General features: G+C 39.2%; 2 protein-coding genes across 2 annotated transcripts in view; both read right to left on the reverse strand.

Annotated features, from left to right (window-relative positions):
* LOC137090831 (serine-rich adhesin for platelets-like) overlaps positions 1 to 10,965 on the reverse strand; it is a 24,445-nt gene extending 13,480 nt beyond the window's left edge. The window contains exons 1-2 of the mRNA XM_067454780.1: positions 5,448 to 10,965; positions 1 to 5,339 (exon numbers count right to left, since the gene is read on the reverse strand). The exon at positions 1 to 5,339 is cut by the window's left edge and continues 5,302 nt beyond it. Coding sequence (XP_067310881.1) covers positions 1 to 5,339; positions 5,448 to 10,965 — 10,857 coding nt within the window. The remainder of the gene's footprint in view (positions 5,340 to 5,447) is intronic.
* Positions 10,966 to 18,466: 7,501 nt separating this feature from the next.
* Positions 18,467 to 36,081, reverse strand: LOC137090832 (uncharacterized). Its single transcript, XM_067454781.1, has 7 exons — positions 35,847 to 36,081; positions 33,552 to 33,721; positions 33,369 to 33,491; positions 23,682 to 23,823; positions 20,804 to 21,196; positions 20,292 to 20,687; positions 18,467 to 18,693 (listed from the first exon to the last, which is right to left on the reverse strand). The coding sequence occupies exons 1-7, from the start codon at positions 36,079 to 36,081 to the stop codon at positions 18,467 to 18,469; spliced, it is 1,686 nt and encodes a 561-aa protein (XP_067310882.1).
* Between the last annotated feature and the right edge of the window lie 36,008 nt (positions 36,082 to 72,089).

The raw sequence follows: 72,089 nt of genomic DNA on the forward strand, positions 1-72,089 counted from the left end.
TGTAGTTTCTGATGTGGTAGATTCAGCTGTAGTTTCTGTTGTTATGGACTCGGTTGTAGTTTCTGTTGTTATGTAATCAACTGTAAGTTCTATTATTGTAGTTTCAGGTGTAGTTTCTAAGGTTGTGGATTCAGCTGTAGTTTCTATGGTTGTAGTTTCAGCTGTAGTTTCTATGGTTGTGGACTTGGCTGTTGTTTCTGTGGTTGTGGCTTCCGCAGTAGTTTCTGAGGTTATGAACATGGTTGTGGGTTCTATGGTTGTGGATTCAACTGTAGTTTCTATGGTTGTAGTTTCAGGTGTAGTGTCCATGGTTGTGGATTCCACTGTAGTTTCTAAGGTTGTAAATCCAGCTGTAGTTCCTGTGGTTATAGACTCACTTGCAGTTTCTATGGTTGTAGATTCAGCTGTAGTTTCTACGGTTGTGGACTCTGTTGTATATTCTGTGGTTGGTGATTCAGCTGTAGTTTCTGTGGTTGTAGCTTCAACTGTAGTTTCTATGGTTGTGGATTCATCTGTAGTTTCTATGGTTGTGAACTCGGCTGTAGTTTCTATGGTTGTGGTTTCAGCTGTAGTTTCTATGGTTGTGGATTCAACTGTAGATTCTATTGTTGTGCATTCAGCTGTAGTTTCTGTGGTTGTAGATTCAGATGTATTTTCTATGGTTGTGGATTCAACAGTGGATTCTATGGTTGTGGATTCAACAGTAGATTCCATGGTTGTGGATTCAGCTGTAGTTTCCATGGTTGTGATTTCAGCTGTAGTTTCTATGGTTGTGGATTCAGCTGTAGTTTCTATTGTTGTGGATTCAACTGTCGATTCTGTGGTTGAAGTTTCAGCTGTAGTTTCTGTTGTTGTGGATTCAGCTGTAGTTTCTGTGGTTGAGATTTCAGCTGTTGTTTCTGTTGTTGTGGATTCAACAGTAGATTCTATTGTTGTGGATTCAGCTGTAGTTTCCATGGTTGTAATTTCAGCTGTAGTTTCTATGGTTGTGGATTCAGCTGTAGTTTCTATGGTTGTGGATTCAACTGTAGATTCTATGGTTGTGGATTCAGCAGTTGTTTCTAAGCTTGTGGACTCGGCTGTAGATTCTATGGTTGTAGATTCGGCTGTAGTTTCTGTTGTTGTGGACTCGGTTGTAGGTTCTGAGGTTGTAGATTCAGCTGTAGTTTCTATGGTTGTAGATTCAGCTGTTGTTTCTTTGGTTGTGGATTCAACTGTAGTTTCTATGGTTGTGATTTCAGCTGTAGCTACTGTGGTTGTAGATTTAGCTGTTATTTCTATGGTTGTAGTTTCAGCTGTAGTTTCAATGGTTGTGGACTCAGCTGTAGTTTCTGGGCTTGTGGATTCAGCAGTAGTTTCTATGGTTGTAGAATCAAATGTTGTTTCTATGGTTGTAAGTTCTGAGGTTGTGAATTCAGGATTAGACTGAGTAGTTGTGATTTCAGTTGTAGTTTCTATGGTTGTGGAATCAGCTGTAATTTCTATACTTGTGGTTTCACCTGTTAATTCTATGGTTGTTTCAGCTGTAGTTTCAATGGTTGTGGACTGGGCTGTAGTTTCTGGGCTTGTGGATTCAGCAGTAGTTTCTATGGTTGTAGTTTCAAATGTTGTTTCTATGGTTGTGGACTCAGCTGTAGTTTCTATGGTTGTTGATTCAAATGTTGTTTCTATGGTTGTGAGTTCTGAGGTTGTGAATTCAGCAGTAGATTGAGTAGTTGTGATTTCAGCTGTAGTTTCTATTGTTGTTGATTCAGCTGTAGTTTCTATGGTTGTAATTTCACATGTAGTTTCTATGGTTGTGGATTCAGCTGTAGTTTCTATAGTTGTAGTTTCACCTGTAGTTTCTATGGTTGTGGATTCAACTGTAGATTCTATGGTTGTGGATTCAGCAGTTGTTTCTATTGTTGTGGACTCGGTTGTAAGTTCTGAGGTTGTAGATTCAGCTCTAGTTTCTATGGTTGTAGATTCAGCTGTTGTTTCTATGGTTGTGGATTCAACTGTAGATTCTATTGTTGTGGATTCAGCAGTAGTTTCTATTGTTGTGGACTCTGCTGTAGATTCTATGGTTGTAGATTCGGCTGTAGTTTCTGTTGTTGTTGCCTCTTTTGTAGTTTCTATGGTTGTAGGTTCAGATGTAGTTTCTATGGTTGTAGATTCAGCTGTTGTTTCTATGGTTGTAGTTTCAGCTGTAGTTTCAATGGTTGTGGACTCAGCTGTAGTTTCTGGGCTTGTGGATTCAGCAGTAGTTTCTATGGTTGTAGATTCAAATGTTGTTTCTATGGTTGTGAGTTCTGAGGTTGTGAATTCAGCAGTAGATTGAGTAGTTGTGATTTCAGCTGTAGTTTCTATGGTTGTAGATTCAAATGTTGTTTCTATGGTTGTGGACTCGGCTGTAGTTTCTGAGGTTGAAGATTCAGCTGTTGTGTCTAAGGTTGTAGTTTCAGCTGTAGTTTCAATTGTTGTGGACTCGGCTGTAGTTTCTGGGCTTGTGGATTCAGCAGTAGTTTCTATGGTTGTAGATTCAAATGTTGTTTCTATAGTTGTGGACTCGGCTGTAGTTTCTGAGGTTGTGGACTTGGTTGTGAGTTCTGGGGTTGTGAATTCAGCAGTAGATTGAGTAGTTGTGATTTCAGCTGTAGATTCTATGGTTGTTGATTCAGCTGTAGTTTCTATAGTTGTAATTTCACCTGTAGTTTCTATGGTTGTGGATTCAGCTGTAGTTTCTATAGTTGTAGTTTCACCTGTAGTTTCTATGGTTTTGGATTCAGCAGTTGTTTCTATTGTTGTGGACTCGGCTGTAGATTCTATGGTTGTAGATTCAGCTGTAGTTTCTGTTGTTGTGGACTCGGTTGTAGGTTCTGAGGTTGTAGATTCAGCTGTAGTTTCTATGGTTGTAGATTCAGCTGTTGATTCTATGGTTGTGCATTCAACTGTAGATTCTATGGTTGTGGATACAGCAGTAGTTTCTATTGTTGTGGACTCGGCTGTAGATTCTATGGTTGTAGATTCAGCTGTAGTTTCTGTTGTTGTTGATTCGTTTGTAGTTTCTATGGTTGTAGGTTCAGCTGTAGTTTCTATGGTTGTAGATTCAGCTGTTGTTTCTATGGTTGTGGATTCAACTGTAGATTCTATGGTTGTGTATTCAGCAGTAGTTTCTATTGTTGTGGACTCTGCTGTAGATTCTGTGGTTGTAGATTCAGCTGTAGTTTCTGTTGTTGTTGACTCGTTTGTAGTTTCTATGGTTGTAGGTTCGGCTGTAGTTTCTATGGTTGTAGATTCAGCTGTTGTTTCTATGGTTGTAGTTTCAGCTGTAGTTTCAATGGTTGTGGACTCAGCTGTAGTTTCCGGGCTTTTGGATTCGGCTGTAGTTTCTATGGTTGTAGATTCAAATGTTGTTTCTGTGGTTGTGAGTTCTGAGGTTGTGAATTCAGCAGTAGATTGAGTCGTTGTGATTTCAGCTGTAGTTTCTATGGTTGTTGATTCAGCTGTAGTTTCTATGGTTGTAATTTCACCTGTAGTTTCTATGGTTGTTGATTCATCTGTAGTTTCTATGGTTGTGGATTCAACTGTAGATTCTATGGTTGTGGATTCAGCAGTTGTTTCTATTGTTGTGGACTCGGCTGTAGATTCTATGGTTGTAGATTCGGCTGTAGTTTCTGTTGTTGTGGACTCGGTTGTAGGTTCTGAGGTTGTAGATTCAGCTGTAGTTTCTATGGTTGTAGATTCAGCTGTTGTTTCTATGGTTGTGGATTCAACTGTAGATTCTATGGTTGTGGATTCAGCAGTAGTTCCTATTGTTGTGGACTCGGCTGTAGATTCTATGGTTGTAGATTTGGCTGTAGTTTCTGTTGTTGTTGACTCGTTTGTAGTTTCTATGGTTGTATGTTCAGCTGTAGTTTCTATGGTTGTAGATTCAGCTGTTGTTTCTATGGTTGTGGTTTCAGCTGTAGTTTCAATGGTTGTGGACTCAGCTGTAGTTTCTGGGCTTGTGGATTTAGCAGTAGTTGCTATGGTTGTAAATTCAAATGTTGTTTCTATGGTTGTGAGTTCTGAGGTTGTGAATTCAGCAGTAGATTGAGTAGTTGTGATTTCAGCTGTAGTTTCCATGGTTGTTGATTCAGCTGTAGTTTCTGTTGTTGTTGACTCGTTTGTAGTTTCTATGGTTGTGGATTCAGCTGTAGTTTCTATGGTTGTAGATTCAGCTGTTGTTTCTATAGTTGTAGTTTCAGCTGTAGTGTCAATGGTTGTGGATTCAACTGTAGATTCTATGGTTGTGTATTCAGCAGTAGTTTCTATTGTTGTGGACTCGGCTGTAGATTCTGTGGTTGTAGATTCAGCTGTAGTTTCTGTTGTTGTTGACTCGTTTGTAGTTTCTATGGTTGTAGGTTCAGCTGTAGTTTCTATGGTTGTAGATTCAGCTGTTGTTTCTATGGTTGTAGTTTCAGCTGTAGTTTCAATGGTTGTGGACTCAGCTGTAGTTTCCGGGCTTGTGGATTCGGCTGTAGTTTCTATGGTTGTAGATTCAAATGTTGTTTCTATGGTTGTGAGTTCTGAGGTTGTGAATTCAGCAGTAGATTGAGTCGTTGTGATTTCAGCTGTAGTTTCTATGGTTGTTGATTCAGCTGTAGTTTCTATAGTTGTAATTTCACCTGTAGTTTCTATGGTTGTGGATTCAGCTGTAGTTTCTATAGTTGTAGTTTCACCTGTAGTTTCTATGGTTGTGGATTCAACTGTAGATTCTATGGTTGTGGACCCAGCAGTTGTTTCTATTGTTGTGGACTCGGCTGTAGATTCTATGGTTGTAGATTCGGCTGTAGTTTCTGTTGTTGTGGACTCGGTTGTAGGTTCTGAGGTTGTGGATTCAGCTGTAGTTTCTATAGTTGTAGTTTCACCTGTAGTTTCTATGGTTGTGGATTCAACTGTAGATTCTATGGTTGTGGATTCAGCAGTTGTTTCTATTGTTGTGGACTCGGCTGTAGATTCTATGGTTGTAGATTCGGCTGTAGTTTCTGTTGTTGTGGACTCGGTTGTAGGTTCTGAGGTTGTGGATTCAGCTGTAGTTTCTATAGTTGTAGTTTCACCTGTAGTTTCTATGGTTGTGGATTCAACTGTAGATTCTATGGTTGTGGATTCAGCAGTTGTTTCTATTGTTGTGGACTCGGCTGTAGATTCTATGGTTGTAGATTCGGCTGTAGTTTCTGTTGTTGTGGACTCGGTTGTAGGTTCTGAGGTTGTAGATTCAGCAGTAGTTTCTATGGTTGTAGATTCAAATGTTGTTTCTATGGTTGTGAGTTCTGAGGTTGTGAATTCAGCAGTAGATTGAGTAGTTGTGATTTCAGCTGTAGTTTCTATGGTTGTTGATTCAGCTGTAGTTTCTATAGTTGTAATTTCACCTGTAGTTTCTATGGTTGTGGATTCAGCTGTAGTTTCTATAGTTGTAGTTTCACCTGTAGTTTCTATGGTTGTGGATTCAACTGTAGATTCTATTGTTGTGGATCCAGCAGTTGTTTCTATTGTTGTGGACTCGGCTGTAGATTCTATGGTTGTAGATTCGGCTGTAGTTTCTGTTGTTGTGGACTCGGTTGTAGGCTCTGAGGTTGTGGATTCAGCTGTAGTTTCTATAGTTGTAGTTTCACCTGTAGTTTCTATGGTTGTGGATTCAACTGTAGATTCTATGGTTGTGGATTCAGCAGTTGTTTCTATTGTTGTGGACTCGGCTGTAGATTCTATGGTTGTAGATTCGGCTGTAGTTTCTGTTGTTGTGGACTCGGTTGTAGGTTCTGAGGTTGTGGATTCAGCTGTAGTTTCTATAGTTGTAGTTTCACCTGTAGTTTCTATGGTTGTGGATTCAACTGTAGATTCTATGGTTGTGGATTCAGTAGTTGTTTCTATTGTTGTGGACTCGGCTGTAGATTCTATGGTTGTAGATTCGGCTGTAGTTTCTGTTGTTGTGGACTCGGTTGTAGGTTCTGAGGTTGTAGATTCAGCAGTAGTTTCTATGGTTGTAGATTCAAATGTTGTTTCTATGGTTGTGAGTTCTGAGGTTGTGAATTCAGCAGTAGATTGAGTAGTTGTGATTTCAGCTGTAGTTTCTATGGTTGTTGATTCAGCTGTAGTTTCTATAGTTGTAATTTCACCTGTAGTTTCTATGGTTGTGGATTCAGCTGTAGTTTCTATAGTTGTAGTTTCACCTGTAGTTTCTATGGTTGTGGATTCAACTGTAGATTCTATGGTTGTGGATCCAGCAGTTGTTTCTATTGTTGTGGACTCGGCTGTAGATTCTATGGTTGTAGATTCGGCTGTAGTTTCTGTTGTTGTGGACTCGGTTGTAGGTTCTGAGGTTGTGGATTCAGCTGTAGTTTCTATAGTTGTAGTTTCACCTGTAGTTTCTATGGTTGTGGATTCAACTGTAGATTCTATGGTTGTGGATTCAGCAGTTGTTTCTATTGTTGTGGACTCGGCTGTAGATTCTATGGTTGTAGATTCGGCTGTAGTTTCTGTTGTTGTGGACTCGGTTGTAGGTTCTGAGGTTGTGGATTCAGCTGTAGTTTCTATAGTTGTAGTTTCACCTGTAGTTTCTATGGTTGTGGATTCAACTGTAGATTCTATGGTTGTGGATTCAGCAGTTGTTTCTATTGTTGTAGACTCGGCTGTAGATTCTATGGTTGTAGATTCGGCTGTAGTTTCTGTTGTTGTGGACTCGGTTGTAGGTTCTGAGGTTGTAGATTCAGCAGTAGTTTCTATGGTTGTAGATTCAAATGTTGTTTCTATGGTTGTGAGTTCTGAGGTTGTGAATTCAGCAGTAGATTGAGTAGTTGTGATTTCAGCTGTAGTTTCTATGGTTGTTGATTCAGCTGTAGTTTCTATAGTTGTAATTTCACCTGTAGTTTCTATGGTTGTGGATTCAGCTGTAGTTTCTATGGTTGTAGTTTCACCTGTAGTTTCTATGGTTGTGGATTCAACTGTAGATTCTATGGTTGTGGATTCAGCAGTTGTTTCTATTGTTGTGGACTCGGCTGTAGATTCTATGGTTGTAGATTCGGCTGTAGTTTCTGTTGTTGTGGACTCGGTTGTAGGTTCTGAGGTTGTGGATTCAGCTGTAGTTTCTATAGTTGTAGTTTCACCTGTAGTTTCTATGGTTGTGGATTCAACTGTAGATTCTATGGTTGTGGATTCAGCAGTTGTTTCTATTGTTGTGGACTCGGCTGTAGATTCTATGGTTGTAGATTCGGCTGTAGTTTCTGTTGTTGTGGACTCGGTTGTAGGTTCTGAGGTTGTAGATTCAGCAGTAGTTTCTATGGTTGTAGATTCAAATGTTGTTTCTATGGTTGTGAGTTCTGAGGTTGTGAATTCAGCAGTAGATTGAGTAGTTGTGATTTCAGCTGTAGTTTCTATGGTTGTTGATTCAGCTGTAGTTTCTATAGTTGTAATTTCACCTGTAGTTTCTATGGTTGTGGATTCAGCTGTAGTTTCTATAGTTGTAGTTTCACCTGTAGTTTCTATGGTTGTGGATTCAACTGTAGATTCTATTGTTGTGGATCCAGCAGTTGTTTCTATTGTTGTGGACTCGGCTGTAGATTCTATGGTTGTAGATTCGGCTGTAGTTTCTGTTGTTGTGGACTCGGTTGTAGGCTCTGAGGTTGTGGATTCAGCTGTAGTTTCTATAGTTGTAGTTTCACCTGTAGTTTCTATGGTTGTGGATTCAACTGTAGATTCTATGGTTGTGGATTCAGCAGTTGTTTCTATTGTTGTGGACTCGGCTGTAGATTCTATGGTTGTAGATTCGGCTGTAGTTTCTGTTGTTGTGGACTCGGTTGTAGGTTCTGAGGTTGTGGATTCAGCTGTAGTTTCTATAGTTGTAGTTTCACCTGTAGTTTCTATGGTTGTGGATTCAACTGTAGATTCTATGGTTGTGGATTCAGTAGTTGTTTCTATTGTTGTGGACTCGGCTGTAGATTCTATGGTTGTAGATTCGGCTGTAGTTTCTGTTGTTGTGGACTCGGTTGTAGGTTCTGAGGTTGTAGATTCAGCAGTAGTTTCTATGGTTGTAGATTCAAATGTTGTTTCTATGGTTGTGAGTTCTGAGGTTGTGAATTCAGCAGTAGATTGAGTAGTAGTGATTTCAGCTGTAGTTTCTATGGTTGTTGATTCAGCTGTAGTTTCTATAGTTGTAATTTCACCTGTAGTTTCTATGGTTGTGGATTCAGCTGTAGTTTCTATAGTTGTAGTTTCACCTGTAGTTTCTATGGTTGTGGATTCAACTGTAGATTCTATGGTTGTGGATCCAGCAGTTGTTTCTATTGTTGTGGACTCGGCTGTAGATTCTATGGTTGTAGATTCGGCTGTAGTTTCTGTTGTTGTGGACTCGGTTGTAGGTTCTGAGGTTGTGGATTCAGCTGTAGTTTCTATAGTTGTAGTTTCACCTGTAGTTTCTATGGTTGTGGATTCAAGTGTAGATTCTATGGTTGTGGATTCAGCAGTTGTTTCTATTGTTGTGGACTCGGCTGTAGATTCTATGGTTGTAGATTCGGCTGTAGTTTCTGTTGTTGTGGACTCGGTTGTAGGTTCTGAGGTTGTGGATTCAGCTGTAGTTTCTATGGTTGTAGTTTCACCTGTAGTTTCTATGGTTGTGGATTCAACTGTAGATTCTATGGTTGTGGATTCAGCAGTTGTTTCTATTGTTGTGGACTCGGCTGTAGATTCTATGGTTGTAGATTCGGCTGTAGTTTCTGTTGTTGTGGACTCGGTTGTAGGTTCTGAGGTTGTAGATTCAGCTGTAGTTTCTATGGTTGTAGATTCAGCTGTTGTTTCTATAGTTGTGGATTCAACTGTAGATTCTATGGTTGTGGATTCAGCAGTTGTTTCTATTGTTGTGGACTCGGCTGTAGATTCTATGGTTGTAGTTTCGGCTGTAGTTTCTGTTGTTGTTGACTCGGTTGTAGGTTCTGAGGTTGTAGATTCAGCTGTAGTGTCCATGGTTGTAGATTCAGCTGTTGTTTCTATGGTTGTGGATTCAACTGTAGATTCTATGGTTGTGGGTTCAGCAGTAGTTTCTATTGTTGTGGACTCGGCTGTAGATTCTATGGTTGTAGATTCAGCTGTAGTTTCTGTTGTTGTTGATTCGTTTGTAGTTTCTATGGTTGTATGTTCAGCTGTAGTTTCTATGGTTGTAGATTCAGCTGTTGTTTCTATGGTTGTGGATTCAACTGTAGATTCTATGGTTGTGTATTCAGCAGTAGTTTCTATTGTTGTGGACTCGGCTGTAGATTCTGTGGTTGTAGATTCAGCTGTAGTTTCTGTTGTTGTTGACTCGTTTGTAGTTTCTATGGTTGTAGGTTCAGCTGTAGTTTCTATGGTTGTAGATTCAGCTGTAGTTTCAATGGTTGTAGACTCAGCTGTAGTTTCTGGGCTTGTGGATTCAGCAGTAGTTTCTATGGTTGAGGATTCAAATGTTGTTTCTATGGTTGTGAGTTCTGAGGTTGTGAATTCAGCAGTAGATTGAGTAGTTGTGATTTCAGCTGTAGTTTCTATTGTTGTTGATTCAGCTGTAGTTTCTGTTGTTGTTGACTCATTTGTAGTTTCTATTGTTGTTGATTCAGCTGTAGTTTCTGTTGTTGTTGACTCATTTGTAGTTTCTATGGTTGTAGGTTCAGCTGTAGTTTCTATGGTTGTAGATTCAGCTGTTGTTTCTATGGTTGTAGTTTCAGCTGTAGTTTCTATGGTTGTGGATTCAACTGTAGATTCTATGGTTGTGGATTCAGCAGTTGTTTCTATTGTTGTGGACTCGGCTGTAGATTCTATGGTTGTAGATTCGGCTGTAGTTTCTGTTGTTGTGGACTCGGTTGTAGGTTCTGAGGTTGTAGATTCAGCTGTTGTTTCTATGGTTGTGGATTCAACTGTAGATTCTATGGTTGTGGATTCAGCAGTTGTTTCTATTGTTGTGGACTCGGCTGTAGATTCTATGGTTGTAGATTCGGCTGTAGTTTCTGTTGTTGTGGACTCGGTTGTAGGTTCTGAGGTTGTAGATTCAGCTGTTGTTTCTATGGTTGTGGATTCAACTGTAGATTCTATGGTTGTGGGTTCAGCAGTAGTTTCTATTGTTGTGGACTCAGCTGTAGATTCTATGGTTGTAGGTTCAGCTGTAGTTTCTAAGGTTGTAGATTCAGCTGTAGTTTCAATGGTTGTGGACTCAGATGTAGTTTCTGGGCTTGTGGATTCAGCAGTATTTTCTATGGTTGTAAATTCAAATGTTGTTTCTATGGTTGTGAGTTCTGAGGTTGTGAATTCAGCAGTAGATTGAGTAGTTGTGATTTCAGCTGTAGTTTCTATGGTTGTTGATTCAGCTGTAGTTTCTGTTGTTGTTGACTCGTTTGTAGTTTCTATGGTTGTAGGTTCAGCTGTAGTTTCTATGGTTGTACATTCAGCTGTTGTTTCTATGGTTGTAGTTTCAGCTGTAGTTTCTATGGTTGAAGATTCTGCTGTTGTTTCAATGGTTGTAGTTTCAGCTGTTGTTTCAATGGTTGTGGACTCAGATGTAGTTTCTGGGCTTGTGGATTCAGCAGTAGTTTCTATGGTTGTAGATTCAATTGTTGTTTCTGTGGTTGTGAGTTCTGAGGTTGTGAATTCAGCAGTAGATTGAGTAGTTGTGATTTCAGCTGTAGTTTCTATGGTTGTAGATTCAGCTGTTTTTTCTTTGGTTGTGGATTCAACTGTAGATTCTATGGTTGTGGATTCAGCAGTAGTTTCTATTGTTGTGGACTCGGCTGTAGATTCTATGGTTGTAGATTCCGCTGTAGTTTCTGTTGTTGTTGACTCGTTTGTAGTTTCTATGGTTGTAGTTTCAGCTGTAGTTTCTATGGTTGTAGATTCGGTTGTAGTTTCAGCTGTAGTTTCAATTGTTGTGGACTCAACTGTAGCTTTTGTAGTTTTTGAGGTTGTTGTTTCAGATGTAGTTGTCTCTGGCATTACAGAAGTATAGGTGGTGTTTATGTTCCCTGCATCTGAAGAAAAAAAAAACTACATAAAATACATTGATCGTTTACATAAACAAAGGGCACGTGTATTCATTTATTTATTTATATTCACCTGCACAATATGCCAAACTGCAGGTAATTGGGCACACAAACTTGTAAATATAATAACCTCCTGGACACGCTTTGACTTGAATAGGATTGGATCGGAAATGGCAGCAGTCATTGCTCCAGTGACCACAGACATCTCGAGTGACCACTCCATCCTCAACTGTTGGATGTCCTCCATTCAACCACAGTGGGGCATAAGTGCCACAGCTATACTGATCAACACATGTGTCTGGCATCTGAGTGCTCTGTCCCCGAATGAAGAGACGGTACCAGCCGTACCAGCTGACCGCAGTATCACACATTATTTTAGATGAATATTGATTGTTGGTGGCTCTCCATGGATCATCTAGCACATTGTAGTTGTAACAGGGGTCAACAGGGGGGGCTGTTTTTATGGACTCTTTAGAAAAATACATTGATGAATAATGTTATTTACTTATTTATAAAGTTATAGTAGTTGTGATATGAAATATTAATCTCTAGAGCAACCCTTATTTAAGCTCTGTGACATGTTTTAAGTATTTTTTTCCCCTTTGAGCCAAATCAACAATGAAAGTCAAGAAAGTACTTTACCAGTGGATGTGGTTTCGGCTCTAGGTTCTGAGGTTGTGGATTCAATGGTAGTTTCAGCTATAGATTCTATAGTTGTGGTTTCGCCTGTAGTTGTGTCTGGCATTAGAGAAGTTTTGGGGGTGTATATATTCCTTGCATCTAAAAAAAAAAACTACATAAAATACAATGATTTCGTATACATATACAAAGGGCACATATATATTATATATATTCACCTGCACAGTATGCCAAACTGCAGCTAGTTGGGTGCACAAACTTATAAATATAATAATCTCCTGGACAGGCTTTGACTTGAATAGGATTGGATTGGAAATAGCAGCAGTTATTGCTCCAGTGACCACAGACATCTCGAGTAACCACTCCATCCTCAACTGTTGGATGTCCTCCATTCAACCACAGTGGGACATAAGTGCCACAGCTATACTGATCAACACACGTGTCTGGCATCTGAGTGCTCTGTCCCCGAATGAAGAGACGGTACCATCCGTCCCAGCTGACCGCAGTGTCACACATTATTTCAGATGAATATTGATTGTTGGTGGCTCTCCATGGATCATCTAGCACATTGTAGTTGTAACAGGGGTCAACAGGGGGAGCTGTTTTTATGGACTCTTTAGAAAAATACATTGATGAATAATGTTATTTACTTATTTATAAAGTTATAGTAGTTGTGATATGAAATTGTAATCTCTAGAGCAACCCTTATTTAAGCTCTGTGACATGTTTTAAGTATTTTTTCCCCTTTAAGCCAAATCAACAATGAAAGTCAAGAAAGTACTTTACCAGTGGATGTGGTTTCGGCTCTAGATTCTGAGGTTGTGGATTCAATGGTAGTTTCTCTGGTTCTGGTTTCAGCTATAGATTCTATAGTTGTGGTTTCGCCTTTAGTGGTGTCTGGCATTACAGAAGTATTGGGGGTGTATATATTCCTTGCATCTAAAAAAAAATACTACATAAAATACAATGATTTCGTATACATATACAAAGGGCACATATATATTATATATATTCACCTGCACAGTATGCCAAACTGCAGCTAGTTGGGTGCACAAACTTATAAATATAATAATCTCCTGGACAGGCTTTGACTTGAATAGGATTGGATTGGAAATAGCAGCAGTTATTGCTCCAGTGACCACAGACATCTCGAGTAACCACTCCATCCTCAACTGTTGGATGTCCTCCATTCAACCACAGTGGGACATAAGTGCCACAGCTATACTGATCAACACACGTGTCTGGCATCTGAGAGCTCTGTCCCCGAATGAAGAGACGGTACCATCCGTCCCAGCTGACCGCAGTGTCACACATTATTTCAGATGAATATTGATTGTTGGTGGCTCTCCATGGATCATCTAGCACATTGTAGTTGTAGCAGGGGTCGACAGGGAGAGCTGTTTTTATGGACTCTTTAGAAAAATACATTGTTGAATGATGTCATTTTTTTATTCATACAGTTGTGGTACACTGTAAAAAATATATATTATGTGCTATTTACCTAAAATAATTATGGTAAAAATATTACATGAGTAGTTCTTTTTGAGTAGTTTATGGCTTGTTTTAATTGAATTTACCTGAATAAATCATGTCAAATCTCCTTAATTATTACGTTTTTGAAACAATTAAATATTTTTAGTGAAATGTGCTTATTTATTTTAAGTTGACTTAAAAAAGTAAAGAACTTGTTACTGTAACATTAGCAAAGATAATGCTCATTGAACAAATCAAAATACTTTTTTATATTATTATATTATTATTATTATATTATTATATTAGTATACATGCAGTTATCCACAACCTAACTCAAATATCTACTCTTCTGCACAATGGTATCCGTCAAAACATCATCATAAATAAACTCTTTCAAATGTCAAACATAACTGAACATTAAACATTAACAGATTTTACCTTCACTCAATTACACCCAAAATAACCCTTAATTTCAATATTAACTCTCCATATGTAAAGCATGCTGGAAACTAACAATGGTGTCTCTAAATAAAACGAGAGAGAGAGAGAGAGGGAGAGGGAGAGGGAGAGGGGGAGGGAGAGGGAGAGGGAGAGGGGGAGGGAGAGGGAGAGGGAGAGGGAGAGGGAGAGGGAGGGAGGGAGAGAGAGAGAGAGAGAGAGAGAGAGAGAGAGAGAGAGAGAGAGAGAGAGAGAGAGAGAGAGAGAGAGAGAGAGAGAGAGAGAGAGAGAGATTTTGGTCTGAACTCAGTCCAATGGCATGACAGAACATCACGAGGTAATGTCAAGACCAGAAAGCTATAAAGCGTACCCAGACCAAACATTGTCATTTCATGTGCATCAACAAGCACTTTTTGTGAATTGTCTGTCTTGTTTAATTCAATTAAATTCACATTTATTTGCACAGTGCTTTTCACAATGTATCATTTCAAAGCAGCTTTACAGAAAATGCATGTCTACATAAAAATATCATCCCTGCGTACGATTAACATGCACAGCCAGCTCTAAAAAATACATAAATAAATAAACACAGGGCTGGCTGTTTTATGACTTCATAAAATTTCCTGATGTGTACAGGAATGCACTATTGAGAGTTTTAGCTCTGTTCTTGTTGACTTTTGTTCTCGAAGGCAAAAAGTTGGGACCCACTTTATATTAGGTGGCCTTAACTACTATGTACTAACATTTTAATTAAGCATTTGATACAATGCACTTAATGTGTACTTACATGTTTTTACATTGTACTTACATAAAAAAAAAAAAACATTTACATTTGTAATTACACAGTTTGCACTTCCCTTACACCTAACCCTACCCTTAAACTTACCGATATCACCACACCTGTCCCTAACTCTACCCGTATCCCACCTCAATATCAGCAAAGGTGTTGCAATACAATTTGAACACAGTAAGTGCATTGTACCTATTTTTTGATGTAAGTACAAAGTACTTAAGGCCACCTAATGTAAAGTGGGGCCAAAAGTTGTATGCAATAAAGAGTCTAGTGGCACGGATCTCACGTTTGCCGACACAATGCATTAAATATATATGTAGTATTTTGTCCAGACCATGTTTATTTATCTGGTTAATCTTTGGCTGAATTAAATGATAAATACTTTTCTGACTAATTAATGAGTTTGATTAATTGATTAGTTCAGCCTTTCTTCTAGACTGTGTCTTGTCTTGTCAACTTGTCTGGTTGCTAATTGGCTGTATTTAATTATGAAGAATGAAATATTATAATGCGGTGCTACAGCTGTCCAGCTCGAAGGATGTGGATTTGCTGAACATCGAAAATTTAAGATTCGCCCTTAAGCCCCTGTGTTAACGCAGGCTGTTATTGTTAACTATGGCAGTGTCTTAAATATTTATTATTTTCAAAATCCATACATAAACGTTATTCTCTCAAAAATACAAGCATGTACATACTTGTTGCTCACAGTTTGTGCTGAATACAGTGTAATGACACTTGTGCCATTAATATGTTAAAGGCCCACTGAAATCAAAATTGAAGTTTTTAAGCTTTTAGTATGACTGTGTTAGCCTTAAAGTTATGAATAAGCTGGTATGTTCCAAACAATAACAAAATTTGCATTTAGGAGATATAAGCATTCAAAGTTTACAGTCTCTCACTTCCGTTAAAACAAATCTCAGATTTTGATGACATCATCGCAGACTTCACCTTCTCGTCAAATCTTCTTTCCAATCAAAATGCTCTCTAGAATCTAAAGCCTGCCCCCTACACTGCTGAAGCTGCGGCTGAAATCGGTCAGTTGTTAACACACATTTACTAATTTCTACATGGTGAAAGGCACACAGCACTATATATGCGATAGGAAACGATTCAGTGTAAATATGCTTTCATTTGAGGTGAATAAAGTCTGTTTTCACGTTAGTTTCACGCACTGCAGCAGCACACACACACACCAACGGCTGTGGTCTAAATTTAGACTACAGACACACGAAAGCGCAGCCCAGATCATATGCACGAGTCAGCGCAGACAACAAACATATCGACCCATATTAATTCTGTACAGAATGCTGCATTTCAAAGCACTATGGAGGAGATTATGATGATAAACAGTGTTGACTTTAAAAAAGGGGGAAACTGGCTTTACTAAACAGAAAGGTCTGCTCTAGTCAAACTGTATATTAACAAAACGCTATTGGCTGTTTCAAAAAAGGGGAGGAGCTGCTAACAGCTGGAGCCGTCACGTCAACACATTGAATAATGCGGCGCGCTCCAAAGCACTTCAGTGGGCCTTTAATAAGCAACTGAAAAAAGTACAATTGACAGAGCATGTCAAAACTTCTAAAGGGCCCCAAAACTTATTTTTTATTTTATTTTATTGATTTTTATTTTTATTTTGGGCAAGTAAAACATAAATAGCATCTTTTTGTTTGTGCGGTAATCCGTTGATGCGGACAGTTTGTGTGGTAATCCACACATGCAATAACAAAAACATTTCTTTTCCCATGTTATTTTCCCATTTGCCCAAAAAGGAGTGGGAAGAAAACGTCTCGGTTACGTATGTAACCCTCATTCCCTGAAGGAGGGAACAAATACATACATCGGACTTAAACCGACGAATTGGGGATCACTTCTGGGAGCCCCTATCAGCTTCGAGATATAGAAAACGGGCCAATGAACATTGGCGTGCGTGCTTTGCATATCGCACCCCGCCGCGCGGGTATAAAGCGGAAGCGATCGCCATGCACTGTTGTTTTTCACTGAAGAGCCGGACCTGTGGCTCAAACTGCAGTGACGGTACAGCAACTGTGGCGACGGGACGTACGTCGGACTTAGACCGACGAATTGGGATCCCTATGGAAAACGCCACAGTTACTACCACTTCCAGCACCCTGCGGGAGTCCCTCGGTCCCCGTTTCAATGGGCGGGGAATTTCCTGTAGGGAGAGTCACACTGCCATCCCACAAGACCCAGTCTGTGGACAATTGGATAATGCTGGGAAAGCGTGCTCCTGGAGGCCGCTGCGGAAGCCACACTCCCCCGAAGCAGATAAAGTGTGGAAATTACACGTATGGACTGGCCGTGGGCAGTACTACATACGGGAGTCCCAGGGGTGGCCCCGGCCCTGTCAGCGAGGCGCCACGAGCCAGCGCCCAGGAAGAGGCTACATCCCTGGTGGAGTGGGCTCTAATCCTGAGTGGGCAGGGCACGTCTTGGGACTCATAAGCCAAGACAATGGCATCCACTATCCAGTGGGCCATGCTCTGCTTGGAGACAGCCTTTCCCTTCTTCTGTCCTCCGTAACAGAGTAAGAGCTGCTCTGAGGTCCTAAAGCTTTGTGTTCTGTCCACATATGCCCGAAGTGCTCGGACAGGAAAGAGAAAAGCCAGGGCTGGGTCTGCCTCCTCCGAAGGCAGCGCTTGAAAGGCTCACCACCTGGTCCCGGAAGGGAGTGGTGGGAACCTTGGGCACGTATCCAGGCTGGGGTCTCAGGATTACGTTATGAGTAGTCCGGCCCGAATTCCAGGCACGATTCGTCGACCGAAAATGCCTGCAGGTCCCCTACCCTCTTGATAGAGGCCAATGCAGTCAGGAGTACTGTCTTTAGAGACAGAATTTTTAACTTCACTGACGGGACGCAGAGGTTCTTGGTGGCCTGCCACAGGCTGTGGCAGACACCATCACTTCCGCTAGAGCTCCCTCTACGAGGCACCTCTATGCGTTGAAGTGGAACCTGTTCGTTGACTGGTGCTCTTCTCACCAAGAAGACCCCCGAAGATGTTCGGTCGGGCCGTGCTTTCCTTTCTACAAGACGGCAAAGGCTCAAAGGGTGGTCTCTGAAGTGCACTAAGCACCAGAGACAGGTCCCAAGAAGGTATAGAGGGGGGGCAAGGCGGATTTATTCTCCCCCCTCAGGAACCTGAAGATCAGGTCGTGCTTCCCCAAATACTTACCTTCTACTAGTTCCTGATGGGCAGCGATTGTGGCCACATACACATTGAGGGTGGAGGGAGACAGCCTTCTCTCCAACCCGTCTTGTAGAAAGGAAAGCACGGCCCCGACCGAACATCTTCGGGGGTCTTCTCGGTGAGAAGAGCACCAGTCAACGAACAGGTTCCACTTCAACGCATAGAGGTGCCTCGTAGAGGGAGCTCTAGCGGAAGTGATGGTGTCTGCCACAGCCTGTGGCAGGCCACCTAGAACCTCTGCGTCCCGTCCAGGTACCAGACCTGGAGTTTCCAGGGAGGTGCCTTGCTCAGATGAATGGTCCAAGGAGGTGCTGTCGCAAGAAGCACTAGGTGCTGCCGCCGGCAGCGGGGTGGAGGCAGCAGCGGGCCGCCAGGGCAGGATAGGCGGCCCAGAACTGCTGGGCAAAGCTCTCGACCGTGTCTCCTAACAACCCAGCCGACGAAATAGGGGAGTCCAGGAACCGGGTCTTATCGGTCTCCCTCATATCGGCCAGGTTGAGACAGAGATGCCGCTCCTGGACCACCAAAGTGGACATTACCTGGCCAATAGTATGGGCGGCGGTTTTCGTTGCCCGTAGGGCGAGGTCAGTTGCCGTCCGGAGCTCCCGGAGGAGCTCCGGGCCAGGACTACCCTCGTGCATGTCCATGAGTGCCTGTGCTTGATGCACCTGAAGCAACGCCATGGCATGCAGGGCGGACGCGGCCTGGCCACAGGACCTGTAGGCCTTCGCGGTCAGACCGGAAGAGACTCTACAGGCCCTGGACGGGAGCTTCGGGTCGCCACGCCAGCTAGAGGTGGACGTCGGACACAGTTGCATTGCGACAGCCCGCTCCACCGGCGGGAGACTCTCAAACCCCCTGGCCTGCCCGCCGTCAAGGGTAGTGAGGAGGGAGGAGCCACCAGGTCACCCGCGGGCGCTAAACGGTGCTTTCCATGACCTATTTAGCTCCTCATGCACCTCCGGGAAGAAAGGCACCGGGGCGGGACGCTGAGAACCAGTACGGCCCGCCCCGAGAAACCAATCATCCAACCTAGAAGGTTCGGGACGTGGTGGAGGGTTCCACTCAAGCCCGACCTTTTTGTCTCGCCAGGGAACGACCGCATCCAGAAATGCACGGGTGAAAAGACATCCTGAAAAGGACGGCACGTCACCCGTGTAGCTCTTTTAGGTGTTGAAGCACCCAGGGATCGACCGCGGCAGAACAACAGGTTTTGTGTGCCGCCTGTTTTCTGCTCTCACCAGAAAAAGGAACACGCCCACCGAACCAACTGTGTGTGGTGTGTGTGTGTGTGTAGTGCAATTTGCTCAGTTTCTCAGATCGCTGTGAAAACGACAGCTCTCTCAGCAGCAGTGAGATTGCGGTGACGCTGTCTTGTGCCGTCTGGCTAACAGGAGCAATTTCCTCCGGCACACGCTTTCTCTCTCTCGCGCTAGATAGAAGGCAGTCAGATGCTTCATCAACGCCATTCGGCTCCGAAGTGAATGACAACAGTGCCTGGCGATCACTTCCGCTTTATATCCGCGCAGTGGGGCGGGGTGCGATATGCAAAGCACGCACGCCAATGTTCATTGGCCCGTTTTTTATATCTCGAAACTGATAGGGGCTCCCAGAAGTGATCCCCAATTTGTCGGTCTAAGTCCGACGTACGTCGAACGTGACCGATTGAAAGGGAACTTTTTTAATCCCACCCCGATCGACATGAGAACCTTGCAGTGCCGGCTCAAGACCAAAAGGTTTTTTTCACCAAGGGGGTACCCATTAAGCATGACACAGAAGTGGAGGGGTTTCACACTTCGCATTGTGGATCTTGTTAATGGGACCGAGTTAACTGCCAGGTTGGTACAATGCTGGAGTTACTGCAGGAGACTGCAGTGGTGTATCCCTGGGAAGAAACCCGTTGGATACATGTTTCATCTGTTTGCTTTGAGGCCAGGCAGGAGTATGGCAGCTTAGAAACCCTTATATATATATATATATATATATATATATATATATATATATATATATATATATATATATATATATATATATATATATATATATATATATATATATATATATATATATAGGATATCCCTACAGGATGAGGTATCTGGCAGGCTGGTCCTCTTTGTTCACATTTGTAAGATTTTACAATCTGGACTCTACACCAGATTGTCAGGTGCTTTCATCTTAATGTGCTTACAGTGATTCACACAGACAGGCACTTAAAAGTCTGGAGTATCCTCATTCTCAAACCATCAAGGACGATGATGCAACACAAGTTCCTTCAAAAGGGAATATCTTGGGTTTTGACTGTAAGATGCTACATCTCACGGACATACTCCCTGTGTCCCTGTGATCTTGTTTCTGTCTATTAGAATCTGACAATGTTTGGTCTAGGTGCGCTTTTTAGCTTTCTGGTCGGACATGCCTAAAGTGAATGTAAAAAGACTGGCCAATAAAAAGATATGGTCAACAGATCAGATCTGTGTATTAAGACTGGCAGCATAAACAAGGTGCTTGTTAAGGTTTATAAATGAGTAAATAAAATACTTTACCAGTGGTTGTGATTGGTGGAGTAATGGATGCTATGTGTCGGATAGTCTCTGTTGTCGTAGACGCTGATTGAATGTGCTGGTTTGAGGCATCTGGTATTAGGATTATTTGTTTTTAATTCAACATCACTCATTTTCAAACATAATCCAGAAAAGTAAATGGTTTGAGTGCATATGAGTAAATACTCACCTACACAGTAAGATGAGCAAAATATTGGCTTGACAAGCTCATAAACATAGTAATTTTCTGGACAGGCTTTGACTCGTATAGGGTGGGATGTGTATGTACAGCAGCCATCCCATGAAGAAGCACAGACCTGACGCGTGACCTCTCCATCTTCCAGCTGTGGGTGAGGGCCGTTGAGCCACAGTGGGTCACTAGTACCACACATGTTCTGATTAACACATGATTCTGGCATCTGAGCACTTTGACCATTGTAGAAAAGCCTGTACCAGCCATTCCATTCCATGTTATAATCACACATGGCATTATAGGTACTGTTGTAAGAGTTGTTAGTTGATCTCCATGAGTCAGACAGACTGGTATAGTTGTAGCAGGGGTTGAAACTTGGGGTGCTAAAAGATACTGTAGTGAAAAAGTAGAAAGAGGAAGGTTAAATTGATCCAAGATGATGATAATAATAAGAAAACTAACAATACAATTCATGATAATCGTGTCAGGTACAAAGAGGAATTATGTACCTGCACAATATACAGGAGCTGGGATTGAAAGAGCTGGTCTGGTAAATTTGTAGACATAATAATTTCCAGGGCAAGCTTTGACATGGATTGGGTTGGATCTGTAGTAACTGCAATCATCATAATAAGAGCCATAAATCTCACGTGTAACAATTCCATCTTTTAGCTGAGGATGAGATCCACCTAGCCACAGAGAACTAAAACCTCCACATGACATGTAAGACGCACACGACTCGGGCATCTGAGCACTCAAGCCATTTATGAAGAGTCGATACCAGCCATCCCATTTTACACGAGTGTCATCATGATCAGATATGTTTCCATATATGGACCAGTCATTAAGTGCATTTCTCCAGTTGTTGTTGAGCATGTTGTAGTTATTGCATGGGTCATAATCTGTTGCATGAGGAGACCAAAACAAACAAATTATATTTACATGAGAAACTTCACAAGTGTAAAGGTAGGGACACACCAAACCGATGCCAAAGAACCATCACCTCAAAAAAAAAAAAAAAAAAAAAAAAAAAAAACAGCATCTGACAAGAGCCAACGTTATGAAACACAACAAAAATTGAAGTAGGTCAATGCTCAAAAATAAAAATGGCCTGACGTTGCCCAATGGCCAACTGTCTTCTTGGTGTGTCCCTGGCTTAAGTCTGAACCAGTCAAACACAGTAACAATCAGAAGATTCTAAATTCACATATACAGCATGACTGTGTAACATGCTAAAAACATGCTAAATGCTACCACTTTATCTGTAAAAATTTAAACTTTAACCCTCTGAACCCAATTTTTCCTCATGACAGTGGAAAACAACTTAAAATACTGTAATTTTTGGCAACACAGACATGAGAGATATGTCTATAGAAAGCTAAGTGTCTATTTTTATTTGTGTACACTCACAATAAAAATGTAATTGTGTGCTTCTCGCTAAATACAGAAAACAAACAGGATGAGCATTCTCTCTTCTCTATATCAGTGAATTCCACTCTGAAATGCATCTGAAAATGAATTGTAACTCAGAGAATACTTGCCACACAGATATGAGAGATGTCTTTAGAAAGCTGGAAGTGTCATTTAATCACATAAAAATTATAATTCAATTTATATCGAAAACAAATATTCTCTATTTATGTAATCCGTATGAAAAAAATTAGAGGTACAGTTTCTCAAGCGGCTGCTCGGATTAAAGATCGGATTAGTATCTGTTTGGCAGAGAAACGTTTATGTGACCAAGTGTAAACGGAATCATTCTGATGAATCAGATAGATATCTGATCTGTAAAAAACATAGACTGTAAAAAATACAGCTAAAAAAGTGGCCCAGGTATAAATAGGCTCAGCAAGTTCACTGTATCTCTGAATGAAACTGTCTTCAGAATAGTTTTGAAGGTATTTTTACAGAGGTACCCAAACAAACACATCTTTTCCATGTGCACCACCTACTGTAAGAGAGTGAAGGTAGATCTTGCCTTTCCTAAGGCTAAGGTCAGGGATCTTTGGCTTGAAAAGATTGTTGACCACTGCTCTATAGTACAAATATAACGCATCGGTTACTAAACTAGACATTACATCAGAATGTAATACGACTGTGGCAAGGTAGACAAGCAAGAGACATGGGAGGAGCGAGCGAGGCCAGGTCGTGACTGAGAATGAGCACGTCTTATGAGGGAGCTAGGAGGAATTTAAGGACGAGTGACAGCAGTGAAGGAGGAGATAGGACCAGGCCTGGAATTTATGTTGTGTTTTATTTAAGTTTTTATTATGTGTGTGCGGGGCAGTCGTCCATGAGGGGCTGCAAGCGTTACATTCGTTTTGTTTATTTGTTTGATTAAAGTTTTTGAACGTTTGCTAGTTCCTGCCTCCTTCCTTCCCATATCTACGTACTACGTTACACAGACGAATTGGGATATTGCATGAAAGCCCTATCACCTTTAAGTGTGTACTAAACGAGTGAACCTTGGCGTGCAAGATTTGCATGTCGTTCTCTGGCCTGCAGTGCAGGTATAAATATGGAAGTGCATGCAAACGCATCTTTGTTTTTCGCTGAGGAGTCGAGCAAGAGGCAGAAACTGTGGCGACAGAATAAAACGCCACAGTTTCTGACCCTTCCAGTGCCTTACTCTAGGATGACCCATTACAGTCAGACTTAGATCTAACACTGGGAAAGTGTGCCAAAGTGAATGCTGCAGAGATCACATCTTGTCGGTAGTGTATGGAGTGCGTGAACACATGTTAAAATTAATTAGCAAATAAATCAAAGTTTAAATATATTTTTTTATAAAAGCAGAAAATAATAAATTAAGGGAAAAATAATACAAAATTTAATTTGATTAAAAATTAATCATATTTATTTTATCAAGTTGTTTATTGTGTTATTTATTTTCCTAATATCACATTTATTCATTTATTTATCTGTTTATTAATTTTACATATGTGTATATTTATTCATTTATTTAGTTACTTATTCTTTCATTCATTCATTTATTTTTAATTTATGCATGGTTGGTTCTCCATAGTAGGTAGGTAAGATGTGGTAAACACATATGGTCTGGCCAGAGGGCAGCACAACACATTAAATGTCTCTGGGCTGGCTCTGGCAATAGGAGGGAGACTACATCTAGCTGGGACGACAGAGTGAACTCTGCCCAGTAAAAGACACCCAAGAAGAAGCTACTCCTCTCGTGAAGTGAACTGTTAACCTGAGTGGGCAAGGCACGCCTTGGGTTTTGTATGCCAAGTAGATGGCATCCACTATCCTGTTGGAGACATCCTCTGCTTGGAGACAGCATTTCCCTTCTGCTGGCCTCCATAACAGACAAAGAGCTGATCTGTTTTCAGTGATGGGAACCTTAAGAACATATCACTCTGGGCACCTCACCCAAGACAGCTCCCTGCTGTCTGCTGGGTGGAGGCTGCTGCTTTGTAGACTTGGCAGGGGTGGGGGACGAGGTAGATGGGTACCCTTGGTGATAACCAGGTAGAGGAGCTGCGACCAGCGGCTGGGTGGAGGCAGCAGCAGACTGCCGAGACAGGAAGAACTTCTCAATTCAGTGTTTACTCATTCTTGAAGTCACACTCTCAAGAGACAATCAGGAACACCGTGCTCGGTTCTGAATCGAAAGACAAAGGTGCGTTTGCATGCAATTCTGTATTTATAACGCTGTGGGGCGGAGTGCGACATGATGATAGGGCTCTAATGCGACAAGGTGATAGGGCTCTAATGCGATATCCCAATTTGTCGGATCACATTCTGACGTTCGTCAAACGTGTCAGACTGAAAGGGAATAGCATGATATAAAAGCAATGAGTGTTTATACTAACAGGATATTATAACGTTTAAACCAGTGTTTACTGTTAATTATGATGTTCATGGATATCTGCTTAAATGTAAGTGTTTATTGTGAGGAGCATCTTGATTGCTTCTGTAAATGGTCTCTGTAAGCGCTGTGAGTTTGGATAGCTTGCACTGTTTATTTGAAAAGCAAAATGCACCAAACATTAGGCTTTTATTCAAACTCACTTAATAATGGCATAAGTATGAAAACGTTTGAAGTAACACATGATAATTCATATAGGCTATTTTTCTCTAGTTTAGTATGATGTATTTAAATATTCCTTTCTAGTGATTTATAGTTATAGTATACCTGCATTTTCCCTCAAAAAAATGTAAAAGGGGGTTAAATGGGGGTTAATTTCATGCATACTGAGCTTTTTACCTTGTTAAAGACTTTAGCCCCGTTTCCACCAAAATTAGCCGGAACTATTTGTACCAGGAACTTTTTTTACAGGAACTTTTCTCCCCCCAGACCTGCAACTGTCTGCGTTTCCACCGGGATCTAAAGTACCGTGAAGATTAGGCAGATTAGTCCGGTGATGTAGGACTGCGCGCCGTCCAAGTCAGTGACGGACAGTAATCATTTTTGCGCAATACTAGCCACGTTTACAAGCACACTTTTTTTTGTCATTCCGTTTGAAAGATTTAGTGGATTGTTTACATGAGACGTTATCTAAACCGATCTGGTGTTTACATGTGATGACTTTCAGTCGCAATCATTTTGTGATATGCAGTTTGTCTGCCGCATCAAAAATGTCAACGCTGTTTTCGCCACCAGCTGGAATGTGTTAATTGTAGCCATAGCAACTCTTAACGGCCACCAGGACTAATACAGTATTATATAAGCTATTTATTTGTTGTAAAGTGTAATAATCATCTCAGAAAAAAAATAATTCTTCTGTCAGGCGCAGTTAAAGTAAAAACTGCCTGTCGGCAATATACGCTGTGCCATTATTCCAACATTATCTTCATAACTTATGAAATAAAAAGAGTTTACCCCTCAGAAAAATGAACTTTCCTCTCTTGTCAACATGAGCGCGGCGTGCGCTGTCACATCATGTAAGGTACGCACACTTAAAAGTAATCGGTCAGGTCGTTTACTTGGAGACATGGAGAAAAATGAATAACGAGTATGGATTCAAGCTGTGCTGCTTTTGCTGGTTATGTATAGGTTTACTAAAGAGGTAATTAACAACGACAGAAAAGAGCACTAGCATATTCAGAAAGCTTGTAAAGCTAGATTTAAAATGACAATGTATATTATTATCAGCTATTACGTACACTGAACGTGAGATGGCTGAGACGAACGCGCGCCATCAGACAGAGAGCAAGAATGATATTTACTGAACGTAGACCGAACCTCGCAAAAGACTTTTAAAAATGCCGGTTGAAATAAAATGCTGCGTGACCTAAACCAATCAGCATGTTCAGCGCCCAAGTCCCGCCCTCGAAAGTTCCTGAACTTTGAAAAAGTACTACCTCGCGACCAGGGCCGTTTGGAGGGGGAAATATTTACCCGAAACTTTATTTAGACCCTGGTTCCTGCGGTCAAAACACACCGAGTACCACCCCAAAGTTCCTGGTTCCTGGGTAAAGTTCCTGCGGTGGAAACGCGGCTTTTGATTCCCATGCTAAACATGGACAATGTTTAAAAAAAATAGTTGGACATTTGATGGAGTATTTTCTGTGCCAAAATACTTTTTGTTTCTTACAAGTTTCTTAAAGTTTTTTTTCCGAGTATGGGTCTGCTTGACGTCAACAAGAGCAGAATGTCCTTGTATGGGCTCTTTTTCCGGAAGAGCGAGAGATCAAATGCACGCCCATCAACACGCGTTATAGATAAACGGCACTACTAACGGAATTATTTTTTTCAGTAACGATTAATCAAACAAATTACTGTTTCTCCCATTACAACGATGTTAACGTTACTGAGAAAAAAAAGCGGCATTACTATAATTGAGCTCACTGAAGCGGTTTTCATCCGGACAGGCTCTCTGTAGGTCGGACCTGCAACGTTTTTCTTTCTCTGGTTGTGTGTGTGTGTGTGTGTGTGTGTGTGTGTGTGTGTGTGTGTGTGTGTGTGTGTGTGTGTGTGTGTGTGTGTGTGTGTGTGTGTGTGTGTGTGTGTGTGTGTGTGTGTGTGTGTGGGCGTGCATGCCATGCGTGTCAGGGGGTTGGTGGGGTGGTACACATAACTGATGATGATTGGTGGGTGGGAGACAAGGTTGTTTTTGATAGGTTGAGTTCACACACACACACACACACACACACCTCTATGACGCACAAGCATATGCACAGTGATATACAGCGATGGCAAGTAGCTTTCGCAAACTGAATGTTTATGCATTCTTATGAGAATTTTTTTTTATGTAACGTCCAACTTATGCCCAGGAAGAAAGAGTCTTTCTTGAATGGAACGTATGGAATCTGATTGGTGTCTCTCACATTGTCCCACAGCAACATTACAATAGTGTACATTAATGTACAATGTTTTTACACAGAATTTATTCTATTTAGTGTCCGATTCATTAATTTAACATATTTAATATTTGGGCCATCCAAGTTCTAAAAAAAAAAGTAACTCAGTTGTTACTTTCTCTAGTAATTAGTTACTTTTATAATGATTTAACTCAGTTACTATTTGTAAGAAGTAACTAGTAACTATAACTAATTACTTTTTTAAAGTAACGTGACCAACACTGGATTTGGGACATCATGCGAATGATATCCAATTTTACCATATTGGCCATTTTGGCTGTCGGACATTTTGAATTATGTGCTAAAATGCTGTTTTTCAGGAACGCATAAATGGATTATTACTAAACTTGGTATGGGTCATCATGATGTGCTGAAGGAGTCTGAAAAGTTTCAAAACAGCGCTACCTAGTGGAGTTTTTTTTCCAAATGCTTATAATTTTGGGTTTGTTTGGCTTATTTTCACAAGAGTCAGACTCTTGAATCGTTGCTGAGTCCAATACCAGACTTGCCAGTTTTTGGCATATGGTTTGTGCAGCATTGTATTTTAGCGCTTAAAAAAACAGTAGCTGATATCTACGAAACCAGCGTCAGAAGTTTGAAAATATAGGTCGATAGCTAAGTGTTAATGCCAAAATGTCAAAATATTGATAGTAAGGGGTAATAAAAATTCAATCAAGTCAGGTGTCAGTCATTTAAAAAAAAAGTAATATAAATGTCTATAAAGCCAAAATGAAATGAGATACTTTCACTAACATTGAAACACATGTATAGGTTTACACCGATTAAGTTGATGTGTCATCAGTACCATGCCTTTAAAGAGGGCATTTTTAATTGTTTATACTGTTATCTGAGGTCAACTTATGAAGTTTGTGTGTTTTTTACATTCAAAAACATCATAATGAATAAGTAATAGGGTATTTTCTATACTGGTTCTCTCCTAAACACTGAAAATCAGTCAGACGAATTGGGATCACTTCTGGGAGCCCCTATCAGCTTCAAGAGGAGCTCCCCATATGTGTATTCTCCACGGTAGTGCTGCCTACAGCGAGCCCATGTCTTCCCTCGGCAGAGCACGCTCTGCTCTCTCAGACGGTGTTGCTCAATAAATATAATCCTACTGTACGTTGAACGTGACCGACTAAAAGGGAAGGTCTCTTTTACGTATGGTAACCCTTGTTTCCTGAAGGAGGGAACAGAGATGTACGTCCCGTCGCCACAGTTGCTGTACCATCACTGCAGGACGAGTCGCTAGTTCGACTCCTCAGTGAAAAACAATAGTACTTTTTATTCAAAACCTACTTTTTCGAACATCTCCTAGTCTCTTTGTTCGATTTTCACCAAAATTGAATCAAATCATCTTCAGACTATGTCAACAAAATGATATGGATGTCGTGTTGATAGACAAAACCGTTTTTTTATAATGCAGCAACAAATTTAAGGCAATATGCCGCAGGGCTTTTTTCAGGCTACATCATCTTAAAATGTGTTCAGTTGCTCTGTATTGCAGCTGGTCTGACAATTGGTGTGACCCAGCCATGTTGGCATTTCTTCTCTTCTTCTTTGCACTTGGCCCTGTTATTGCTGCTTGCAGCTATATTTTATTTTATGTCCTTATGTAGAACCACATCTCAGTCCACCTGTAACTTAGAATAAGCAAGCTAGAATAAAATTAATACAAATGGAAAACAAAGACTTGTGCATTCTAACATTTGCCCCACTGTGATCATAACTTATAACTAGCAACTTAATCCTTCATTACATAAAACATGTTTTACAAATTTTAAATCAATATATTGTTTTATGTGAATGAGTAGACAGGCTGATTTTTAACATAGTTTTGAAGCAAATATTCTAGTTTACATGTTAAAAAAAAGTATGTTTTCAAAGGAGAACAAATATTCAGTATGGGTTTTATGGCCTTATTTCAGTTACTTATAAATGACAAAAGGAAAACCATGAGTAATTTTCTCAAAACTACAAACTGTTATATACATGCTGCTGACATACAGGTCCTTCTCAAAAAATTAGCATATGTGATAAAAGTGCATTATTTTCCATAATGTAATGATAAAAATTAAACTTTCATATATTTTAGATTCATTGCACACCAACTGAAATATTTCAGGTTTTTTATCATTTTAATACTGATGATTTTGGCATACAGCTCATGAAAACCCCAAATTCCAATCTCCAAATCTCAAAAAATTAGCATATCATGAAAAGGTTCTCTAAACGAGCTATTACCCTAATCATCTGAATCAACTAATTAACTCTAAACACCTGCAAAATATTCCTGAGGCTTTTAAAAACTCCCAGGCTGGTTTATTTATCAAAACCGCAATCATGGGTAAGATTGCCGACCCGACCCTGTCCAGAAGGCCATCATTGCCACCCTCAAGCGAGAGGGTAAGACACAGAAAGAAATTTCTGAACGAATAGGCTGTTCCCAGAGTGCTGTATCAAGGCACCTCTGTGGGAAGGTGTCAAAAAAAAGTGTGCCAAAAACCTCTGCACAACGAGAAGAGGTGACCGGACCCTGAGGAAGATTGTGGAGAAGGACTGATTCCAGACCTTGGGGGACCTGCGGAAGCAGTGGACTGAGTCCAGGTGTGTGCAGGAAATGGGCTACAAGTGCCGCATTCCCCAGGTCAAGCCACTTTGGGCTACAGAGAAGCAGCACTGGACTGTAACTCAGTGGTCCAAAGTACTTTTTTCGGATGAAAGCAAATTTTGAATGTCATTCGGAAATCAAGGTGCCAGAGTCTGGAGGAAGACTGGGGTGAAGGAAATGCCAAAATGCCTGAAGTCCAGTGTCAAGTACCCACAGTCAGTGATGGTCTGGGGTGCCATGTCAGCTGCTGGTGTTGGTCCACTGTGTTTTATCAAGGGCAGGGTAAATGCAGGTAGCTATCAGGAGATTTTGGAGCACTTCATGCTTCCATCTGCTGAAAAGCTTTGTAGATGAAGATTTCGTTTTTCAGCACGACCTGGCACTTGCTCACAGTGCCAAAACCACTGGTAAATGGTTAACTAACCATGGTATTACTGTACTCAATTGGCCTGCCAACTCTCCTGACCTGAACCCCATAGAGAATCTGTGGGATATTGTGAAGAGAAAGTGGAGAGACGCAAGACCCAACACTCTGGATGAGCTTAAGGCCACTATCGAAGCATCCTGGGCCTCCATAACACCTCAGCAGTGCCACAGGCTGATCGCCTCCATGCCACGCCGCATTGAAGCAGTCATTTCTGCAAAAGGATTCCCGACCAAGTATTGAGTGCATAACTGAACATAATTATTTGAAGGTTGACTTTTTTTGTATTAAAAACACTTTTCTTTTATTGGTCGGATGAAATATGCTAATTTTTGAGTCAGGAACTTTGGGTTTTCATGAGCTGTATGCCAAAATCATCAGTATTAAAACAATAAAAGACCTCAAATATTTCAGTTGGTGTGCAATGATTCTAAAATATATGAAAGTTTAATTTGTATCATTACATTAAGGAAAAAAATGAACTTTATCACAATATGCACATTTTTTGAGAAGGACCTGTATTGTAGCAGAGTTTGTGCTGAATAGAGAGTACCGTAATTCCTCAAATAAAAGCCTGTTGTCAATTAAACGCCGGGCCTCTAATAGTGGCCGGGGCGTGGTCTCCATGAACAAACAAAGGCTAGTCTCAAATTAAGGCTGGGGGGAAATGTGTGGATAATCTCCTAAATGCCTTTCATTTAATGTGCATTCAAGTTTTTCGTAATGTACAGTAAGATTGTACCTGGCTGACCGACATCACGCAACCATCCGGATGCCACGCGCCTCGTTCTTGCAAGTGCGACACACACTAATCCTATAGTAGGCTAGTCTCTTCTATAGTTAACCTAAAAACTTTGCAGGGATTGCTCTGTAAATTAAATTGAGAAAATAACTGATGCATTTATGCCATTTTAAATAGGCTACCGTGGTCTATGAGAGATGCGACTTTTGTGAAAATACAGCAGGCAGGCTACACAAATGTTGATCTTCACCTCTCGTCTTTTTTATAGGCTACGTCTTACTCTGCATTTAACTTAAAATGTTTTATTTTGTACAAGAAAACAGAATAGGCTTCAAAATAAACAATGATGAAATATTGTAAAGTGGTCATATGAACTAGGCTACACGAAAGACTGTTTAAAAACAATTTGCAAAATCAAAATGTAATATCTCAGTGAGAAGTGCGTGCAACCTATTGGAAGCGCGGATGACAAATTAGTTGGGTCAGAAAAATAACGAAATTATAGTTTTTAAGTGTAAAAAATATTTTTGCAAAGAGATATAGTAAAATAAAACGTGTTTAAAAGTGCACAACTATTGAATGAATGAATGAATGAATGAATGAATGAATGAATGAATGAATGAATGAATGAATGAATGAATGAATGAATGAATGAATGAATGAATGAATGAGGCATTTATATAGCGCTTTCATATGTACTACTGTACACCCAAAGCACTTTACACTTATGTCATGTCCACTTAACTATTCTTAAGTGGAAGGAAGCTTTTCTTCTCTCACATGCTAACAATAGCTATAGAAAGCACAGAGTCATTATTGCTTTAGAAAAAATAATGAAATTAGGTATATATTTTATAAAGTAGAAAATAATATTTACAGTCTTGTTCAAAATAATAGCAGTACAATGTGACTAACCAGAATAATCAAGGTTTTTAGTATATTTTTTATTGCTACGTGGCAAACAAGTTACCAGTAGGTTCAGTAGATTCTCAGAAAACAAATGAGACCCAGCATTCATGATATGCACGCTCTTAAGGCTGTGCAATTGGGCAATTAGTTGAAAGGGGTGTGTTCAAAAAAATAGCAGTGTCTACCTTTGACTGTACAAACTCAAAACTATTTTGTACAAACATTTTTTTTTTGTATTAGCAATCCTGTGAATCACTAAACTAATATTTAGTTGTATGACCACAGTTTTTTAAAACTGCTTGACATCTGTGTGGCATGGAGTCAACCAACTTGTGGCACCTCTCAACTGTTATTCCACTCCATGATTCTTTAACAACATTCCACAATTCATTCACATTTCTTGGTAAACAGCATTTTTGATATCACCCCACAAGTTCTCAATTGGATTAAGGTCTGGAGATTGGGCTGGCCACTCGATAACATTAATTTTGTTGGTTTGGAACCAAGACTTTGCCCGTTTACTAGTGTGTTTTGGGTCATTGTCTTGTTGAAACAACCGTTTCAAGGGCATGTCCTCTTCAGCATAGGGCAACATGACCTCTTCAAGTATTTTAACATATGCAAACTGATCCATGATCCCTGGTATGCGATAAATAGGCCCAACACCATAGTAGGAGAAACATGCCCATATCATGATGCTTGCACCTCCATGCTTCACTGTCTTCACTGTGTACTGTGGCTTGAATTCAGAGTTTGGGGGTCGTCTCACAAACTGCCTGTGGCCCTTGGACCCAAAAAGAACAATTTTATCAACAATTACAATTTCCTCCATTTGTCTTTAGGCCAGTTGATGTGTTCTTTGGCAAATTGTAACCTCTTCTGCACATGCCTTTTTTTTAACAGACGGACTTTGCGGGGGATTCTTGAAAATAGATTAGCTTCACACAGACGTCTTCTAACTGTCACAGTACTTACAGCTAACTCCAGACTGTCTTTGATCATCCTGGAGGTGATCATTGGCTGAGCCTTTGCCATTCTGGTTATTCTTCTATCCATTTTGATGGTTGTCTTCCGTTTTCTTCCACGTCTCTCTGGTTTTGCTCTCCATTTTAAGGCATTGGAGATCATTTTAGCTGAACAGCCTATCATTTTTTGCACCTCTTTATAGGTTTTCCCCTCTCTAATCAACTTTTTAATCAAAGTACGCTGTTCTTCTGAACAATGTCTTGAACGACTCATTTTCCTCAGCTTTCAAATGCATGTTCAACAAGTGTTGGCTTCATCCTTAAATAGGGGCCACCTGATTCACACCTGTTTCTTCACAAAATTGATGACCTCAGTGAATGCCACACTGCTATTTTTTTGAACACACCACTTTCAACTAATTGCCCAATTGCACAGCCTTAAGAGCGTGCATATCATGAATGCTGGGTCTCATTTGTTTTCTGAGAATCTACTGAGCCTACTGGTAACTTGTTTGCCACGTAGCAATAAAAAATATACTAAAAACCTTGATTATTCTGGTTAGTCACATTGTACTGCTATTATTTTGAACAAGACTGTATGTAAAGAGATATATATTAAAATAAAAAGTGTTTAAAAGTACACAGCTCTTAACTGGAAGGAAGCTTTTTTTTTCTCACGTACAACCAATATAAAAAAGCATGGGTTAGTCAGGTTAGTAGGCTAAAATAACCTCACGTGCAACCTATATAAACATATGTTAAAACTCCTCAAGGGCCCAGAAAACATCAGGGTTCAGAGGGTTAAAAAAAAAATTTAATGGAAAAAAACAAAACAGCAAATGTTGCTATCGATATCAAATTACTTTTAATAACAATCGTATATGAATAAATATTAATTAAAACTTACTCAAAGTGATGTTAGATCCAGTGAATATATCTGGACTTCCATTGGAAACCACCTTTGAAATTGTCCTGACATCTAAATAGAAACACATTTAGGACGTGACTGAAAACCCTTTAAAAGGTTTTAAAGTCTTTGTAAATAAGTGGGGGAAATCACATTACCTGTGCAGTATCCTGAACACCAGATTAATGGATTCACAAGTTCATAGACGTAGTAATTGTCTGGGCACGCTTTCACTCTGATGGGGTTTAACTTATAATCACAGCGGCCAATCCAATGATAACTACCGCAGACTTCACGGATCACCACTCCATCCTCTATCTGAGGGTGAGGATCACTGAGAGACAGACTGATTACTGTGTTACAGCTGAAAGAACTGACACAGGTCTCTTGCATCCGGATGTCCATTCCATGGTAGAAAAGCCGGTACCAGCCATTCCAGGAGAAAGAGTCGTCACAAACGTAATTTCCACTTTCATTATTAGCTCTCCAGGGACGGTCCAGGGGTTCATAATTGTAGCAGGGATCACTGTTGATGCTTTGGAAAACAACTGACATGGACAAAAGAGAGCTTTGTAAAATACAGTTGAAATATTATATTTTCATATAAGACAATTAGGGTTTACCCCTGACTACAGCCTGAGATGTTCCAGCACCCCGTGACCTTGTATTAGAAAAGCAGTTTGGAGAATGGATGGATATTTTAGTTTTATATAATTTTATGATTTTGAGCAATTATATTCTAACCAGTGGTGTGTGGTAACGCCCAAAAATGGGACAAGTAGCAGTCTGTAAATTCACAGCCCTGAAAAATGGGCAACACATTGAATAATAATAATAAATAATAAAATAAATAAATAAATAAAAAACCTTGGAGTGACATTTATTATTTCCTTTGTGCGCTCTGAAGCTGCTAAAAGCTGTGCAAATAATCAAGCCTCTTCTGAGAAATAAAGTAGTTCAAAAGTTAAGATTTAAAGACCTGTTACAAATAATAGAGCTAGGGAAATGTTCGAAATGGGTAAGTGTGAGAAGACAACAAAGTAACCAACAGAATGACTGATGGACTGCAAACTAGAGGTCTTGGGTTGGGTTGGGCCTCGGGTCTTGGGTAGGGTGACCAGATGCCCCGAAAAATTCAGGACAGTCCCGAAATCAAAACTGTTGTCCCGAATCTTGAATCTGGCTCAAATTGTCCAGAAAATTATACTAAAGCAAAACCTTGAGTAGTTATTGTCTGATAAACATTAAAAACTGTCTGCGGAGGTTGAGTTGTCCTGCAACCAGCCCCTGCTGGCTGCAGCATCTTTTTTCTTAGTTATATAAAAAATACGGTAGGCGGCAAGGCCCGAATTTAGGTGTGGATTCATATGCTAATTTTCATTAATTCCGTTGGCATGGCTGTTGTCCTGGCACACTCTGCTAAAAAGCAAAAACGTGTCTGCAGGTACTGTAATTAATGTATGCACAAAGACAATCTGACCTTTTTGTCTTCTTTTTGTTTTAATCCTTGATGAAGAGAGAGAGCAAGTTGCTGCAGCCGCGAGGAGGCCGGTGATCCACGCGTAAATGAGTGAATGATTGTTCGCGGCATAGTGTACAAAAAAATACTTCACTACACAATTATTTCATTTTTTTCGTTTAAGCTTATTAGCGTTAGGCTATACAGAAAGGTCTGATTCACGCACTGTTACTTACAACAGTCATTGTTTTGTGTTTTTTTAACATGGACATTTGAGTTCAGGATTTTAATATTGTTGTTTTTTTGTGGCAGACTAAAGACTAATGACAGACTATTAATCTTTGAATAGAAATATGTTTGGTTCAGGTTTGAAATTCATTATCTTTTATTATAGGCTACGCAGTGTAATATCATAGAAGCCCCCCATCCCGTCACCACAGATCACCCACCCTAGACTTGGGCCCTCCGTGCAGACCTCTACTGCAAACCACTGATTCTAACTGACTAAAACAACCTTAATTTAATAAATAAATAAATAAATTAAAAAAATAAAAAAAAAAAAAAAAAATATATATATATATATATATATATATATATATATATATATATATATATATATATATATATATATATGCATGTAAAATTATCTAATAAATACTACAATTATTCTTCATACATCAAAAATCTTATAAAACAATAAATAAAAAGGTTAAAAGAGTTAAGACCCATTCACACCAAGGATTATAACTATAACATTTTAATAATCATCTGATAAATGCTAAATGGACTGCATTTATATAGCGCTTTCAACAGATGCAACATCTGTTCCATCAAAGTGCTTTACATATTGCCTTATTTTCACCCATTTATTCACTCATTTATACACCAATGGCAATATCAGCCATGCAAGGCGCCATCCAGCTCGTCGAGAGCAGCTTGCTCATGGACACCTTGACACTTGGTCAGGTGGAACCGGGGATGGAACCACCAACCTTCTGGTTTGTAGACCAGCTGAACCACTGAGCCACTGCCACCCATAAATGATAAATGATAAAAGATAAAACCATTGATGGCAAATCAGAATCCATATGGTTTTAAAGAGCAGATTAACTGCAGAATACGTTTATAATAAACACAACAATATCGTGTTGGATGCTAATATAGTTTTCTTTATAGTTATTGCTCTTGGTGTGAACGGGCCTTTAATATTTCACCTGCACAGTATGTAGGCATGGGGGCTGATACGTTGGGTTTGACAAATTCATAGACGTAATAATCTCCTGGACAGGCTTTGACTTGAATGGTCATGGATCTGTTGCTGCCACACTCGTCGTTCCAGAATGTTATGACATCGCGGGTCACCACTCCATCCTCAGGTTTTGGATGAGAACATTGGAGATACAGTCCAGTTTCACCACCACATGCTTTACTCACACACCCCTCCGGCATCTGGGCACTTTCTCCATTCAAAAACAGCCGATACCAGCCATTCCATTCAACAAGGGTATCATCATATCCACTGTTCTCATATGAGTTTTGCCGTAAATCTCTCCAATGTTCATCAAGAGTGTTATAATCATTGCATGGATTAGAGATGGAAGTTTTAAGCTCTGAGTAAATAAAGAAAAAAAGACAGTGATGAACAAGTGAATAAGTGACAAATGAGTAATGAATAAGTGGCAAAAACCGAGAGTACATTAAAGCTAAACCTTTAACATCTGTGTATGACAGTGAAGATATTGAGATGGTAGACTGATAGATTAAATAAACTGACTACAACCAATGTATCCTTTATACTAATACAAAAAAGGTTACCACTAAGATTTCTATCTTTTAACAAAAAGTGTCTATTTTTTATTTTTATATATATAGTGTGGTTCCCCGGTGTATTTTTCAATGTATATCTGTGGTGAAAAAATGGAAATACAAATGTGTTTTTTTCACCTCGAACCAAAACGATATCAATCAGTAAATTTATGATAATATGCTGCGGTAAAGTGTATATTATTCTGCATCAGTTTTTCAGACTGAGCATGTCTGTTCTTTCCTTGAAGGCTCCGAAATAGGCTACTCCAAGCAAAATCAAAAATTGAACTCATGTGATGTAATTTCGAACAAAATCAGGCCGAAAACAAAGTTCAACATACAAAGTTTGTTTTGGGAGTTTGGAACAGCTTGCCAAAGTGAACTTTCTGGAAAAGTTTGCTCCAGCTGGTAAACGCTTTTGAACTCCCATTGGTCTGTGGGGATTATGTAATAAATATGTGTACAATGAGGCTCCTCCACCTTCTTTCACGTGGAAACCTTTTTTATTATTAATGTGGTGAAACATGACTTTACTGGAGTGCCTTATAACTTGTGCAAACATAACCACGTTGTGCAGGAACAGGCTGAAGACTTAGGCCTAGTCAACACGAACATGGGTATTTTTATAAACTGAGTTTCTCCCTCCTCCCTTTATAAAAAAAATATAAAGCAATATAAAGCATTTACTCGGCGCAGTAAAAAGTCCCGTCTGAATAATCCTCCCTTACATCTCCGCCAGGGGGAGAGGGAGATGTGAGGGAGGATTTTTCAGCCGTGCGTCAGAGAGATTAAGTGCACGCACTCAGACAAGAGAGGTATGTATCAACTCGTCTTAGTTAAGGGAATAACATAGTTTAATATGAAAAAGTGGTGAAGTATCCCTTTAATGTCCGAGAGGCCCATGTCTGCTCAATGCACTTTAAGCACTATCACTTCATGCTGATTGTAGGGTAGGACATTTTGTTATACTGGTTGAAAATCTCTTTTTGCATCCTGATAGCAATCAATAATAGAAGTGGTCTAAATAATAAAACATATTACATACATATATCTTCTCTGGAGGTCTCAGGACTAAAAAATGTTCATCCAATATTTGCATTCAGCATTTTACCATTACAAGATGGCAACCTGTGACATTCTACCTGGAGCTGTTCATGTCCTCAGACTCTCTGGATTTATGTGTTTCTATGTCAACAATCCACGCCAAAATGAATCTGCAGCAGTCAGATGGTACAACAGCTCTGGAAGAAGTTCACGTTCATTATTATTGTACTGTTATGTGCTTAGAGACATGATGATGGTGATTTAACACTGTCTCTCATCTCATGAAGCTTTGCAAACTCTGTGTTCTCTATGCGTTCATGTGTTTCGAAGGAGGCGTGGCTTTGGCAAACAATCTGAAGAGAGGATGGGATCTCACGCTTTACCCTAACCCTAACCTTAACCCTAGCTTGCTGTTACTAACCACTCTGAAAATTGCCTAGTCTACCTTTAATGTGGAAACTAATGAAAATAATCAAATAGTAATCTATTGTATGCTCTGTAGAGAACCAACTTATTCATTCTGAATTGTGAATTTAAAAAAATATATAATTAAGAATTATAGAATTTTGACCTGTTTTATTAAAAAAAATGTCTACTGTATCATAACAATGTGTACGATTGTTTTAGAATCAAAACATGGCACAGTCAACATATGAATTATTCTAACACTAATAATCAAATTTTTTAATAGAAAGCAAAGGATGGAAACAGGAAGAAGGGAGGGTAAAAAATGAAAGAATCATTGTACCTGATATCTTTCCACTGGTTACTTCACCTAAATAAACGATATAAGCAGAATGATTTAATAATATAAATTAAAAAAAAGATTTAGTCAGTTCACAGATGTATTGTAAAACACTCACCATTAATCAGCAGCAGCAGTGAGACACACAGTGAGATCAGTAACCTCATTGTGATGAACAGCACCTGCACACACACAGAACATAGTACTGTACACTGTAAAATACAGCCAAATTCTGACAGTAACACACTGTTTTTCCATTAAAACCGTAATGTCCTGTGGGCAATAAGTTGCATGGTAAGCAACTGTGATTCATATACATTATACTATAATCTAGCCTAGATTACAGAAACATAAACAACATAAATAATCTAGCCTAGATAAACAGAAACACAAACAACACGCGCACTATTTTGATACTATCGAGAGACTAACAAACCCACGAGTCACACTCCTAGTGAAATGCTCTCAGACAGTAAATGCTGTGAGTTTGCTTCCTACTTCTCTGAGAAAATCAATAATATCAGAAAAGGTGATCAGCACATCCTCAAGTGGCTCTGGGGTCAGTCAGATCAGACCAAAACCTCGGAAAATTACTATGTCAGATTTCGAAGCAAACAGCAAAGAAACGGTAGAGCATCTTAAAACATTAACCTGCGCCCTTGACACACTCCCCACTTCTTTTTTCAAAAGTGTGTTTAACTGTTTAGAAGCAGATCTCCTAGAAGTTGTAAACTCCTCACTTCTCTATGGGACTTTGGGACTGTGTGTGTGTGTGTGTGTGTGTGTGTGTGTGTGTGTGTGTGTGTGTGTGTGTGTGTGTGTGTGTGTGTGTGTGTGTGTGTGTGTGTGTGTGTGTGTGTGTGTGTGTGTGTGTGTGTAAAATATCGTATCCAGGACAGTACTAAATAAGAAATAATGCATTTTGTATGATCTCTCTTATTTTGTTAAAATTATTCACATTTTCACAGATTCTGCATGCGGTTCACATACTTGTTCTTGCTACTGTGTGTGTGTATACAGTATATGCATGTGTGCTTTTGTTGAGTATCATATTTATTTAGGGGTGAAAATTTAGGGGTGTAACGAGTCATTAATTTTCTCGATGCATTGATTACAAATCCTGACGATGCGTATGCATCGATCTTGAAACATCTATTTTGAATCGTGAATCGTTAATTTCAGCCGATACTCGATGTAAAATGCTAAGAATCGGATGAATCGCTATTCAATAATGATTCAGTGCTTTAAAATAAACGTCTGATTATATCTACTACATGCATGAATTAATAGAGACGTTGTGCTGCGTCATCTGCGCTCTCACAGTTCTTCCTCGTAGACATGCTGTGCACTCATAACCGCCTTCACTGGACTGCACTCGCGCTCTGTCCATAGCTCAGTATATAAAATAAAATACTGAAGTTTTATGGGAATGGGCCTTACCTGAACATTTGAAATACAACCCCGCTTATTCAAGACGCAAATTTATTGCATGGACGGAGCAAAAACATTTGTAAGTGTCTAAAATACATACGCACAGTTCTGATGAATGATACATGAAATTTAACTAAATGTCGTTTGACTGAATATACGAAGCATGTGAAACTACTGAAGTAACTACAACATTAACAACACTGAAATAAGAGCGGGCAGTTTACCTATTAACCAGAGGCGCATTAAAGTTGCATCCAATACTATAGCAACAGTAGACACTGGCGCGTTTACTTTCAGGATCATCATAAGGAAAATGATCTGTATAAAGAGAACAAAGAAGGCTTTTCTTTCTATTCTGTGAAAAAAAGTTAGTTTAGGATTAGCTGAAAAAGGGCCTGCTATTTCCTCTCCATGGAAACATTGCATGTTTAATGCCTGGAACACTTTAATAAGGTTATGTACAGTAACAAATGTACTGCTCATGGTTAGTTCATGTTAGTCAATACATTAACTAATGGTAACTAATGAAAGATTATTGTGTACAATTATTATTATTATTATTATTTTTTTGGTAACACTTTACAAGTTACTAGTTGTTTCACTTGTCAATGCAACATGAACTAACCATGAACAATACCTCTGTTCAGAATTAGTTTATCTTTTGTTAACATTAGTTAATAAAAGTCCAGCTGTTCATTGTTTGTTCATATGTGAATTAATTAATGTTACCAAGATTTTAGTAATACATTAGTAAATGGTAAAATTAATATTAACAAAGATAAATAAATGCTTTAAAATTGCAGTTCATTATTAGTTCATGTTAACTAAATGGACCTTATTGTAAAGTGTTATCGGGGTTGTTGCCCACTCTCTGACCTCTGAAGGCCACTGTGTAATTCACACTCTGCCTAAGACACATTAGGGGAAGCATTTTAATAATCCTATGAATGCATATAAGAAAATGCATAATCGAATTGAATTAATCGAGTCGTATCGAATTTTAATGTAAATCGTCTCGATTTGAATCGTTCTGAATTGGCAGAAATTGTTCTTGAATCGAATCGAAACATATGAATTGTGAAACGAATCGATTCGCTGCCTACCCAAAGATTCACAGCCTTAATATTTATACATCAGGCTTTTATGGCTTATATATGCAATTCATTGCAAATCAATGATAACAGAGATGGACAAATAAATGTTCCCCAAAACCCCAAAATGTTCCCTGTCATATTTGACATTTAAAAGTAGATTGTGTTCAACAGGTTTTTCAGCAAAGTTTTGATCCTATTGAAAATTAATAGGCCCTAGAAATAAGGCTATAATTGCTACAGATCCCCCATGTCATCACTACATTTCCCATCATTCTCCCTGCCCCTCACCTGCATGAAATTCATAATCACTCGCCTTGTTTGCACATTCAGCATGCCACTACTTAAGCACACACCTCAGCTTAGTCAGTTGTCGGTCTCGTTTGTGTGAAGTGACACTTACCATACTCTCCAGACGATGTTCCAAGTGACCAAACTGTGTGCAGCCTGAGTTTACCTCCAGCGATTTCCCTTTTCCAGACTTTCTGAGTGTTCCAGATATTTGCAACGAGGTGTGTGCTTCTGAGTCCTCTCCATCCATGCTCTTCCTTGATTCTAAAGATTAGACTGCTTATTACTTTCCTAACTCCAGTTTGCTGGATTCTCATTACTTACCTGCATTCGTCTGATTTACTTGTGTTGTCAATAAATCACCCATGCACTGCATTCTCTCTGTCTCCAAGTATGCTTCCGTAACAGAAGACCAGACCAACAGACCAGAGTGCGATGTGAATGTTCCTCATTCCACAGGACTCAGCAGATCTGCTTCTCTCCATCTCCCAGGACCACCACCCCATCAATGAATATATATCAAGGAGTTCCTCTGACTTGCAGTCCAGGTGCCCTGGAACAATGGGACCCTCAAGATAATTATTTGGAGTAGTTTAGTTGATTTAGTTGAAAAATCGTCAGGCGATTACCAGCAAATGCCACCACATGTTCTTGCTCATTGATTACATTCTGTGGGTGTGTGGAGTGTCCTACACAGTTGAGGAAGCAGGATCAGACTCTCCTTTCATCCATATTTCCCAACTTTGTGGTTCAGTCCAAGGAAAAGAACCCTCAGCCATGTTACCAGTCTTCCCTTGGGCAAGGAAAAAGGTTTCAAAGAGCACAGACCTACAGGCAAAGCTTACAGACCCGCCTATCATAGCCGTCAAGACGTCCCATTTTATTTAATTTTTTTGTTTGTTTTCAGGTCCAGAATCTGACCTGGTGAAGAAACACTAGCTTAAAGACTTATTTTTTCTGATCCGCCTTCTGTTTCCAGTCCAGTGAGGGTTCCAGCCCGCAACAAGTGTCCGGTGAGGGCTCCAGCCTGCCCCGAGAGTCCCGAGGGGACAACATCCGCCACCCCGAGAGTCCCGAGGGGATGACTTCCGCTGCCCAGAGTGTCCGGAGGGGACTCTGTTTCCTGTCCAAAGACCAGTGAAGACACCAGACACTGCCAGAGTGTCCTGGACTGCCACCCAGCCTCCCTCTCTCACCTCCTTTCACCTTTAATCTTTCAGCCCTTCACCCGCCATTGCCTGTCAACCCTTTCGTTCACCTTCAGTCTACCATCACAGAGGTGTGTTCGTCATGGGTGATAAACATGAGAATCCCCAGAGACATCATGGCTGGTGGATCTATGGTTTCTGCCTCCATGACCAGGGTTACACCTCAGCCTGTCAAGCCATTAGCACTACACTGGCTCTTACCTCCCTCAGCTCCACCGTGCCTCAGCAGTCCAACAGCTACGCCGGGTCATTTGTCAACCCACCCTCGCCTTGGGACTCGCCGTTGGGATTCTCACGCTCTCCAGCTCCATCTTGGGCCTCAGTCACTCCAGCTCCACCGTGGCTTTCTGGATCCCCATCGGCGCCTCGTGGGCATAGCCAAGCCCTGTCGGATCTTCTGTGTTGCTATGGCTTCTCAGCTCTGCAGCAACACCTTGGCCTCCTGCTCCGCCTCCATCAGTTGGCCCCCTGACTCATCGGCCCTGTCTCCTCCATGGTTCTTTCCTCCGTCAACTCCACACTGGTCCCTCCTGTGTCATCTGTCTACCCTTCACCTGAGCCCCCTCCCTCCCGCTGCAGTTGGTCTATCTACGGCATGATTACTGTTACAGATCCACCATGTCATCACTACATTTCCCATCATCCTCCCTGACCTTCACCTGCATGCAATCCATAATCACTCACACCTGCATCTTGTTTACACATTCAGCACACCACTACTTCAGCATGCATCTCACCTCAGTCAGTTGTCTGTCTCGTCTGTTTGAAATTACACTTACCGTACACTCCAGTCGATGTTCCAAGTGACCAAACTGTGTGCAGCCTGAGTTTACCTCCAGCGATGTCCCTTCTCCAGACTTTCTGAGTTTACCAGGTACTTTCAATGAGGTGTGTGCTTCTGGACTGATTCTTTTCCATCCACGCTCCCCCGTGATTATAAGATTCAGTTGAAGATTGGACTGCTTATTCCCTTCCTCACTCCAACTGTTTGCAAGATTCATTACTTGCATGCATTCATCTGATTTATAGTGTTGTCAATAAATCATCCTTGCACTGCGTTTTCTGTCTCTGAGTGTAATTCCGTAACAGTATATTCATAAATAGGCATTATGAATAATTATTTCCCTGTAGTAAGGTCAATGACAAGGATTTTCAACTGGCCAATTTTAAAATACAAAAAAAGATCTATTGCAATTGTTCAAACATTAAAAAAGTTATGTACACTAAATTCATATTAATTTCAAAGTTAGTGATTTTACTGTTTGTTTTTTTTTCATCGAGATTAATTGGCTGTGGCCTTAAATGTCATGCAGTGCGACTGTAATTTATCTTAAAATGTATTTATTTCCTTAACATTCTTTACTTCTAATTTCTTTTCAATTCTGAACAAGTTCTCAGTAATTAAAGTGTTTTTAAGCTCTTAAACTCCGGGACCACTTTTGGGGGGATTTGGCCTACCCAAATTGAAAAGCTTCCCATACACACATACAGTGGTCTAAGTTCAAAATGTTGGTGTCATTTTACAGGAAATCCTGTAAATTTACATAAAACACTGCTAAAATTGATAAACATTTAAATATATGTTGTCTAAGCTGTAATCCCCCCCAAAAAAGTAGGGGATTTTTGTTTTATATTCATTTTTTAAAGTGTGTAACTCAGGACCTGTGAGGTCAAGGACCATGTAGACAGTTTGGTTTCTACTACATTCCAGAAAATAGTGGAAAAAAGAAGTTTGTCTGTGTCATGTTGTATGCAAGATTTATTCAAATGGATCTGAAGGGATGACCCCCCCTTTCCCCCGCTTTTCCCTCCCTCCCCCTCCTCTGCTACCCCCTCCACCACACCTCCCCTCATTATATACAGTGATATAAATGCAATATCCCAGTGTCATTAAATTAATCATATATGCTGGAAACAGCCCAAACTGTCTGCAGGGTGCTAGAGCACACAGGCCCTGAGCTACACACTTTCAAAAATGAATTTATAAAAAATAAATAAATCAAAAAGCACCTCTTTTTTGGGGGGGGGGGTTATAACAGCTTAGACAACCTATACTTACATGTTTCTAACTTCTAAGGGATTCCTGTAAAATTACACCAACATTTTGAACATAGACCACTGTATGTGTGTATGGGAGGCTTTTCAATTTGGGTTGGCCAAATCCAGGCGGAAATGGTACCAGTAATTTAGTGTAAATTAATTACTATGTCTAAAACAAATGCCAAAGTGATGCATATCTCTTTCAAATGGTAACACATATGAGGTCATAGCTCCTCCACATACATTTAAAATTAAAAGTATATACATGACGATGTCATTCTGGACCCTGTACAGGGTCCACAGAGTTTTAGTGGCTAAACAAAGTATTAGCATTTCTTTTGAGTTTTTGCAAATGATCTCCTCACATTTTTGTATTTTAATTTCATCAGAGCTGCCTTCTTAAATGTAGTTAACAGACTTATTGTTCTTGTAAATTGCATAAAACAGATAAACATGTTAAAAAAAATACCAATCACTTAAGCATTCTGTATCAGTGATTCCTATTTCAGCCACAAAAAATATATATTTTATTTTTTAATTTTATAGGTTTTGCTATTATTGGTCGGACTACGAGTGGTCGCTCCAAATGACATGCAGATCTCTAATATTATTAAAAATATACTTAAAGAGATCAATAAACAATATATTTAATACAAAAAAAAACTATTTTATTAATTTCACAGAATTGAATCTCTGCAAGTCAGAGGAACTCCTTGATATATATTCTCTCTCTCTCTCTCTCTCTCTCTCTCTCTCTCTCTCTCTCTCTCTCTCTCTCTCTCTCTCTCTCTCTCTCTCTCTCTCTCTCTCTCTCTCTCTCTCTCTCTCTCTCTCTCTGTCTCTTTCTCTCTCTCTCTGTCTCTCTCTCTCTCTCTCTCTCTCTCTCTCTCTCTCTCTCTCTCTCTCTCTCTGTATATATATATATATATATATATATATATATATAGATTACCTGTTCAATTTCTCATTAATGCAATTATCTAATCAACCAATCACATGGCAGTTTCTTTAATGCATTTAGGGGTGTGGTCCTGGTCAAGACAATCTCCTGAACTCCAAACTGAATGTCAGAATGTGAAAGAAAGGTGATTTAAGCAATTTTGAGCGTGGCATGGTTGTTGGTGCCAGACAGTATTTCACAATCTGCTCAGTTACTGGGATTTTCACGCACAACCATTTCTAGGGTTTACAAAGAATGGTGTGAAAAGGGAAAAACATCCAGTATGCAGCAGTCCTGTGGGCAAAAATGCCTTGTTGATGCTAGAGGTCAGAGGAGAATGGGCCGACTGATTCAAGCTGATAGAAGAGCAACTTTGACTGAAATAACCACTTGTTAAAACCGAGGTATGCAGCAAAGCATTTGCAAAGCCACAACATGCAAAACCTTGAGGCGGATGGGCTACAACAACAGAAGACCCCACCGGGTACCACTCATCTACACTACAAATAGGAAAAAGAGGCTACAGTTTGCACAAGCGCACCAAAATTGGACAGTTGAAGACTGGAAAAATTGAGACATTCAGACGGTAGAGTCAGAATTTGGTGTAAACAGAATGAGAACATGGATCCATCATGCCTTTTTTTGCCACTGTGCAGGCTGCTGGTGGTGGTGTAATGGTGTGGGGGATGTTTTCTTGGCACACTTTAGGCCCCTTAGTGCCAATTGGGCATCGTTTAAATGCCACGGCCTACCTGAGCATTGTTTCTGACAATCCCTTTATGACCACCATGTACCTATCTTCTAAAGGCTACTTCCTGCAGGATAATGCACCATGTCAGAAAGCTCGAATCATTAAAAAAAAATAGTTTCCTTAACATGACGAGTTCACTATACTAAAACGGACCCCACAGTCACCAGATTCTCAACCCAATAGAGCATCTTTGGGATGTGGTCGAACGGGAGCTTCGTGCCCTGGATGTGCATCCCACAAATCTCCATCAACTGCAAGATGCTATCCTATCAATATGGGCCAACATTTCTAAAGAATGCTTTCATCACCTTGTTGAATCAATGCCACTTTGAATTAAGGCAGTTCTAAAGGCGAAAGAAGGTCAATATATATATTGTAAACAAAGGAAAAAATAATTTAACTTGACAACGGAGATGATGGAAAAATAATCATTTTGATCAGAACCATGTATAATCATGTAATAATGCCTTGTCGTGAACAGTTTAACTGCACATTTGTGACCCTGGAGCACAAAACCATTTATAAGTCTCACGGGTATATTTGTGGCAATAGCCAACAGTGGGCCAAAATTATCTATTTTTCTTTTATGCCAAAAATCATTAGGATATTATGGATAATGGCGGCGCCATTTTGTTTGCTTTCTAGGTTGATGACGTAGAATGGTTGAACTCCTCAATCAGCTGGCGTTACCCTTAGCTATTGTTTTGTTACCCGAAGCAAACAAAATGGCGCCGCCCATGGTCCAAATATAAAATCGATTTTTTAAATAATGTAGATCTTTCATGGGTTTTCTACTACATAATTCAGTAAGAGACATCATTTATGTTATATTAAGCCATACAAGTCTCAACACCAGGGGATCCCTTTAAGTATAGATTAAGTTCCATGAAGATATTTAGTCAATTTCCTATTGTAAGTATATAAGAAATGTATTATTAACAGCAATATGCATTGCTAAGGACTTAATTTGGACAACTTCAAAGGCAGGGGACCAGGGTCACACTTGTGGCCTTCTTGTGAAGAAACTTTTTTAGGAAGATTTTTTAACACACCTTCCTATTCTCCTGGCAAGATACTCTGCTCTTGCTGCAGGATCAGAGTTAACACGCTGCGTTGTTGCCTATGGCGGGGTTTTTTTTCTTTGCTTGGCAGTGGCATCTGTTAAAATAGACGTAAATAGTTATAAATAAATGCATAATTACTCAAATGAAATGAATACTCTAAATCATATTATTTCTTTATTTCTCATAGTGTACAAAGATTAAAAATAAACAGTCTGAAATGTTTGTAAATGACCCAAATTGGATAAAATCTATTCCAAATAATACTAAAATTAATAATTAATACAATTATTTTACATATATAAACCATCAATTGAATATAAAAGCACAAAAACTGCCAATCTAGTACATAACCTATCATGGAAAACACTCTGCAGGGGTCGCACCACATGATATTTTTAAATACACTCAAAATGTACAGGCATAGAGTTGTCCACCTAAACAAAACAAGATAGATTTCCACAAAAAGTCACTTGATTTCTAAAAATAACTTAATACTCATTGTTTTGTTTTTTTAGGTTGCACAGCATAACATCAAAATGTGCTTACTACATACCAGCCATTAAAAACGTTTTTTTTTTTTCTTAAAATTTGAGAGGAAAATTGGCAGATTGGTATATGATGCAACTTTCTATCTTTAATTGGATTTTTCAACAATATTTCGTAAAATTGACATAATTGGACAATGATTGTTTTTATATTATGAAATAAATAAACAAATGCTTTGCAATTTTGTGCAGGATTACAAAACACTTAATTTGAAAATATTTAGAGTAATTTAAAAGATGTTTCCAAAACAGAAGATATGGCCAGACAGTCACACCACATATTTTGACACTTTAAATAACAGAATAATTACAAATAACTAATGTTTTTTGAAAAATGAAAGTGAGTACATGGGGGAGGTACTACATATATGGTATCTTTTTATGCATTTAAACCAGTTTTTAACTGGAAAAAAATGCAGTCGGAAAAAAAATGTAGCTGTCACATCATTGACCCAGTAACAAACAAATAGGAACTGTCACAGTAATATTTGTTTACATTTAATAAGCAACATTATAAGTTAGAAAATAAAATCTTATTTCAGAAGGCTTATTTCAAATCTTTTTATTTTTAATCACAAGGGTGTCCCCCTTTAGGGTGTGGCCACACCCACCAGTGTCCTATTGCATCAAACTAAATTATTTTATCTTTCATTAAAGACCATTATCATGCTCTGAACGTATAAACCCATTGAGCACAGTACAATCAAAATTAAACGGCCCACTGTATCTGCATTCCTCCTATTAACACAAAGAACGTCCCACTTTTTATATTTTTATTTATGCATTTCATTGCTCTGAAGTGTCAATAGTGCTAAATATTGACATACCGCGAAATACACAATATAGCAAAATCTCTAATGATTGACATTGTAACGTAGTAACAATACATATAATCATACTGCCTAGCCCTATGAGTTTGACTTTGTATTCTTTTCTGCATGTTTTCTTTCTCACAAAAATGTATCTTTCACAGAAATGTTCTGCATGTGTTTATTTTTACAGTAAATGGCTGTAAAGTAATTTAACAGTATTAAGACCATAGAATCGTAGTATGCTGGCATCTCTTTTGGCAAGATTTTACTGTAAAATAAAAAAATACTACAACAATGCTGTATTTCATTTTTACGGTAATACACTGCAAAACAATTTCCTAGTATTCATACACTGTCAAAAAATGTATGTGTTATCTACTTTAAAAAATGATAACAATATTAAACACTATTTTTGCGTAGTTTTCAAGGCTTGATTTCTTTAATGAAATCTACCTGAATAAATCATGTAAAACTTCCAAAATTGTTCATTCCTATGAATGAATTAGATATTGTTAGTGAAATGCACTTGTTTATTTTAAGTTGACTCTGAAAATTATGATTTTAAGTAAATAGATATTGTTTTTAAATTTGAGTCATGTTATACATTTAGAAGACTCTATAGTAGAAACAAACTTGTTACTGCACTTACAAATAGCAAAACTTATTTCTCATGGAACAAAGCAACATGCTTTATAGTATTAGTACATGCAGTTATCCGCAACCTAACCAATAACTCTACTCGTCTGCACAATGGTAACAATTAATAACAGAAAGCCTTTCAAATGTCAATCATAACAGAAAATAACTTTACTTTTAATTTCTAGCTAGGTTTAAAGCATGCTGGGAAGTAAAAATCAAGGCAAATGGTGTCGTAAAAAAATTAATAATAAAATAAATATGTACCCTTCTTTCCTTGAGTTTATCAGCTTAATCGGTTCCTCAATTCCAGCCTCTTTTTAATTATCACCTTTTTTTTCAAATCAAAACTTTTTTTTGTGAGAATTATAGTAGATTTTTGGTATATCTGCTGCATTTTATGCTATATTTACTTTGCTATATTTTATGTTTTCTTTATTGTGCACATTTGACATCATGGTGTTAAGATATTTATATAAAATGAACATTCTAAAAAAAACATTGAAAATTTTTAAAAACAAAAAAACAAAACAATGATTTAAAGAGTCATTCGAGTCCAATTTGATCAAATGAAGAGAAGTAACTTTACCTGAGCTCAGATGCTGCTGTCAGCAAACTCTGTATGTCGAACTGCAGCTCTCACAATCTTATCAGTGCCTTTAGTAACTGTGGGCGTATCGTTACTGAAACCAGAAGTTTTTCATTTGTCAAGTGTGACTGAAATATTTGTTATTTGATTGTTGATATTTGTATATTTTACTGATTTTCCCTTGTATTTACCTGCATTCAGAAAGACATTCACTGAGTCACTGCTTGAATATCCTAGGTGTGCATGTAGATGGAATGATGACCAAATGAAAGTTGAAAGGGTGGATTCTTGAAAATATCTTTTTGAGTGGTTTGTAATCATGTTATTAATCAATATTTATTTCTAAATATTAAATGATTTGAATTACTTTTTCTATCCTATGAGATTTAATAAAATTACATCCTTTCAGTGGAACAGGACCCAACACATGTTAAATCACATATTTACTCTTCTAGCTGACCATGATAGCCTAGTCTGGTACTGGTGCCGCTCAGGCCTGTCTCCTATGTGACCAATTCAGAGTTTACTTTACTTTTCATCTTCAATCACTATAAATACACATATTGCTTAAACCTCTTACTGAGAGAAAGTACATCTTATCAGTATGTTTTGGGGATGTTTCCTGATCAGAGCTAGAGCTCGACCAACCTTGAAGAAGCTGTGTATTTGTGTATGTGCGTCAATACCCTTCTTTAAAGGTCCTGACTTTTATGAGGTAGACAACTGGCACCCAGGGGAGATGAAATGACCATCTTTCAGACAAACTGGAGCCTAAATGCTGATTCAAACTATGTGTCCATATGTGGAGCTTTTCTAAGTTTATATATGTCTTAACCAATCTGAATTTCTGTATATAGTGTGGATGGCCTACAAACTCCTTGCTGAGTGTTGAAGCTATCTTCTGCTAAAAAAAAACTGCAAACTATTCATCAGTTTAAAAAAAAGTAAATAGATTGCATCTCTGAATCCTTGTTGTCATGCAACATGGGATAACCAGTTCAATTACATTCACATTTATTTGTATAGAGCTTTTTAAAATGCATATCGCTCTACAGAAAATTCATATGTCTACATTACAATTTAGAGTGATCTATGTGAGTGTGTTCAAAATGTATTTCAGAAATGTACATTCACAATCACACAATTAGCTAACAATGTATTAATTTAAACTATTTATTTATTCAAGGAGAAGAAGCAATGAGCTCCTATGAAGTAATGAATACATGTTGTTAACAAAATTATTAGGATACATAGACATTTTAGCATATGTGCATGTTCATGGTGACGGCACTAAGAACATAACATCTGTAAGAGCATTGTTGATCATTCAAGTGTCTGCATGGCCCTAACTAAAGCCTAGTGTATTATTCTGTCACGCATAGTCTATCACGTTGAGACCAAGACCCCAAGACCACCCTCACCCTAAAATGGATTGATTTTAACCCTTTGATGCACATTCACATCGATGTGATTATATGTTCAGTGTGTCACAATTCAAACGTTCTTTCACACACACACTATATATATATATATATATATATATATATATATATATATATATATATATATATATATATATATATATATATATATATATATATATATAAAAATCAGGACCTCAGAGAATTAGGAGGACTCAATTGCTGAGATGATCGTATACAGACTCAATCTGTATATTCTCTGATGGCAGTTCCTGTGCGCACAGCACAAACATCAGCAAGTGCGCAAGAAGAGGAGACCACCAACAGGTAGTAGCCCCGAAAGACAAATCCCATGAGACAGTCTTGCTACCAACCCCTCGTCTTAAGGTTCCTGAACACAAACATCAGCAGGTAAGCACAGAAAAACATGCACAGGAACACAGAACATGAGACGTTCACACAACATAGCATATGATCAACTGACAACAAGAGGTAGTCTCAACTGGGCATATAAAGGGTAGAGGGAACAAGTGACAGGTGCGGGAGATAAGCTTGTGATCAGCTGACAATCCAATCACGAGCTGCAGAGAAATGACAGGACAGGACAAACAACAGGAAGAGACGATGTCACACCCTGAACCTGTGACAACCAAACCTTTTGACCACACACATAAAGTGGGGGCTTAGAATGGTGGCGGTCCACCGACACCTTGTTCCTTTCGCCAGTCCGGGAAAGGGCTTCTCTGGCGAGCCTCCACGTACGAAGGCACCTCTGAATAAACAAATGCACGGATGGAACAATGGCGTTGGATTCTTGGGAGGGAAATAATGGGGGCTGGTAGCCTAAACAGACCTGGAAGGGCGATATCCCCGTAGACAAGACAGGGAGTGAGTTATGTGCGTACTCGACCATGGTTAACCTGGAACTCTAAGTCGATGATTCTGCCGACGCCACACAAAGCAGGATTCTCTCTAAGTCTTGGTTGGCTCGCTCAGCCTGACCATTCGTCTGTGGGGGATAACCAGGGGATAGGCTCAGAACTCTGTCCAAAACCTAGACATGAACTGGGGACCCCTGTCAGAAACAACATCCACCGGGAGGCCATGAATGCGAAAAACATGGTCTGAGACAATGACCGCTGTCTCCCTCACTGAAAGTAGTTTGGGGAGGGGGATAAAATGAACTGCCTTTGAGAACCTGTCCACCACAGTAAGAATCACTGTATTGCCACTGGACGGGGGTAGGCCTGTGACAAAGCCAATGGCTATGTGTGACCATGGTCTCAAAGGAATTGACAGCGGTTGGAGTAGCCCTGCCGAGGGTTAAATGAAGCCCTTACCCTCTGCACACGATGGACAGGCCGATACGAACTCCCGAGTATCCTGCGCCAGTGAAGGCCACCAGAACCGCTGCCTGATCAATGCACATGTTCGAGCTGCTCCCAGGTGGCAAGCTAGACTGGATGAGTGACCCCACTGAAGAACGCTAGTCCAGACCGACTCTGGCACAAACAGCAGACCCTCTAGGCACCCCATGAGAATTATGACATTGTGCAACGCCTCACAGACCCTGGACTCTACCCCCCAACTAACCGCCGCGAACACCTTGCTGGGGGCCACGATGGTCACTGGGGAAGTGGGACTAGCCTCAGCCTCAAAAATATGTGAGAGTGCATCGAACTTACCGTTCTTACTACCGGGTCGATAGGAGATCTCAAACAGAAACCATCCGAAAAACAATGCCCAGCGAGCCTGCCGAGAATTAAGCCTCTTAGTGGACCGAAAATATTTTAAGTTCTTGTGGTCTGTCCAAACTAAGAATGGAACCCCCGCACCCTCTAACCAGTGATGCCACTCCTCCAATGCCAATTTAACAGCCAGTAACTCTCTATTCCTTATGTGGTAATTCCATTCTGAAGGGGTGAGACGATGAGAAAAGAATGCGCATGGGTGTATTCTGTCATCCAAAGGTGACCTCTCAGACAAAATCGCTCCCACTCCCACCTCTGATGCATCCATCTCCACAATGAATTGACAAGATGGGTCCGGTTAGTGAGAACTGGGGCTAAAACAAAGCGGCTCTTTAGTTTTTCAAATGCCTCCTGAGTATGCTTTGACCAACAGAAACAAATTTGTGTGGAGGTGAGATTCGTCAGTGGTAGTGTGACCTTGCTAAAGCTCAGGATGAATCGTCAGTAAAAATTGGCGAACCCCAGAAATCGCTGGACCACCTTACAATTCTCTGGGGTGGGCAAATCAGCAACTGCCTTTACCTTCCTAGGATCCATTCGGATGCCTTCAAGTAACAGAACAAAACCCAGGTACGGAACCGACCGTGCGTGAAAATCGCACTTCTCCACCTTAGCGAATGAACGATTCTCGTGTAGCCACTGTAACATTCGCATGACGTGCTGAACTTGGTCGCGCTTGTTCTTGGAGAAGAAGAGGATGTCATCAAGATAAATACAAACCGGTTGACCATGTCTCTAAGCACGTCATTGACGAGTGCCTGGAAGACCGCTGGGGAGTTTGAGAGACCAAAAGGCATAACCAAATATTCAAAGTGACCTGTAGGGGTATTAAAAGCGGTCTTCCACTCATCACCCTGCCTAATCCGAACTAGGTGGTAAGCATTGCGTAGTTCTAACTTTGTAAAGATGGTTGCTCCCTGCAAGAGTTTGAAGGCTGAAGACATCAACGGCAAAGGGTGGCTATTCTTTACCGTGATGTCATTCAGCTCCCGATAATCTATGGGATGCAAAGAACCACCCTTCTTCCCCACGAAGCAGAACCCAGCCCCGGCCAGAGAGGAAGAAGGATGTATTATACAGGCTAATAGAGAATCGTTGATGTATCTCTCTATGGCCTCCCTCGCAGGTCCGGAGAGAGAATAAAGGTCCCTTAGGTGGAGAGGTGCCAGGTAATCATTCTAGCGCACAGTCGCACGGGCGGTGCAGAGGAAGAGATGAAGCTCAGGACTTACTGAACACCTCTCTCAAGTCATGGTAAGCCTCTGGTACATCTGCCAGGCTCACTGGTTCCTCCTGTAATGCAGAAACAGACATTAATGGGGAAGAAGCAGACACCAAACACTGAGACAAACAAAATGGGCTCCACGCCAACACTGAATTGAGAGACCAGTCAATGTGTGGGTTATGTTTAACCAACCAGGTGTGCCCTAACACCACTGGGTTTGAAGGAGAGTGTATGAGGTGAAAACGAATATCCTCTGCATGATTGTCTGAAATGGTGAGGTAGATAAGATTAGAAGAATGAATAATCCTGGTAAGAGGTGTACCACACAAGGTTCTGGATAAAATAGGTTCGGCCAGAAGAGAACATGTAATACCCAAGCACTCTGCCAGTTCAATGTCCATAAAATCACCCTCAGCTCCAGAATCAATCCAAGGATAAACTAGATGGGTAACGCCATCCAACTGCAGTAAAGCCTAGAGAATGGTGTGCCCACCAGATGACAGCAGTGTGTTAGGAACACTCACCATGCTTTGTCCCCTGAGCGGTGAGCGTCGCTTCTTTACCAGACAATCAGCAGCCATGTGACCCGCCTCCCCGCAGTAGAGGCATAAGTTATGGGTGAGACGATGGCGGCGTTCTGGGGCAGTCAGGTAAGCTCTCCCAATCTGCTTAGGCTCCTTGAAAACCTTGTGAGTAACCCCCACCCTCTGATGCTGGGCAAGGAGGGAAATCCAGTTGTCAACCCGGATAATGAGATCAACCAATCCATCGAGAGAAGGCGGTAGCTCTAAGGAATGAATCTCATCCTTGATGTACTCCGCTAATCGATGTAGAAAGTGGTCCCACTGTGCCTTGGGATTCCACCCACAGGATGCCGCGAGGGTGCAGAACTCAATAGAATACTCAGACACAGATCGAGTTCCCTGTCGTAACAGTGATGATGCACATACCGCCTCCATACCCAATGCTGAACGATCAAAAACCTTGCAAAGTTCCTGGAAGAATTCCTCATAAGATCTGCAGCAAATGTTTTCATTGTCCCACATGGCTGTTCCCCACTCTCTCAACAAGCCTGGCCAGGTGCATGATGACAAAAGTCACCCTGGATTTCTCCATCCGAAAGCATGAAGGCTGGAGTGAAAAATTTAATTAACACTGTGACAGAAATGAGCGACCTGAATTAGGCTCACCAGAGTAGGAAGCAGTTGGGTTAAGGCGAGGTTCGGAATGGTGGGGAGTGACCACCTCACGGTACGGTGGATCTGATGCCGTGGGATCCATGGGAGGATTGGTCTGAAGCTGTTCGAGTCGATGAGTGATCTCGGCTAGCTGATGTGACATCTCTGTCATAGCCTGACAAGACGCTGCTATCTCCTCCTGCTGTCGTCCTAAAAGAATCCCCTATTGGGCAATGGCACAACGCAGTTCAAGATCATCCACTGAGTCTATTCTTGGTCAGTTGATTCTGTCAGGAACTCAGAGAAATAGGAGGACTCATTTGCTGTGATAATCATGAGAAAAGTTTATTAGAAAACTTAGAGAACAGAACATAAAGAGTCTCAGTGTGACAGTGAAAATCTGTATAATCTCTGACGGCGGTTCCCGTGCGCACAGCACAAACATTAACGAGTGCGCAGAGACAACAGGCAGTAGCACCGAAAAACAAATGCCGGGCTCAGCAAGTGAGACAGTCTTGCTACCAACTAGGGAATTCCGATCAGGTTTTTTTGCCTCCGAGTAATTTGATTTTGAGTATCTGCCGATTCCGAGTCCCGATCCAATACTTCTATAATACATAAAAAAAGAATAAAGAAGGACCAGGATGTTCCTTATTTTTTATTTAATTCACCTTATTTTAACATTCAACAACTCTGTTAACAAACAGAGCACTTCTGTGAGGTAGCTTGAACAATCAAGTAATAAATAACATAAATTCTTCACTTTTGGATTTTAGTGTAACAGTAAAAATAAAAAAAGTCCGGGACCGGAGTTGCGCAGAGCAGGAAGTACAACGGCGATATCAAAAGCCCGCCCCCACTCTCACAGATGCAGAACAATTAATTATGTTGGTGTTAAATAAACAGTTATGTAAATTAAATTAAATTAAATTAAATTAAATTAAATTAAATTAAATTAAATTAAATTAAATTAAATTAAATTAAATTAAATTAAACAATCTGCTCCCAAAAATCCTGAAAAAAGTCTGTTAGTGCCTCAGTGACAACTTCACTCAGAGAAGACATCGATCTCAGCTGTCAATCATGAAATCAAACACCTGTTGTTATAGCATCAAATAACTAACTAAAACTAAACTTATTTAAAAAACGAAAACCTGAAAATGAAATCATCGTGATGATAATGACATAAACTAACTTTGGGGAAAAAATATTTGAAGTGTAATTAGATTTTTTAGTGTGCCTCGCATCCATTAGAACAGTGTTTCCCAACCTTTTTTCAGTCATGGCACACTTTGAAAATTTTCAAAAGTTTGTAGCACCCCCTCGCATACGTTACGTTAGAGGTGTAACGGTATAGATTGCTCACGGGTCGGTTTGTATCACGGATTTAGGTTCATGGTTTCAGTACTGTTCGGTATTTGCTATATTCAGGGGGAAAAGGATGACTGTCAAATAAAAATAAAGAAAAAAAGAACAAATTACTTAAATACAAGCAGCAGCACAAATAAATACTATTGAGCAAAGATACTAATAAAATAAGCAATGCTTTTCAGGTTTTTATAGGTCTAACATTAGTTTTTAGGTAGAGAAATTAAATAAAGTAGGCTAATCAAATGTAAAATAGCTGCATATTAATGCATATTAATAAAGATTAATCCTTACAAAAGCTTTTCAATCAAGAGCAGTGAGTGATTCCTTATCTTTTGTTTGACATTAAACAGACAGCAGTACAAGGCTACTGCCCCTTTAAGACCTAATGGAAGGATGTGCATTGTCTTTATCGACTGTATAAAGTTCACTTAAGGCATATACAGACTATGTCTGCTTGGATACTCATCAAGATGAACATGTTGACATACTTATTGTGTGAGTTTGTCCGTTTAAAGGACAACTCCAGCGAGAAATGAACCTAGGTGTAATTAACAGATGCTTACAGAGTAGATCGTTCTCTGGGATGCGTTTTCATGGAAATCGAATGTAAAGAGTTTTATCTCTAAAAACAGATTAGCTTATAAGACTAGTCTATGGGGCACAGGGTAGTGAAATTAATTCGCTAGTTAATATCACTAACAAGGCTAAAAATAGCCTCACACTAACAAAGTAGCATAATGAGGGTCCCTACATGCAAACCGAAGCATTGAGAACTTTGTAAGTGTACAAACAGTTTAATAAGAGGATATAAACACAGTGCATTATGCGTTCACGGACCGGCGCCATCTTGGAAAACGTTGAGCAACGATCGCTCTGCTAAGCGATAAACTTTGACTTGGAGTCTCATATGGTCCGTTGTTTCCGTAAGAAAACACTGAACACAACTGAGAAAATAAATAAATAAAAATAAAAATGTCGATGTTATTACATTTCACAAACTTAATTCCTATCGACCAGCTCACTTAGAACAGTGCTCGTGGATCGATTCGTCAAGGTCCAAGATGGCGATGTCTTTATAAAGTATCTTCTTATTAAACTGTTTGTACACTTACAAAGTTCTCAATGCTTCAGTTTGCATGTAGGGACCCTCATGCTAACGTGTTAGTGTGAGCCTATTTTGAGCCTTGTTAGTGGTATTAACTAGCGATTTAATTTTACCACCCTGTGTCTACCCTGTGCCCCATAGACAAGCGCTATAAGCTAATCTGTTTTTAGAGATAAAACTCTTTACATTCGATTTTCATGAAAACGCATCCCAGAGAACGATCTACTCAGTAACCATCTGCTTATTACCCCTAGGTTCATTTCTCACCGGAGTTATCCTTTAAGTGCAAGACTTGAAAGAGAACTCAATATTTGCGCGCTGTGAGACGAGTGTGCGCTTTCGGATGATGCACAGAGACAGATCTTCTCACAGCACGCGCGTTCTCATTCGCGTCTTCTGGTGAATATACCCGGGTGATGACAGTGAAAATGACTGGTAATATTCGAACATATATTGGCAGCACTCGCATGCATTGAACAAAGTTTACACAGATAGACCATTTTGCCCACGTTTTTCTTTTATTAGCGCTGTTGTAATGTAGCACTGAGGAGCCAGCACGTGTATCCATCAACAGAAACATACATAAAGCATTATTTTCAAGTTACAACCCATATCATTGATGTGTCATCAGATGTGAGATGACTGTTTCTGTGTGGAGTTAAAAGGGTCTAACTCTGTGCCACCACATAACTATTGATGTGTTAAAAAATAATGAGAATATACACGGGCCCGATTTCCAATCACATGATCGGATCGGGACATCCCTACTACTTCTCTTAAGGTTCTTAAGGGGTCTTAAGGTTCCTGAACACAAACATCAGAAGGTAAGCACACAAAAATATGCACAGGAACACAGAACATGAAACGTTCACACGACATAGCATATGATCAACTGGCAACAAGAGGTAGTCTCAACTGGGCATATAAAGGGTAGAGGGAACAAGTGACAGGTGCGGGAGATAAGCTCATGTGATAAGCTCAACTGATAATCCAATCATGAGCTGCAGAGAAATGACAGAACAGGACAAACAACAGGAAGAGGCGGTGTCACACCCTGAACCCACACACACAAACATACAGTACAGGCCAAAAGTTTGGACACATTACTATTTGTAATGTTTTTGAAAGAAATTTCTTCTGCTCATCAAGCCTGCATTTATTTGATCAAAAATACAGAAAAAAATAATATTGTGATATTTTATTACAATTTAAAATATTTGGTTTTCAATTTATTTTACTTTAAATTATCATTTATTTCTGTGATGCAAAGCTGAATTTTCAGCATCATTACTCCAGTCTTCAGTGTCACATGTGACATCCAGTCTATCACATAATCCTTCAGAAATCATTCTAATATTCAGATATATTTATATTCAGTGGTGAAAAACAGTTCTGCTGCCTAATATATTTGATGAATAAAAGGTTCAAATACCTGTATTTATTCAAAATAAAAACATATGTTCAAATAATCTAAATCTCCTTTACTATCACTTTTTATCAATTTTACACATCCTTGCTGAATAAATGTAGTTTTATTTAAATAAATAAAAAAGAGAGAGAAAAAAAATGACTGAACCCAAATTACTGACCAGTAGTGTATATTGCATCATATTAGAATGATTTCTGAAGGATCCTGTGACACTGAAGACTGGAGGAAAGATACTGAAAATTCAGCTTTGCATCAAAGAATCAAAGAAATAAATGATCATGCGCTGCGCGTAGGGCACCAAGTGCTGAGGTGGGGCACCACGAAAAATTTCTGTCAGACTTTTTGTATATCAAAGGCTGAATGAAATCACATTTCTCAATTTATGACCCCTTTAAATGACACAACACATTCACTTTCACATATTTGAAAGCATAATGTGCCTACATGACCAACCCGTTCTCACTCCCAAGACGTCAAAATCCGAAGCATGGTCAAGTGCCTTCCGCGTCACAATAAAGACGCTAAAGTTGCCCCTAGGCGTCATTTTTCGACGCGCTGGGTGCTCCATTCATTACAATCAGGGGCGTAGCACCAAATTTTGGGCCCTGGGTACAAACCATCTTGCTGGGCCCCCGTACCATGTATGTGTATGTATAGAAAACGGACTTCCCTGCCTTGGGCCCTGGTTACTCAGTACCCTTTATCCCCCCAGTCCCACGCCCCTGATTACAATGATAAACCTTTGGCGTCATAAACAGACGCATTAAATTATTTGCGTTCATAAAAGCAGTTATGATTTTATTATTAATATTTAAAGGCTACTTTTATATTTTTGAGCAACTTACCCAACTCCTACCCTAAACCTACCCACATCTAAACAATACAAAACACATAACAGGCAAATAAATGTACAGTCACAAGTATTTATTGCAAAAACTGGCCAAAACAGTATAAAAGTATTAACTCATGTTGCATTCCAAGTCTTCTGAAGTCATACGATGTCTTCATGTGAAGAACAGAGTTGATCTTGATGTTTTAATCGCTGAAATGACGATCCCGCTGCCCCGTGAAATAAACTCATTCATTTCTCATTCAAATAATTCAAAAGACTCCTGAGCATGACGCAATCGGTCACAAGACACACGAGAGCCAATGACATTTTACAATCAATGCTGACGTAATGACACAATCGGTCACAAGATATACGAGAGCCAATGCAATTTCACTATGAAATCTGACGTAACGTATTTAACGTAAATATTTTAAATTTGATGTGTTCATGATCTTCTGCGGATGGAGATTCTGATCGCTTTTGGGGATTTTCTTCATACAAATTAATCGTTTGGCCTCGGAAAACTTGGATTATTAAAATGTTTTGAATAACTCATGGATGCAGTCATATGTTATATCCTGTGTTTTATATCATGTTCACACAAATCGGTAGGTTTAGGGATGGGGTGGGGTTGGGTTACATGTTAAAACGTGTCTAAATAGCGTAAATAAAATAAATGTAAATTAAATTATGCTTGCTGATTAAATTGAGAATCACACTCCAATATATCATAATGGCAAAATCATAAACCAATACAATTTCACCATGACGATAACATTCCCAATACCCAGTGCGTCTGTGTATGACGCCAAAGGTTTCTCACTGAAATTAATGGAACACCCAGCGCGTCGAAACATGGCGCCTTGGGGTACCTTTTGCGTCTTAATTGTGACGCGGAAGGCACTTGACCATGCTTCGGTTTTTGACGCCTTGGGAGTCAGAATGGGTTTCAACGACAGGTAATATCATGATAATAAAACATTCTAAAATAACGGTTGCCTTAAAAATAACTCATGCTGGGAGCTTAGATAGAATAAACAGTAAGCACCAACAAATGAGCTTAGGAAAGCTGATAAAAAAAATAGCAAAACAGCAATAGCAAAACAAATACATCTCCATTAACCATTAAGTCTCCATTAAGTCTCTTACGGTATGTGCACACTGGCGCATGCAAGCATTTTGACATAATTCCTATGGAAGTTTAGCATCACACACAAGCATTTAAGCCCAACTTTCATTGGAATGAACTGACAACGTAATTTGTACATACATTTGTAATGTATGTACAAATTAAGCACTGATCTGAAGTCTTTACAAGAGGCTGGATCCTTCTGGAGGCTAGATCCAACTCGAGCTGACCTACTCTCTAGTTACCTTGGGATAGGCATACTGAGATAAAACAGAAAAGCAAAAGGAAAATAATTAGTGTAGCTGCTGTTCAAAACATTAAGCAAAGATAATTAGGCTCCCGACCTTTATCAGAAAGCCTATGCAGAGTTTAGGATCCAAATGTTTAATAACCTTTAATAAGTCCATGAAGGGGAAACACAGAAGAAACAGGAAAATACACCCACTGAACACGCAACACACTGATGAGATTGGACAAAGAACTGGAAGACACAGGGAGTATATACCACCTAATGCATTACAATAATCTAGAGATCATGAATGCATGAACTAACTTTTGTGCATCAGAAACAGATACATCAGAGGTGAAAAAATACATTTTTTCAAGATGATTTTCAAAAGACTAGTTGCTGTCTAATATAACACCAAGGTTTCTACAATGTCAAACGCAGCACCAAGATAACAGATAGTAAAACTACTACTACAACAAAAAACAAAACGCAGCCTTGATCAGAAGATAGAGGCAAGTCATTTGTAATTTTAATGTGCACAATTTCTGTGCTATGATCTGAATCCAGGCTGAAATTTTTCATAGATATAATTATTATTATTATTATTTTTTGCAACGGGCAGCACAATTGACCGGACACAACTTTTTCTAGTATTTTAGACATAAGTGGAAGATTTGAAATGAGTCTGAAATTTGCAAATTCATTTGGATCTAATTGTAATTTCTTAATGAACGGTCTCTGGACATGACCCAGAGATAAAGATCTGTTAATAATATTAAGAGGGTCTTCTGCTACCGCTAACAAATCTTTTAGCATTTTAGTGGGTACTGGATATAATAAACATGTAGATGATTTAGATGCAATGATGAGTTTATTTATCTAATACTGTCCTATAGTTGTAAAGCACTGCAACTGTTCTTGAGGGTTGCATGATTCAATTGAGGCTGAATCATAAACACTAGGTTGTACATTTACATTTGTATTTCTGATGCTTTTAATTTTCTTAGTGAAGAAATTAATTACTACTAAATTGTAATATAATATTCAGTTCAGGGGATCTCTGTTTATTTGACAATCTACTCTGTCATACAAAGTACAATGATGTGTTGAAGGTTTACAATCTGATATTAATCTTAGAGTTCCATGATACAGCATCCAGCGAAGAGTAGATGGAGCAAATTTATACACTGCATCACTATGATCACGTACAGATAGAAATATAGCAGGTATTAGTTTCTTACTTACATTAAATGAAAAACAAAACTTGTTTCTGTAATAAAACCCAAACTTTATTTTTATTTCTTTAGTTAAGTAATGCAAGAGCTAAAAGATAATGGGCTTCATTTATCAATCTAGAAACAAGTGCAGATCCGAACACGTGTGATTCATGAAGCATTCGTATCGTAGAGATGTAAATAGTAAATAAAAGAGGCCCCAAAACAGATCCTTGGGGGACAATCTCCAATAGTCAATAGATTACTTTCAGCTGAAATTATTTTAAATCATAAAGTATCATGATTTGATAGACAACACTCTTTAATCTATGCAGCAAGTGTTCATGATCCACTGTGTGGGAGTGCAGTAATCACCTGTATCAATATACTCCAAGACATTTTAAAAATGGCTTTTGTGGTACTAAGTTTTTTTTTTTTTTTTTTTTTTTTAGGAAACCCTGATTGATTATTAGACAATACTTTGTTTGCATTCAGATAGCATGTCAGCTGTTCACTAATAAGGCTTTCTAAAAAAAAATTATAGGACAAAAAGCTTTGAAATTGTTTTGTAGTTCTCTAAAATAGTGGGGTCTCCCCCTTTTAAAGGGTCATGACACCCCCCTCGTTCACAAGTCTACCTCACAATATCTTTTTTTTATTTAAATGAGACCTAAATGGGCATGCATGGCTGTGAGAAGAAGGGAGTGGAGTGGGTATGGCATGGCATGGCATACTCAATGCAATTTTCAGATTTTCTGATTGATTGATTGATTGATTGATTGATTGATTGATTGATTGATTGATTGATTGATTGATTGATTGATTGATTGATTGATTGATTGATTGATAATGAACAAAATCACAAAAAATCTTGTTCACTAAAATATCTCATACATCTCGCAATAATACATGGTTTCTGCTTGGGTAATTTGGTATATCTTACTATGGCTATAACACAGTGACCATAAACATCATTTGCATATACAGAAGCCAGTAAAATCTTATGTGGAACATTTGTAAAAAAAATATCAATCCATGTTGACTTTTTGTAATATTTCAAATAAGGTCGAGTAGCCGTCACAACTAACTGAGAAAGATTACAAATGACTTTAAGTTCATCAGATGCTGATTGCAACCAGTTCACATTAACATGGCCCTGAAGGACTAGCTCCTTATAATTCAGGGAAGTCACCTTCACCACATTTGAATAAGAAACAATATCGAGTCTATAAAACACGTCAAAATGAAGCACAACAAGTATATCTGTGAGAACACTCGTTTAAAGATTATATGCACCACGACATTTGACTGCACAAGTAAAGATTTTGTTTAACTCTTTCCCCGTCAGTGTTTCAAAAAAAAAGTTTCTAGCCACAGGCAGTGTTTTGTGTGTGTGTTTTACCAAAAGAGCTGACCCTCTTCTTTTAAACAAAAACAACTATTTAATTCTAGCTCTATGCATTTTTTATTAACATTTGAATATGGGTAAGTTTCATAAAAAAAGCAACATTTTGAACAAAAAGCTGGAAAAAAAAATCACGATTTTGTGAAAGACTACATCTAGATCAGATTCAGAGCGATGATCAAACACAGATGGAGTAGATCCATCAACCCCCTAATGCTTCAAAGTCCTGTAGCTCATTCTGGGTGCACATTTCATTAACATTAGATCATTTTGATTTATATGGAATGTAATGTTGATGATCACGTTATTTTACATATGCATCTGCCAGAGGTGGAAAGTAGCAAATTACATTTACTCGCGTTACTGTAATTGAGTAGCTTTTCTGTGTACTTCTACTTTTTTAAGTAGTTTTAAAAATCTGTAATTTTACTTTTACTTAAGTACATTTTGATTAAAGTATTGTACTTCGCTACATTTTAAACCACATCCGTTACTGAGTAAAAATAAATCATTAATGCATTATGCAAAGAGGGGAGGAAAAAAAACAGATTCCGGAAATGACTAATATTGAATAGAGGGCGCGGGGCGCGGGGCGCGGGGCGCGGGGCGCGGGAGAGAACATGCACGCAAATATCAGATGGAGACGAACAAGACAGACGTCAGTGACGCAGACCCAGGTGTCGTGAACCCCTGGCTAGTATGGAAATACTTTGGATATAGAAAAAAATAATGTGGTGTTGTCCTGGAGGATATCAAATGTGCACAAAATGTGGATGCAAATGAAGAAACACATAGAACATGTGCAAATAAAGGTATGTTTATAACTTAAGGCCGATTGATTTCTGTGACGCAGAGGGAATCCCGGAATCCAGTCATGAACATTAGCTTTACATTATAACGTAGAATTGGCGTAATACACGCAAACTGGTGGATGAACGAAATTCTCAAATGTAGAGCTGTAGGCCTTAGAAATAAATCAAATCGCGACATGGTCTGTGAACATTAAAGCACAAAACATTGCTATATGAATATATGATCTGCTTGTTCTCTCTCTGTGAATGAGCTGCTCCGTCTACTACATATTGACTCTATTATTCTTAAAAATTTTTACGAATTAATGATAAAAATTTGTTAATCTAATTCATAATGATTTATTGAATTTAGTTTATTAGACATGTTTTATTGAAATTTTAATTTAATTAATTTTTAACAAAATAAACAAATGGTTTTAAGTTTGTTATAATTAAGCATTTGTTCAACCAAATAAAAAAAAGACCAATCTTCTTCATTCATTTAACATCATTTTAACTAGTGATAATAACCATCATTTAATAATAGGTACAGTAAATGTTTAATAGATGTTTTCTGAGATAGTTGTCATATTGTGAAAATCTCATTCTATCACACAACCCTACAGGGGAGAGTCCCCCACCCCCACTGTTAAAAAAGTAACTAAGTAACTTTTACTCTGAGTACATTTTAAATGAGCTACTTTTTACTTTTGCTTGAGTAAATTTTTAGACCAGTAATTTTACTTGTACTTAAGTAAAATTTCATTGAAGTAACAGTACTTTTACTTGAGTAGAATATTTTGTTACTCTTTCCACCTCTGGCATCTGCTTACATATGAATATTGGAAAATGTCACATTTAACTGGGAAAGAGTTAAAATGATTTATGTTTTGTGTAAATGTATCTTAATTGTAATCAATGTTTTATCAACCAATTGCCTGGATTTAATAAATAATAAGCAAATATAGCAGACAATAACATTGAATCGCTGGACCTGCATGAACAATGGGTGAAATTAACAACTACGAGAAAAAAAGCTTTAGTCCGGGGCAGCCCTAGCCACTTATTTTGGATAAGCCTGTATTTAAACCACGTCACAAAGGGCTTTCAGGGTAGAATGAGCTTCAGAAATTAATGGAATCTTCATAAGGTGTACTTCACTCTGGAGGAAATATTACAGCTCTTTCTACACACACCTCAACGGTCACAATATGACTTTGTTTATGTTTTAAAAAATTAAACACATAAACAATACTTTTTAATAGGCCACTTAAAGTGTTTATTACAAATAAATGACTAATTGCTAAAAATGAATCTATCCTTCAAATGTTCAAATTAGGTCATTCAGAAGTGTGAAATCTTCTCGTAATTCACAAATCTTTAAACAAAGGCTCAACAAACAACACAAGAAACAACCACGCCACGCAAGAATTTAAAATAAAATTAACCCTCTGTGGAAGACCAGTTTTTAAATCACATTTACTGACTTTTTACCATTTACTAGCACATATTCATGTTGTGGCCTGTCCCGTAAAATAATATTTAGCCCATAAAAGCAGGGTTTGGTGAACCTGTACCTCCTCCTGACGCCTCAGAAGTGTGTTTATGTTCACAGGGTTAAAAGCAACCCTGAGTAGAGTTCAGTGAGTTCATGGAGTTCATCCTTTTAGCTTTTTAGTGGAATCAAAGTCCCATACATGGATAGTCCAAGTTTAAAATTTTTGCTTACATCATGGTAAAAGCAGAATAGCATTATTCTTGGTTGATTAGATCAACCAAGAGGGGGGCGTGCTTTGGAGATATAGGAGCTTGGTATATTTCCAAAGCACAAGTCCAGTGTTTTGTCCAACCTAGAGACGGACATGACATATTATTCCAGATTCGGCAGAAGTGTAGTAACATCACAACGATTAAAAAATCTCCAACTCTGTTTACAATATTATTAAAAGTGTCAGCAATGCTTTCATCAGCTAACATAAAATCAGGTCCCGGTAAATATATGATCTTGACCAAAAATGAATGCCCTTTGTGAAAGTAAATGCTGTAATGCTATTTCCATCTCGAGGTGCATCCATTTTTGGTCCAAATCTTGTATTGATAATGCAAGAGTCCAGCACTCTGTGAAGTCTCTCCTGCACATCCTATAGACTTTCAATGAATTTAAGGTCTGGGCTCACAGGCTTTGATTCATGTGTGAAAATTATCCTTAATGCCCCCTCCCAGCAAGTCTTTCACAGTTTGAGCCTGATGAATCTTGACAAAGAGTCTTATTCACTAATAATTGTGTGGATTATTTCATATTTGTAAACACAGGAGAACTTCTTATGAAAAACTCTGCCTAATTCACAACACGTGCGTATGCACTATTGGTCTTAATCTCGTTCTAATGTTTTGTGAATCTGGTGTATTCTAAATGAGCGACCACATACATAAAGTTAATCATTTACATAAAGCACACCCAAACCATCTCCATTTAAGCACTTTCCGCACACTCCGTATATCTGCATTAGTCAAAGAAAACTTTCAGCTGAAGATATAATGCATGCTTTTCTATACGCAACTGTATTCGATGGAATGTATTTAAGATTAAATACTATTTTATTAATAGTTAATTTTATTATATCATTTTATATATGGATTATATAATATAATTGTGGCAGAGGGGGCGTGGTTCAGCGAGGTCTGCAGCGGGAGAGAGAGGCGGGAGACGAGCGGTAAGTGAGTGGGTTGGACACAAACTACCAACACCTGTTTCTCGTTCTAGTAAGTGGCGTGGGGAGAGTACAAAAGACCCGGAGGGATGGAAGACAGGGAGAGAGAGAAGGATTACTGACGTGCCACCCCGGGTTTTGAGCTTGCACTGTGGTGCTTTGAGAAAATACCTTTGAGTTAAGAGAATAAACACGTCAGTAGTCCAACCGACCCCTGTGTCCTCCTCCTTCCCACACACACAAACCTCTACACTGGTGCCAAAACCCGGGAGGAAGTAGGACCATCGCCACCGCCATGCAGACACCACCGTCCTCCACGCCATTTGCAGACATCATCACATCCCTCGCGGTCCTGCACCGCGAACAACATCAAGCCCTGCTGGACCTTCGAACAGATCAAGAGCGCCGGTTCCAGGCTATCGTACAGGCCCAGCAGGAGGACCGCGAGAGGTTCCGGAGCTGGATCGGTACGGAGGTTCGCACCGAGGCCACCGGGCAGTAAGCTGTCCCCCTGGCCGTCCCACTGAAGGACCACATGGTGGCGTGCCCAGGGGTCGTTCAAACCTCCAGCTCTAACTCTCTCGCTCTTCCCTCCCCTTCTCTCTCTCGCCCTGTCCCTCTGCCTTGGTCTCGACCACCAGGACCTCCTCGGGCCCGCCCCGGATCTACGGTCTACGGCAGGCGGGGGAGACAGTACTTCCGTCTCTCCGTGCCAAGTCTCCAGCTCACTCCCCGCCACTGGAGCGGCGGGTAGGTCTGGGCTGGCCTGTTGGCGTTGCGGGGACCCGGACCATTTTGTCGAAAGGTGCCCGGTGATGGAAGTGGGGACGACTTCACACACACGAACCTCTACAATAATGAATGCAACAAACTTCAATAAAATTATAGTTGTGTTAGGATGAAATAGGCTATAACTTAACACAATTTTAAGGCTGTACAGAGTAATTGTTTTTGTGGTTTCTATGTTTTTTCGTAAATTTAGAATACATTTCATTACAACATTTTTGGTAAATCGTGATTTGTTCTTAAAATCGTTCGTATGCACATTTCACTCATAACGTTTGTGCGCACGCATGGTTATTGAATGAGACCCATCGGAATATGGCCATAATGTGTATTCCTACCTGGTGGTTTAAGAAACGAAAAGCTACACACTCCATCATTTAGGGTTGGAAGAACTGTTGGCAAACTTTACTGCAATAATGATCCAATCATTGACTCTTCAGCATTTACTAACGTAAATCCAACCAGCAAGTTTATTTTTGGCCGGGGTGTATACAATGTTATTGTACACAAATTATTTCGAAAAAAAGTTACCTGGTTGCCTTAAAATTTTGAGTTCATTGAAATTAAAATTTTGAGTTAATGCAATGAACATTTTTGAGATTCGACAACCTTTAATTAAATTTAATTAAAATATTATTAAAAGATTTTTTTTTAAGCATATTGGGTAATTGTGTGTGTTTTATTTCTGATGACGCAGTGAAACATGCTAAATAGTGCTATTTTCATGATTTATCCATTTTTTTAATGTGGTTCAGATACAATTATATTTTGAGTTTCTATTTATTAAACAAATTTCCTTCATTGTATCAACTCAAATTTTTAAGTTCAATAAACTCAAAATAATAAGGCAACCAGGTTACTTACTTTTTTAAGTTAAACCAACAAAAAACAACCATTTTTTTACAGTGTATAATATAATATAATATAATATAATATAATATAATATAATATAATATAATATAATATAATATAAAATGTCACATTTTGAGTTTGTTTTTATTCATGTTTGTATTTCTGTTCTAGTGTTTTGCTGTCAGTTTAGTTCAGTTCTTTCGGTCTCCTTGCTCATTTGTCACCATGGTTGTTCATTTGTTTCAGTTTCAATTCAGGTGTGTTTAGTCAATTATCTCATTAGAGCTCTTGTTTGACCAGCAAATTTAGTCCTGTGGTTTACTCAGGGGCCTATTGCACAAAACTAGGATAAGGGATTAAGCCAGGATATCTTGGTGGTCCTAGCTCAATTTATCTGTTAATATACAGATATCTTTCATTATCGTTATCGCTCTTGCTGTGAGTGTGCCTTCAGGGTACGTATACACGACAGCGGTGTACTAAATGTTGCATACAGATGACAAGATCACCAAGATATCCCGGCTTAATCCCTTATCCTAGTTTTGTGCAATAGGCCCCAGGTCTTTGTTTGTCTTCATTAGATATTGTTGCGTTGTTCTAGTTGTATTTTGCCTTTGCTGGTTAGCTGAGATTCTTGTTATTTTGAGTTTTGTTTTATTAAAAGTATTGCTGCTAGATCCTAACTTTATTCATCATTTCCTGCAACCAACACTGATTATAATCTATAGATTATAATCAGTGTAATAAATCACAAATATAATCTATAGCCATGTCTTCATGTCAGACTGTCTTTATGCGATTATTAGTTAAACATAAAAAGTTAATTTAGGAATCCCCCTTATAATTATCCAATGTTGGATTTTCATGCAGGGTTTTTTTACACATTGAACTTGCAATGAGATCCTCAACCTAGGCTCCCAAGGCCATATACACACTGTATAGCCACAACAAAAGGATGTTATTGAACTTCAACAAAATGATCTCATGGCCACGACATATTATCAATTCCCCACTAGTTAATATGTCATGGCCACGACTAAACAAAGTGAACCAAACATATCCCATCCTGCACCATAAAAATAAATTTTGACTGAATCATTTAATTTTGCCAATCCAACACTGCAGGGAAGAAGTCTCCAGCCCAGAAAGAAATTTCAAATCTATCTTAAAGATTTTAAAGATTTCATTGTTTCATTCCATGGATTTTTAATCATATTTAATTTATGTTGCACACATACAATCCCTGGTTCTGACCAGTGTCGAGGTGTCCATGAGCAAGACACCTAATCTTGAAAGTGCTATATAAATGCAGTCCAGTTAACACCATTTACTAAAATAAAGATAAACTCTGCCGAATCCCTCCAAAAACATTTAAAAAAAACAAATGTGTCAACAGCTCTTTCTCATTTTTACAAAATGAGCATAAATCATCAATATCAGAGTATCTGAAATTAATGATTTAACAGGGTAGATGGTATTTAGTTATATTATTAATACAATATTTAAAGGGGATAATCTTCCCATTATTATTATCAATAGTAGAGTTCCAAAAAGGTTCCAAAATAGTTCCTCTAGGTACTTACATGCCTCTCTCGTCTCAGTGCGTGCACTTAATCGCTCTGACGCGCGGTGACATTCTGATAGCATTTAGCTTAGCCCACTAAGCCCAGTTCATTCCCTATGGTACCAAACAAGCGGCCAAACACCTCCACGTTTTCCCTATTTAAATACAGTTACACGAAATGTTGAACGACCTAGTATGGTAACACAAAATAAAACGTGCCGCTTTTCTTAGCTGGTTAAAATGGAACTATAATGTATGGCGGAATAGAACGTTTGAGAGTACTTTGACTCGGCGAAGTAAAAAGTCACGCATGAAAAATCCTCCCTCCCATCTCCCCCATCCCCCCATTGATGAAAATGAGAGGGGGAGGGGGAGATGTGAGGGAGGATTTTTTTTCTTTCAGTTAAAAATATACATTTCACATTTTGATGATGATTATGATGCCATACTCTTATCTGTATGATGGTAAATTACAGAGTAGCCTATAGGCCTATAACAGAACTCTGGTCATCGAGAGCCCTAGCCCTGCAGAGTTCAGCTCCAACCTGATAAAACTCGCCAGCCTTTTGTTTCCTAGTAACCCTTCAGGACCTTGATTAGCTTGTTCAGATGTGTTTGATTGGGTTGAAGTAAAACACTGCAGGACTGTGGCTCTCCAGGACCGACATACACTAACCCTGGCCTATTAAGTTATTTTCCCTGCTGAGAAAAAAATCCAAGTGATGTTCAATGGTACAATTGGTCTGTTGGGCAAGTAGAATATGCATAGCCATGTTAGTGTTCATAATGCCAATGTTGTATTTTATTTACTATTTCTGAATGGAGGCCAATAATAAAAATGTTTAAAACGATGCAACGCACGCGTCTCTCTCAACATGTGACCTAAACTCATTTTCTGGCAAATAGCTATGATCGATTATAAAATGTGCTGTATTAATACAAAGTTTAAAGGATAGAGATCATTTGCACACATACACACACAAAATAAAAACGTATTGTGTTCAATGTCCCCACCCACATTCATTTTGGGCTGAATCACTTATAATTAGGGTATGGATCCTTGGAAATGTTAAATTCACTTATGGCTATACACATGTAAAAGAGAAATAGGCTAGGCAGTAACACTTTACTTGAAGGGGTGTGCATAAGACTGACATGACACCTTCATAATCATGACATGACACGTGTCATGAATATGAAGGAGTTTTTATGCATGTTTATGACAACTGTCATTAAGTGTCATTCGCTTAATTATGTCATTTTTAATGCAATGATGACATTTCGAAATTGTCTTTGTTATGACAACTTGACATAAACCAATACATCATAACCTGTCAGTGTCTTTGTCATGACAACTTGACATTACCAAGACAACATAACCTGTCATAAACATGACATAACAGATTATCAAATTTAAGAAATTTACTTAGCTTATAGGGTTAACCTTAAACTGTCATGTGGTTGGTTTTGA

The sequence above is a fragment of the Pseudorasbora parva genome, chromosome 10 (assembly GCF_024679245.1).
Source record: "Pseudorasbora parva isolate DD20220531a chromosome 10, ASM2467924v1, whole genome shotgun sequence".
In the NCBI taxonomy this organism is placed as follows: domain Eukaryota; kingdom Metazoa; phylum Chordata; class Actinopteri; order Cypriniformes; family Gobionidae; genus Pseudorasbora; species Pseudorasbora parva.

Excerpts from the sequence above, each read along its gene's own strand:
- LOC137090832 (XM_067454781.1), bottom strand. The coding sequence starts at position 36,081 with ATGCCGGAGGGGTGTGTGAGTAAAGCATGTGGTGGTGAAACTGGACTG. Across the intron at positions 21,197-23,681 it reads ACAGCAGGGAGCTGTCTTGG|ATTATGACCCATGCAATAAC; the intron begins GTGAGGTGCCCA and ends CTCATGCAACAG. Across the intron at positions 20,688-20,803 it reads AGCTCCTGTATATTGTGCAG|TATCTTTTAGCACCCCAAGT; the intron begins GTACATAATTCC and ends TTTTCACTACAG.